The 72,089-nt window shown below is 36.4% G+C and overlaps 3 protein-coding genes across 4 annotated transcripts; 1 reads left to right on the forward strand and 2 right to left on the reverse strand.

Moving 5' to 3' along the window:
• Window positions 1–19,184: 19,184 nt before the first annotated feature.
• LOC129870367 (lipid phosphate phosphatase delta) lies at window positions 19,185–24,950 on the forward strand. Of its 2 annotated transcripts, XM_055945129.1 has the most exons (8): window positions 19,185–19,511; window positions 19,587–19,682; window positions 19,753–19,827; window positions 19,908–20,038; window positions 20,211–20,314; window positions 20,394–20,522; window positions 22,406–22,521; window positions 24,382–24,950. In XM_055945129.1, the coding sequence occupies exons 1-8, from the start codon at window positions 19,350–19,352 to the stop codon at window positions 24,790–24,792; spliced, it is 1,224 nt and encodes a 407-aa protein (XP_055801104.1). In that variant the 5' UTR covers window positions 19,185–19,349; the 3' UTR covers window positions 24,793–24,950. The 2 variants fall into 2 exon arrangements, with proteins under 2 accessions (XP_055801104.1, XP_055801103.1); XM_055945128.1 differs by lacking the exon at window positions 19,587–19,682 and having other exon boundaries at window positions 19,221–19,511.
• Window positions 24,951–25,085: 135 nt separating this feature from the next.
• Window positions 25,086–27,940, reverse strand: LOC129870366 (fatty acyl-CoA reductase 2, chloroplastic). Its single transcript, XM_055945127.1, has 9 exons — window positions 27,443–27,940; window positions 27,248–27,351; window positions 26,959–27,158; window positions 26,762–26,862; window positions 26,443–26,653; window positions 26,206–26,367; window positions 26,041–26,122; window positions 25,549–25,949; window positions 25,086–25,467 (listed from the first exon to the last, which is right to left on the reverse strand). The coding sequence occupies exons 1-9, from the start codon at window positions 27,771–27,773 to the stop codon at window positions 25,302–25,304; spliced, it is 1,758 nt and encodes a 585-aa protein (XP_055801102.1). The 5' UTR covers window positions 27,774–27,940; the 3' UTR covers window positions 25,086–25,301.
• Window positions 27,941–29,367: 1,427 nt separating this feature from the next.
• On the reverse strand, window positions 29,368–48,820 carry LOC129869993 (histone-lysine N-methyltransferase ATXR4). Its single transcript, XM_055944552.1, has 7 exons — window positions 48,462–48,820; window positions 48,132–48,187; window positions 45,983–46,109; window positions 40,756–40,825; window positions 40,400–40,579; window positions 30,664–30,735; window positions 29,368–29,860 (listed from the first exon to the last, which is right to left on the reverse strand). The coding sequence occupies exons 1-7, from the start codon at window positions 48,756–48,758 to the stop codon at window positions 29,742–29,744; spliced, it is 921 nt and encodes a 306-aa protein (XP_055800527.1). The 5' UTR covers window positions 48,759–48,820; the 3' UTR covers window positions 29,368–29,741.
• Window positions 48,821–72,089: the final 23,269 nt, after the last annotated feature.

Consider the following 72,089-nt stretch of genomic DNA (forward strand, 5'->3'; position numbering starts at 1 on the left):
AAAGTTTTTTAAGGAAATAAAAATACACAGCAGAATAATATATGAAAATGAGAAAGAACCAATAAAAGTTATGTAGAAGAAATTTATTAAACAAGAGAGAAGAGATAGGAGACTTTGTGTCACGCCCCGAGTCTACACCCTAGGCATGACCGACACTAAGAAACCATTGGTGGTTCCCAAGCTAACCCTTTTCCTAGCTAATTACACTCCAGAAGACTCAATTCAGATATAATAAACCAACAAGATGGGCAATCAAAGTACAAGGACATCATTTCTCAAATATAAGTCTGAAAATACTCTGAAAAAATATATATAAATGAATCAAGTTTTCAAATCATAATATATGAAATACTAGTTTGACTCTCCACTCTGTATATTAAGCCTCTAAGTACTCAAGATATGTATTGGGACAGGCCCATGGCAACTTCAAAGACTAAAAATACTAAGCAAAAAACTGAAAAGGAGCTCCTTCGAAAGTAACGAGGTGTCAATAAAAGCTGGATGAATGTGATCTTCAATGATGCGATCTCTAACACTTGTATTTTTGTCATAAAATGATGCAATGTCGAAAGACGTCAATACATGAAATGTACAATATGTAAAACAACTTAAATGGAAATAACTAAAAAGAATACTCATAACAAATACTGAAATAACTCAACTCAATGAAAGTATGTAAGTGAAGAAATATGTCAATGCTTGCAATAAGTAGGTAAATGTGACTCAAAATAAAAGTAATGTTTTCTATTTTGGGAAGATTCTCTAATAGACAACCATCATTATAATGCCTCGTGATGATACAATGTACTTCTCCTGTTGCCAAAGCCGTCCAAGATAAAGGATGCAAACTCAACTCATGGATCCATATATAAGGCTGTATCAGGGATTGAAATGAGGAGTCACCCGAACCAACGACATGATCCTATCCTACACTGGCTATGTAGTTTATGGGATTCGAGTTATCTAAACTCTTATCCAAATCAGTGCTCAATACTACTCCCAACAATAAGCAATAATGCCCATGTACTTAAGTGAGTAAAATTACTCAAAATCTATATCATTTAGTCTCATTGGACTTTACTTTGATAAGCTCATAATCATTTATCAAAACTCTTTAATACTCTTTTAAAAATAAGTATCCATTTTGGGACTACTCGTGTTCTTTCAAAGCTCATTCTCAAAATAGTGTGTAATACTCTAACTTATTTAAACTCAGTAAAAACAAGCATAAAATTCGTAATATGTGGCTTCATGAACTCATGCAATGTAATGTACTAAAAACCTTCTTTTCTCAATCAAAACATGAAAATACATCACTCTTCAACTCAAAAGAATGCATAGTAGAAGCAATGTAAATACACAAAAGGGTTTATGTGAACATAAAATGAACAACAAACTCAAGAATTTGAATTATGGGAATAATCACAATAGAAGTAAATATACAAGGAACTCAATGAAAGACATTAATATTTCACTCGAAAACTAAATGTAATGGGATTAAAACTCAAGCTTGAACTCATACTAACTGAATTGAGATGTAGTTCACGAGGATGAACTCAGTCCAACTCTATGATTAGCCTTACCTACCTAAAAAATGATGTTCTTGGCAAAAATCAAAGAACACAAAGACTAGGCTTGAATCCTAGTTTTTTCTCTTCTCAAATCCTTAGCTTTAAATCTTCTAGCTGTTAATGAGGGAAAAAGGCATGTCGGGTATTGATATGTGACCTAAATAAAACCCAAAACATTAGGATTTTAGTTTGGAAAGAATGGGAAAAGACCAAACTATCCTTCATTAAAAATTGAACTTGGCTATCTACGGGTCGACCTATGGACCGTAGGAAATCCAAAGGGTCGTAGAAAACCCATCTTGGAAGTTGAATGTACAAAATTGGACCTATTGAATTTTGCATGGTTGGGTATATAACCCCTTCTATAGTTTGTAGACACTAATACAATCCGTACAAGATGCTCGTAGGAAGTGCTGAGTGTTTTGAGGTTTGGGGGTCTACAGATCCTTCTATGGGTCGTAGACCCTAATCATAGAAGTTGGTATAATTTCCAGTTGCTACTGGAATTTTAGGGCTTGGTCAACGAGTCTCTCTGAGGGGTCGTAGACCCTTCTACGGTTTATCTAAAGTTGCTCATAGGATTGGTCTTAGTGTGCCTTAGGGCCTCCTCTATTGACAGTTCCTACGATCGATAGAAGCTTCTACGGGACATAGAGTCCACCCGTAGAAGGGTCTCAACAATTAAAAAATTTCACTAAGTCTAGGAAGGTTCTACTAGTCCCTCCTACGGATCGTAGAAGCTTCTATGGACCATAGATGGCATTGGTACAAGTCCTATGATGCAAAAAACTCAGTTTCTTTCTTAAGGCTCTTTGGACTGATCTAAGTTAGCATACTTTGGAGTGTTACACTTCACTTAATAACTCAAAAACTCTTGTATCTCACTATATTGAAAGTATGTAATAAGGGACCCCATTTATAATATTAACAAACTAAATTAAATAAGGAATAGAAAACCTCCTTATATGAAAACTAGACATGAATTAAACAAATACCAAAGAAACTAATTCTAAACAACTTAGGATTTCTGCTCTTGGTTTATTTCCAACATAGCCTCCCTTAAACCAAGATCTTCAAATGAGACCATGTCTAGCATCTTCTTCAACTTTATGAACAACTTCAATTTTAATGGCTTTGTGAAAATATCAGCAACTTGTTCATCAATTTTAAAATATTCAACCACTATCTCTTTATCTTGAACCAAATCACGAATGAAGTATCTTTTGATGTCAATGTGTTTGCAACGGCCATGACAAATTGTATTCTTTGTTAACTTAATTTTAGACTTGCTATCACAAAATATTTTTGTAGGACTATCTTATTTGTGTTGAAGAAATCCAAGCATCCTTCTCAATTATAATACTTGTATAACACTACTTTTTGCTGCCATGTACTCTGCTTCAACAGTTGATAAAGAAACAACTTATTCCTTCTTTGAAGACCAAGAAAATACACTAGATACCAAATAAAATGCATAACTAGAAGTACTTTTTCTTTGAGTCATATCACCAATCCAATCACTATCAATGAATCAAACAAGACTATTATCATTAGTCTTTGAATAAATTATGTCATCAGAGTGTGTACCTAGAATATATCACCAAATTCTCTTGTCTTCTTGCAAGTGAGATTGACGAAATTCCATAAATGTGCTAATTAATCCAATCCCATAAGTAATATCAGCCTTGTAGAGGTCAAATATCTTAGACTGCCTATCAATTTTCTAAAATATGTGTGTGTGCCATCTTTAGTCAACTTCGATCTCTCTTTAATAGAATCCAAAGTTAATTTGACTTTCTTCATATTAAACATTTTTGAAATATCATCATCATGTTTTTTCCTTTTCTTATATTGTTGAATAACTATTCTTGCCTTAAAATAATCTACTTCTCCAATTGGAATGTACTTGATTTTGTGTATCCATTCGTCTTTAATTTTTTCTTTTATATGTGATAGAGTAATATCGTCAACAAATAAGTTTTTATACTCTTCAAAGCCAACAATTTTAAATAATGGCTTAAAAATAATTGTATCTTCAATGTCCATAATCATGCACTTCGATTGCGAATCTGGAGATTCAATTGTTTCTTCTTCAATTTTGGGTAGATCATCAAAAACTTTCTCTTGGTGAATATTTTTGCTTCTTTTATTACTAGATTTATCTTCAAAAGATTCAAACAATTTTTCTTGTGAGATAATAGTGAATATTTCTATTTCTATTTCAATAGCTCCAACTTGTATAGACTAAACATGTCTATTACATGTCTCATTTCTTAAATTATTAGCCTTTATCAAAAGAGTATTAGTTTCAACCAAATTATCCTTTTTAGTCGTTCCAAAAATTATTGGCTTATTAGATTGACCATTATTGGAGTCATCTTTGCAATCAAAGATATCTATACCACAGTAAAAATTATCTCTACCTTCACTTATTTTCTTCACAATTTTTAAATTCTGATCCTCTTCATATACTTGTGTCAAATTCGATGATTCTTCTTTTTCTTTTGACTGATTATCTTTTCTTTGGTCTCTATAATTTATTTCTTTTAGATCCGATGGCTCTTCTTTATTGATCATCCTTTCTTTGCAATACTTTGTCACGCTCTGAGCTTACACCTTGAACGTGGCCCGCATTCAAAATCCATTGTTGGTCCCAAGCAAATCACTTGGCTTGGCTAACTCACTTAGCGGAAGAATTAACTCATGAAAAGGATTTCAGATGAGCATAATTAGTGTATGCAAACTTAACTTCTCAAAATAAAATCTCGATACTCAAATATATATAGAATATAACTCAATATTTTAAAAACATAAACTCTGAAAATAACTAAATAAACTTTTTCTCTGACTAGTCTATGAAGCCTCTAAAAATGACTCTGAAATAGGTACCGGGATAAGCCCACAACTACCTCAAATTGGTAAATAAAGACTAAAAGATAAAGACTCAAGAGTGCCTCTGTAAAGAGGTCTCACCAAATGCTAGACGGATATCTGATCTCCAATCATGTGCTTGTTAAGGATCTTTATCACTTGTGTCTGCATCATAAAATGATGCAGAGCCAAATGGCATCAGTACATGGAATGTACGGTATGAAAATAGCTGAAAAGAAACTTATTCAAAGATACTCAACTCAACTTATAGGACTCAACTCTAAAAATAGCTCAACTCAATAAGGTATGCAATAAATATAAAACAATGATGTAAAAGATATGGCTATGTGAATGAAACTCAATATATAAAAATATAATATTTTACTCTTGGGGAGTTTCTCTAACCGACAACCATCACTTATGAGTTAGTGATGATACTACGAACTGTTTTCATTTCCACAGCCATCCAATATCTTGTCAAGGTAAAGGCTTATCTCTGGATCCAATAAAAGTCCTTTTTTGGGACAATGAGGAGTCGCCCGAATGAACGGTACGATCATATCCTACATTGGCTACGTAATTTATGGGGTTCGAGTTGTTCTATAGTCTTACCCAAATCGCTATTCAATACTACTCCCAAAAAAAGATAATTTATTATGCTCATATCTCAAGTGAGTACATATACTCTATTAACTCATTTAGTCTCTTGGACTTAGTTCAAAACTCAACTCTTCTCAACTCATTATCTCTTTAAAAAATAGACATAATCTCAACTCAATAAATCGATATTTAAAAAAAATTGACTTCTCAACTCAATCGCAAAATAGATGTTTAAAATGCTCAATTCATTTATACTCAATAATTCTCATGCTCAAAATAAGAATTAAGAGACTTCTCAACTCATGCTCAAAATGATAAATAAAAGAATCAAAAACTCATGCTCAAAATAATAAATAAAAAACTTCTCAAACTTAACTCAACTCATGCTCAAACTCTTTTTCAATTAAGTGATGAAAATAATTACTCATCCTTTAACTCAAACTGTTCATAAAATAATTAATGCAAAATTCAACAAGGTTCATGTGAATGCAAACATGAATCCATAATCTCAAAAAAATCAACTCAAGGAATTCATCAAGGTATAATTGAATATATACAAGAACACAATGTAATTTATAAGAATTTACATTATCGGAATTAAAACCTAAATCTTGAAATGTTACTTGACTATATAAAGAGGTAGGGCACGAGGACGAACTTGGTCCAACATTATAATAGCCATACATACCTGGAATGAAGATTTGTTAAGGAAAATTGAAGATTAGGCTTGAAACTCATGAACCCTACCTCTTCTCCTTCTCTCCAATTCTGCCTCTCAAAAGATTTTAGGTGTGAATGACGGGAAAACCCCATTGGGTACTAATAAAGGACATATTTTAGTCCCAAAATGGGTTGATTTTAAGTTTGGAAAAGGTGAGAAAAAGTCCAGAATGTCCCTCATTAAAATGAAAGATGAGAAAATTTCAACTCCCAGGGAGCGGACCTGTTCCTCAGATGTGATTTTTATAATTTTTCCCTCTCTGGGATGCAGAGATATCGCATACTCCCTCAAAATTTTACCCCGACAAAAATACAAGTCAAGTCCGCATCGCGGACTTGCTCCCCATACCCAATTTTTGCAAATTTTCTTTTAGTTCTCAAAATAATCTAAGTTAGAATAGTATGGGGTGTTATAGATTCACTAAAACGGGCATAACCTTTTACTCCGAATTCCAAATGAGGAAAACTTGGTGGTGTTAGAAATAATACTCAAAGTCATTTAATTTGATAGGTCATAGGCCACCTAATTCTTTATATTCTAGGAAATAAGGTCGTTCGAAGTTGACCTTTATACAGACTCATACGAAAACTTAGCTGATAGAAATGTTTTGTACTTGGCTTGGTGTTAGAGATCCTTATGACCCTAAATCACATCTAATACACTTTAAATACTTAGAAATTGCTCCTAACACATATATACAATTAGAAGTCATCAAGTTCGAGCCTATACGCATATGAAGAATGGTTCGGAGTCTTAGCATTAGAAATTTTAGTGTGTTACAACATCTCCCCCTTGGGATCATTCGTCCTCGAATGATGACCAAGCTAGAAAATATATAAGGCACGAATGCAATGCTGGAACTAAATATTTACTCACGAATAGATACTGAATTTGAAATATGAAAAGGAGTATTACCTCATGCTTTCATCAAAATTTCTCATAACTTTTAGGAAGAGAATTATGGACCTCATATAAGAATAGGACTACTATTCATTACGTAATACAATTCATAGCTTTTGAGTTTAGCTACTCTTCTCAATTATGCTCTTCTTTCTAAATACTACACCTCATTTGCTAAAACTTGTAACTCCCAACAATGCCTAAGTCTAACCACATGCTCTTACTATGTTCAAGCCTAATGCTAAGTCACAGGGTACTACACATAAGATGATTATGCTAATCTAAATCACAAGCTTCGTGTTCTATACCTCTACAGGGAATTTCATCCCAAGACTACTACTCTTTACCATTATATTCAACCAACCTGGAGTCCAAATGAAGAAGCACCTAATGCATCGTGCATTCATCCACATGCCATCAATACCACATTTAAGCCCAGTACTATAACAATTCTAATATACTTTATTTAAAACCCTTAACAAGAGGACATCAATAGCCTGCTGTAGCTACTCACGTAACGATAACACTCATTCAAGCCTATTATTCTAATCACCTTATAGATTCCTTGAGGTCAACATCTCTTAAGAGTTTTCATGCCAACATTATCATCTCTATACCTTCAATTGCATCAACTCCTACCAAGAGGCATACTAATATACTCTTACCTATCTGTTGCACATAATAAAAACTCATCTCGCTCATTCTCCCCATTTATAAACTTAAAAGGAATAAGCACACCATAATTATCATAATAAGACATACCCACTCTCTCTCATCTATCATAACTCAACTATTACCATCAGTGTCACTATCCATACTTAAAAGAAAGGACCACTGGAAAGACTTATAGCAAAAGATCATAAGGACGATTCATTCAAGAGACTTGATAAGCGAATAGATATGATGTAACATGATTCATATAACATAGGGCTAGAATTTCCTAGATTCATGGAATAAGAATGAGATTGCTGAATGAAGTTACCACTTCTCAATATAGGAACAGAGCAAGAACATGAATCAACATGAAGTGCATAGGTTGGGGCCATGGGTATGGTGTTGATACACAAGACAGGAGTAAGGTATCACTTCGACTAAAATATAAGGAATATATTTGAGATGGAAAAGCATTAATGTCTCATCCTTCTCAACTCATCACTACCTGAATCTCAAAAACCTACTTTGGTTCGTTACCTCATCATCTCCCTTTTAGCTCTAAGGTTACCACCCTAAGTTTGCGAACCGATTCTCTAAGGCTATGGACCTATTCCACATTCTTTAAAATGGTCTATATTCACGTTACTCTAATACTCGAAAAATGCTAATCTCATGTCTACTGGACTCTCTAAGGGCAGGTACTAAGATTCTTTCTAAGGCTTCTTTTTGAGATGCTTCTCCTAACTGCATCCTTCTTCAATGGAGGTCTTCCTATAATTATCACCAGCATCACCTTATAAAGACACATTACTCTATTCTTAGTATTCTAACTTCTCCTCCTCAAATCGCTAATACCGCTATTTTAAGTTCATTTCTATCTAACTAGAGGACACTTGTACTATATTTAGGAGGCGCACCATAGTCTATATATGATCTCTTTGACTAACTCTTAGAGAGTAATAAAGAATGCTTACATCATCCTACTCCACATTGACAACTCAAATATATTATCTAGGCACGCATAGAAAATCATAGACTTAATTAGAACCTCATTTGATTATATACGATCTTGGGTACACCTCTTAATGCTCTTACTTATCTAACTCATCCACACTTCACTACTCTCATCTAAGGGTCATAATACCACACTTGTACCACTCACATTATTGCAAGATAACGTCTTAATTTCTCACATACTCTATGTTAAACCTACTAGATCAAATGTTAAAACAAGCACTATCACACTCATAATGTTATCCCCTCTTTCTTTATAACACTCATCTCAAATTCAAGCTTAGGCTCTAGTTCTAACACATACATCACACACTGCTCGCATACTATACTTACTTACAACTACTAGGTGAAATTAAGAAACACTCTTCCACTAAGACCTCATGAGAAGCAATCAATCTTTATCTCCTAGTCGACCTAGCTATAATCTATCATCATATTCTGTTTCACAACCTAAGTACTATTTACCCACTCACTATACCTCTTTGCCTAGTTAAGCTCATAGACCTATGAATATCTTGGGGCTCTCCCTTCAAAATCATAAGCCTAACTTAGTTATATCAACTCACGACTACTCTGCCCTTTTGTTAAACACCTATACTTGGTTTTTACTAAAATAATGACACCTCAACATAAAACTCTTCTCTTGGTTTGAGTGTACTTTAACTTATCCTAACTAACAACTTCTCATCTACCTTTTATCATGAAAGATAGACAGTAATTACTATATCTTTAGTCAAAACCAAAAGGGACTCACTTATGACCCTAATCAACCATTTATAGCAATCGATAATACTCATATTGTGAAATTAGCATCCAATCACGCACACTCCTAAGATCCTTCTATTATTTGTGAAAATCCCTTGTATTAAGCATTACTTTTGGGAATTGTTAACATATTGTTTACCGAAGTTAATTAAATTGCTATTCAAACCATCCCCTCCCCTCCTCAATTTTTCATTCATGCATAAATTTGATCAATGTACAAAATTTTAGTCCATAAGATTACATCATAAGGCGAATTCTTTACTATCATTTCTTGTGGAATCGGCCCCAACTCCTTGGTAAGTTACAACAACAACAACAACAACAACAACAACAACCCAGTGAAATCCCACATCGTGGGGTCTGGGAGGGTAGAGTGTACGCAGACCTGACTCCTACCAATGTAGGACGGCTGTTTCTGAAAGACCCTCGGCTCAATAAAAGCATAGAAAAAGGTCAGACAAGAATATTAGAGTAAATAAGTAGATGACAAATACGGTCCAAACAATAGTATAATCAAAGCACAAAAAACAGTAGATATTATTATTGGATAATAACATAAATACCAAAAATAACATACATCAGAGTACAAGAAATCATAGTGCGTTAATACGCCTACGAATAAGGAAGAATAAAACTATTATGTACTAGCCTTCTACCCTAATGTGTGTCCTACACACCCTCCTATCTAGGGTCATGTCCTCGGTAAGTCGTAAATGTGCTATGTCCTGTCTGATCATCTCTCCCCAATATTTCTTTGACCTACCCCTACCTCTCCTAAAACCATCCATGTCCAGCCTCTCACATCTCCGCACTGGTGCATCTGGGACTCTTCTCTTCACATGTCCAAACCATCTCAATCGCGTTTCCCGCATCTTGTCTTTCACCGAGGCCACTCCTACCTTTTCTCGAATAGCCTCATTTCTAATCTTGTCACTTCTGGTATGCCCACACATCCATCTCAACATTCTCATCTCGGCAACCTTTATCTTTTGCACGTGGGAGACCTTAACTGGCTAACACTCCGCCCTATATAACATAGCTGGTCTAATGACCACTTTGTAGAACTTGCCCTTAAGTTGTGGTGGCACCTTCTTGTCACATAACACACCGGAGGCGAGCCTCCATTTCATCCATCCTGCCCCAATACGGTGTGTGACATCCTCGTCGATCTCTCCGCTGTCTTGCATAATAGAACCAAGGTACTTAAAACTACTTCTCTTTTGGATGGCTTGTTCCCCGAGCCTAACTTCCGCGCCAACCTCTTGAGGTGTCTCACTGAACTTGCACTCTAGGTACTCAGTCTTGGTCCTACTCAGCTTAAACCCCTTAGACTCCATGGTGCATCTCCAATCTTTCAGCTTAGCATTAACTCCGCTACGAGTCTCATTGATGAGGACTATGTCATCTGCAAAAAGCATACACCATGGCACCTCACCTTGAATTTGTCGCGTCAATCCATCCATCACCAAGGCAAATAGGAACGGGCTAAGAGCTGATCCTTGATGCAACCCCATCATAACTGGAAAGTGTTCTGAGTCCCCTCCTACTGTCCTTACCCTGGTTTTGGCACCCTCGTACATGTCCTTGATCACCCTTATGTACGCTACAGGTACACCTTTAGCCTCCAAACATCTCCATAGTATCTCTCGTGGGACTTTATCGTAAGCCTTTTCTAAGTCTATGAACACCATATGCAAGTCTCTCTTCCTCTCCCTATATTGCTCCATTAGTCTCCTCATAAGGTGGATGGCTTCTGTAGTTGAGCGTTTCGGCATAAATCCGAACTGGTTCTCTGAAATAGACAACTCCTTGGTAAGTTATATATTGCATATGGTCATCAACACCTCAATTTGTATGACACCCCAGAAATCTTTTCGCAAAGACTCAAATATTTCTTCACGTGTGGGTAGACTCAGACCAGAGGACTTGTAATTCTACACATGATTTAGGATTAATTCCTAAGTGTTTGAAGTGTGTTAGATGTGTTTAGGGGTCATAAGGGATCTCTAACACCAAGTCGAGTCCAAAGAACTCCAATCGATTAAGTTTTCGGACGAGTTAGTATAAGGGTCATTTTCAAACGCCGATATCTCCGAGTATATAACTAACTAGATGTCCCACGACTTACCAAATTAAATGTCTTTGAGTCTTCTTTCCAACGCCACTAAGAGTGCAATTTTTGGAGTTCGGAGTCAAAAGTTATGGCCATTTTACTACAGACTAGTACTGCAGGAATTTCAAGCCTGGGCGAAATTTGGGCTTAGCGCTCCAGTGGCGCCCCACGCCACTATAGCACCAGAAAATAGCCTCAGTAGTTTGGGGCTTGGCGCGATGCGCTACTAGTAGATGTGCAGGGTTTTAAGCCTATTTTGGCATGTGGTTAGACTTGGACTTTTTCCAAATTATATATACACCATCCTTGAGCATTTTGGACCATTATTTTCAGCTTCTCTCTCTCTCTAAAAAGCCCTAGAAATTTTCCCTCTCTTCTTCTTCTTCTTCCCCAAATCCATCTCCAACAAAGGGTGCCTTCAAGAGCTTCAAGAATTCAAGTCTTCCATTGAAGACCTAACATCAAGTTCCTTCAAAGTCTTCAAACAAGGTATGTAAGTCTAAACTAAAATATGGATTGAGTTCTTCCATATGCCCATAGATGTGTTGGTTAGGAGTTGTGAAAGAGTTGCACCTTCTAGAAAGGTTTTCTTGAAAGTTTTCCCTAAACTATGGAATATTTTTAGATACAAATGGTTGATTGATGATTTTAATGACTTGATTTACTAAATAGTTATTTTTCATATTATTAACTATAAATGTATCTTTGTATATAGATTTATAGGTATTGATGATATTCTTGAGTTGAGTTTTGTTGAGAGTATGGGTTCATGTTTTATTCACATGAACCCAAGATGAGATTTCTTGTAATAAATGTCTTGAGGTTGAGATGGATAGTTGTGTGTATATATGTATTGATTGGAATGAAAAGAATGAATTGGTTAGTTAAGAATGTTCCTTTGCTTCTATAAAATGAACATAGGACAAAAATAAGGATTTTGGAGTAGATGTTTGATGATTGATGTGATGATAATACTTGACAATGATGTGATGATAATGTTTGATGATGATGTAAATGATAATATATGATGATGATGTGATGATGATATTTTGATGATGATGTGAGTGATGACGTGAATGGTGCTTATTTATTTAATTTGCATATTTACTGAGTTGAGTCCTTTGAGCTGATTGTTGAGTTGAATGTTGAGTTGATTTTATATGGTCGGATTGGATTAGATGAATTGTGATTGGATTGAATAGAATGGTATGTGACTAGATTGGATTTGATTATTGAGTTAATTATTGAGTTGAGTGTATATAATCGGATTGTACATGATTGAAAGGGATCAAATTGTAAATGATTTGATTGAACTGTATTATACATAATTGGATTGGATTGTATGGTATATGATTGGTCTCTGTCTAAACTGTATCCTTACTTTAGATTTATGACGCCTTATTTGAGTCTCTCTTATCTTTCTGGTTTGAGATATGTGGATCGATGTTATTCTTCCTCGAGGTATGTTTCATTCTGCCATATTACATACTCATACATTCCACGTACTGACATCCATTTGGACCTGCATCGTTTCATGATGCAGAGACAGGTTTAAGATATCGTCAATAGAAGCATCATTGGGAATCTATTCGCACTCAGCGTATTGGTGAGTCCTCCCATACATTCGGAGGACACCGTCCGTGTATTCTTGCATCGAGTTAGCCCTTTTCATTTTGATTTGAGATAGCCATGAACATGTCATTGGCACAAATTAGATAAGTAGTGATAGAGGCTTCATAGACTAGATAGTGATGAGTCGATTGAGTATTTCTATCCTTGAGTTATTCTTGTCAAACTATTTTTAAATGACAAATATTTTAGTTGATCTGTCGGCCCATGGCCCTTATTCTTTGAGTTGGATGGGTGATTTGAGTTGCCCGCTAAATTATTCTTTATTTTTAAACTTTTCGCTGAATGAATAAATGAACGGATGTGTGATCAGGCTATATAGTTCGCTTGGGAGCTAGAAATGGTTTCTGGGTGCCGGTTACGTCTAGAGTACCCTCCCGAGGCGTGACAATTTGTTAGAGCATAGTTGAACGTTATCAGTTAAAAGAGCTCCAAGTAAAGTATGTGTCATAGAAATTTCAGGCAGGAGCATAGTTTCAGCCATTCAAAAGAAATTATACGTGTAGAGTAGATGTGATATCTGCACCGGATAAGGTCCACAAGGTTAGCAAATAATAATTTTTTCAAAGGATGGATGAATAAGCCAATAAACAGACTTTTGTTAGGAAAGAGCAAGTGGATGTTCCACTTTATAGTGGGACCCACTAATACAAATTATATTTTGCTTTTCCTCCTACTTTTCTTCCCACTTTTTCTTTTCCTCTTTTTCTTTCCACACCCTTTTGTCCCCCTTTACGTTTTCCTTTTTACACTGCTATAAATAGCATTAGTATTGTGAAAAATGATATATAGAAGAATTCTCTCAACTATCTCTTACTATTTATTTCTCATTCTTATTTTTCTAAGTTAGTTTATTTTATAACACGTTATCAGCATGAGTCTCTATCGCTTTGAGCTATATTTTTAAGAATGTAACAAAAGGGGTAAGAATTTTATTTTCTGAAAAATTTCTAATATTTCTAAACTTGAATTTGTTGCTCTTGACATATCTAGAAAAGGTTGCTCATCATGGGCACTAGATGCCGAAGTACATCTAGAATCGATGGGTCTAGCAGACACCATCAAAGATGACAATACGTCATCTAGTCAAGACCGTGCCAAATTCATGATATTTCTCTACCACCATCTTGATGAGGGATTAAAATTACAGTATCTTACATTAAAGGATCCCCTTAAATTGTGAAAGAATCTAAAAGAAAGATATGACCACCTGAAGTTGGTCATCATTCCATAGGCACGTCATGATTGGCTAAATCTGAGATTAATGGATTTTAAAAATATAACTGAATATAATTCTGCCTTATTTAGAATTATAGTTTAGTTAAATTTATGCGGAGAAGAAATCACTGAGCAAGATAAACTTGAAAAAACATACTCCATATTTCTACCCGCGAATATGCTCTTGCAGCAGCAATATCGCAAAAAAGGATTTAAAAAATATTCTGAATTACTTTCTCACCTTCTGATTGTTGAACACCATAACGAACTACTAATGAAAAATCATGATAATCGGTCCGTTGGTTCTTTTCCACTCCCTGAAGTGAATCAGACAAATTATAACCAACGAAAAAGAGGTCATGGCCCCAGTCATGGTCGTGGTCATGGTCGAAGAAGAAATTATAATCATGATGATCGGATGGCACCAAGAAATGATCAACAATACAAAAAGAAGAGTGAAAAGCCAGAAGTTTTACCAAAGAAAAATTCAAAAAGTAAATGTCATAGATGTGGAGGTATGGGGCACTGGTCGCAGACTTGTCGATCATCAAAATATCTGATTCAGCTATATCAGGCATCCTTAAAGAGGGTAAAAAATAATCTAGAGACAAACTTTATCTCTGAAGATAATATTGAGCCTATGCATCTGGATGTAGTTGATTTTTTTAATTTTTCTGAGAAAAATATGAATATCGATAATCCTGATAATATTTAAATAATTTTTTTTGTATATACTAAATAATATGTTTGTTTTTTACTAATCTATGTAAATATATAAAATTTGTGTAATAAGTCGTGTTTTAATCATAATATTTACTTTATTTCTTTTTAAAGAAAAATATGAATATGCTTCAAATTTTATTTGGATCAATGATCAATCACGATGATATTTATTTAATTGATAGTGGAACAACTCATGCCATTTTTAAAGACGAGAAATATTTGTCCAACTTGCTTAGAAGAAAAACAAATGTTACTACAATTTCTGATAATTCAAAAATGATTGAAGGCTCCGGAAGAGCTACTATATTTCTGCCTAAGGGGACAAAGATTGCTATTAGACGATTCACTATTCTCCTCTAAATCCCCAAGAAACTTGTTAAGTTTTAAAGATATCCGCTGAAATGGATATCATATTGAGGCACTAAATGAAATGAATACTAAATATCTCAGTATAATCAAGAGTGTCTCAGGCCAGAAATATATTTTGGAAAAATTACCAACTTTGTCGTCTGGCCTATATTATGTAAAAATAAGTATAATTGAAGCACATATGATCGTAAACCAAAAGTTTATTGATCTAAATACATTTGTGCTATGACATAATCGAATAGGTTATCCTGAATCAATAATGATGAGACAAATTCTTAAAAATTTAACTGGACATCCGTTAAAGAACCAAAAAATTCTTACGAATGATGAATTTCATGCGTTGCTTGTTATCAAGCCAAATTAATTGCCAGACCATCAACCCTGAAGGTTAGCATCGAATCTCCTGGCTTTTTAGAGCGTATACATGAAGATATATATGAACCTATTCATCTACCTAGTGAATTGTTTAAATATTTTATGATCCTAGTAGATGCATCATCTAGATGGTCTCATGTGTGCCTCTTATCATCTCGCAACCTGGCGTTTGCGAAGATATTAGCATAAATAATAAGATTAAGGGTGCAATTCCCAGATTATCCAATTAAGACTATTCGCCTTGATAATGTTGAAGAATTTACATCTCAAGCTTTTGATGATTATTGCTTATAAATTGGGATAAAAATTAAACATCATGCTGCTCATGTTCATACTCAAAATGGCCTTGCAGAGTCATTTATTAAGCGCCTATAGATGATAGCCAGACCTCTACTAATGAAAATAAAATTATCAATTACTGTTTGGGGTCATGCTATCTTACATGCAGCAGCACTTGTACGTCTTAGAACAACACATTATAATAAATACTCTCTATCACAACTAGTATTTGGTAATGAGCCAAATATAGCCCATCTAAGAATTTTTGATTGTGCGGTATATGTGTCTGTAGCACCACCACAATGTACAAAGATGGGCCCTCAACGAAGGTTGGGCAATATGTTGGGTTTGACTCACCCTCCATAATTCGCTACCTTGAACCATTGACAGAAGACTTATTTACTGCTCGATTTGCAGATTATCGATTTGATGAAATAATTTTTCCGCCATTAGGGGGAGAGAAAAAGGACTCTGAAAGAAAAATATGCGTGGAAGATTTCACCACTATCTCATTTTGATCCACGTACCCTCACATGTGAGTAGGAGGTCCAGAAGATCATCCACTTATAGAACATAGCAAATCAAATGCCAGATGTATTTACTGATTTGAAACGGATAACTAAGTCACATATCCATACAGTGAATGTTCCTATCTGTATTGATGTCCCAAAAAGACCATCTACTAGTATCATAGCTTCTAAATCTCAAACACGCCTGAAGCATGGTAGACCATTGGGTTCAAAGGATAAAAATCCTAGAAAGAGAAGCGTAAGGAATAACAAAAATGATACAACAAAAGAACCCTCGAAGAAGGTCAAGCTTTGAGTAATCCTAATATTCCTGAAGAAATCGGTGAACCCGAGACTTAAGTGAATGAAGAACTTTCAATAAGTTCTACCAGTGATGAGATAAATTTAGATCGATCGAAAATTATGATGGATAATATTTTGCATATAATGTTGCAATTAACCTCATACAAGATAGTGAAAGTCTTGAGCCTAATTCCGTCGAAGAATGTCGACGTAGATATGATTGGTCAGAATGGCAAAAGGTAATTTAATCAGAATTAGACTCACTTGCTAAACGTGAGGTTTTTGGACTTGTAGTCGAAATCCCTGAAGGTGTAAAACCAATTGGTTATAAATGAGTTTTTGTGCAAAAACGAAATGAGAGAAATGAAATTGTAAGATATAAGGCACGCCTTGTTGCACAAGGATTCTCTCAAAGACCCGAGGTCAACAATGAAGAAACATATTCACCAGTTATAGATGGAATAACTTTTTGATATCTCATTAGTTTAGCTGTACATAAAAATCTTGAAATACATTTAATGGATGTAGTTATAGCTTACCTTTATGGTTCACTCGATAATAAAATTTACATAAAAATTCCATAATGATTAAAATTGTCTGAAGCATGTACTAAGTCTCAGGAGATGTACTCAATGAAAATGCAAAGATCATTATATGGTGTGAAACAATCAGGGCGTATGTGGTATAATTGCCTTAGCGAGTACTTGATAAATGAAGATTATATAAATGATATCATTTGTCCATGTGTTTTTATTAAGAAAATAGAATCAGAGTTTGTTATACTCGCCATTTATATTGATGACATAAATCTCATTGGAATCCCTGAAGAGGTCCAAAAGGCGATTGAATATCTAAAGAAAGAATTTGAGATGAAAGACCTTGGAAAGACAAAACTTTGTCTAGGTCTGCAAATTGAATATTTAGCAGACGGGGTCTTTGTCCACCAATTTGCCTACATTGAGAAAATCGTAAAATGATTTTACATGGACAAAGCACATCCATTAATTACTCCAATGGTTGTTCGATCACTTGAAGTGAAAAAAGATCTATTTCGACCTCTAGAAGAGGATGAAGAATTTCTTGGTCCTGAAGTACCATATCTCAGTGCTATTGGTGCACTTATATACCTTGCTAACACAATCAGGCCTGATATAACATTTTCTGTTAATTTGCTGGCAAGGTATAGTTTATCCCTAACGCGAAGGCATTGGAACGGTATCAAACATATTTTGCGATACCTAAAAGGTATCATTGATATGTGTTTGTTTTATACTAACAAAAATTGTGCAGACCTTATTGTTTATGAAGATGCAGGTTATTTATTAGACCTACATAAAGCTCGATCTCAGACAGACTATCTATTTACATACGGAGGAACTGCTATATCATGGCGATCTACAAAGCAGTCTATTGTTGCTACTTCTTCAAATGATGCTGAATTAATAACAATTCATGAAGCAAGTAGAGAATGTGTGTGGTTGAGATCGATGATACAGTTCATTAAAGAAAGATGAGGCCTGAAAAATAATGTCAAAGTACCCACAGTTATATTCAAAGACAATGTCGCGTGCATAGCTCAATTGAAAAGTGGCTTCATAAAAGGAGACAAAACAAAACATATTTCACCAAAATTATTCTTCACATATGATCTCCAGAAGAATGGTAATATTTATGTACAACAAGTTCGTTTGAGTGATAATCTTGTAGATTTATTCACAAAATCATTACCAACATCAACTTTTGAGAAGCTAAGATATAAGATTGGAATGCGTCGTCTCCAAAACATCAAATGAAGTTTTCATCAGGGGGAGTAAAATACGCGCTGCACTCTTTTTCCCTTAACCAAGGTTTTGTCCCACTGCTTTCCTGGTAAGGTTTTTAATGAGACAACAATCAAGGCATATTGCCAGATGTGCGTATTCTTTTTCCTTCATTAGGCTTTTTCCCACTGGATTTTTCCTAGTAATGTTTTAACGAGGCACAACATCTATCGGAGTTTAGAATAACTATATATATATTGTTTCTTGTAAAGTTTTTAATGAGCCACATTACACGTGGACATTCAAGGGGGAACGTTAGGAAAGAGCAAGTGGATGTTCCACTTTATAATGGGACCCACTAATACAAATTATATTTTGCTTTTCCTCCTACTTTTCTTCCCACTTTTTCTTTTTCTCTTTTTCTTTCCACACCCTTTTGTCCCCCTTTACGTTTTCCTTTTTACACTGCTATAAATAGCATCAGTATTATGAAAAATGATATATGGAAGAATTCTCTCAACTATCTCTTACTATTTATTTCTCATTCTTATTTTGCTAAGTTAGTTTATTTTATAACAACTTTGTCATTTTTTTTGTCCGGACAAAGCAATAGTATAACCATGACAACATTTGGTATAAGGCAGTCAAAGTTGTTTATTATGCATATACCGAAGTTACCTTTGGTCGGCAAGGGACCATGTCGACCAGGAGCTGATATATGTATATAGTAAATAAATAATAGTATGAAAAATAAAATATTTTGTTACTTTGACAGTCAAAACTGACTCTCTCTTTGTCAAAGGAAATAAGTCGTTTCTTGGAAATACCAATTTTTCTAAAATAGAAAGGAAAATATTTTTAAAATCCAAGAAACCAGAGGATCACAGACGCAGTCCTCTCTTGTATCTCTGGGGAAAAAGATCCCCAAAAGTCTTTGAGAAAGGGGAAGAAGAAAGGAGGAATTTTGACAGGTTGATGGAGGGCATCCCAAGGTGGGAGGTATTGTTGTTGTGCGGAATTGGTACATGGGTCGTTGTATCTTCAATGTTTAATGTGACCCAAAAGATTAGATCTTTGACTCAACCATGGGTGTCTAGCTATGTTGTTTCTAGCACTCCTATTACTTTAAAGATCCAGGTAGATTCTTCTACTTTCTATGCCTGTGAAAGTTTATGTCTATTATACTGATTTCCTTTTTATTCCTTTTTGTAGAAATATCACAACAAATATTTGGATGCCTTGTTTTCTGGCCTTTCTTGTGTTGTTTCTGTGCCGTTCTACACTGCTTTCCTTCCCTTGCTATTCTGGGTATGTGTTTGTTTTACCAATTTGTACTTACAAAGCTTTCTTCTTTCATAATGGAACTTTTATGTCGCAGAGTGGGCATTGCAAATTGGCTAGACAGATGACCCTTTTGATGGCCTTGTGTGATTATATTGGTAACTGTATAAAGGTACTGTCTTTTATCTTAATGTAAGTTTTTCTTGGTAAATTTTGTTAGATCATGTGTGGGAGCTGTGTTTATAATTGCAGGATGTTGTATGTGCTCCTAGACCCAGTTCACCACCTGTTAGGAGAATAACAGCAACCGAAGATGAGAAAGAAAATGCTCTCGAATATGGACTTCCTTCTTCACACACCCTAAACACTGTCTGCCTCTCAGGGTAGACCTCTAATTTTTGTTCTGCTGCTTGTTGCTCTGATTGAATTAGCAGAAACTAAAACTCAATTACTCTTTACTTCGTTTAGGAACGAAAAATTCTTACCACGCTGCATTTTGTGTTTTATATCAGCATATTCTTACTCCTCTTATTCCCTTTTTATGTGACAAAGCAGGTTCCTTCTTCAGTACATCTTATCCTACACACAAAATGATGATGCCATTACTGGATTAGCTGGATTAGCAATTGTTTGTTTGTTTGTTTTCTTCATTGCAGTAGGTAAGTCCTATTTCCTGCATGAGGCTCCTATTTTACTTCTTCAAAACATCCAGGACTCAAATTTTTGCCTTTCTGTCAGGAAGAATATATCTGGGAATGCACAGCTTAATTGACATCATTGCGGGTCTAGCTTTCGGATTGGCAATCCTGGCATCCTGGTTTTCTGTTCACAAACACATAGATGATTTCATAGTTTCGGGGCAAAACGGTACGAGTACTGTTACCTGTTTTGAATTTCCTTGGTCTTAACGGTTGTCAATCAAAAATAAATATCTAGAGAATTGTCAAGAGACGCTACACTGCCTTGCTGCTAACCCTCATGTGGATATTTACCAAGAAGCACATCAGGGTTATCTTTAGTTTCAAAAAGATAACCCTGATGTGCTTCTTAGTAAATATCCACTTCAAAGCATATTTAGAATACAGAAATAACCCTGATGTGCCAATGAGCCTCTTGCAAGGAAAAGTTTGCCTTAGAATGACGACACTGAAGCACACATAAAGCGAGGCAAAGCGCTCAACACGTTTTGAGCCTCGCTTCAGGGCTTAAGCGCGCCTTTGACTGCACTGTTGTACACTAAAACTGAAAAAAAAATGCAGGTAATGAATGAAGTAAAACTAAGGAAAAAAACTCCAGAAACAGAGGAGAAAACAATGGACAAAAAAAAAAAACTGAGCAAAACAGAGGAGAAAACAGAGACATGGGAGTTGCTGCGAGAAGAAAAATACAGAACAAAAGAACACCAGAAACAGCCGGAAAAAGAGAAAGAAGAAGAAGAAAGGAGAAGCAAGTACCTGAAAAACCTAGCTTTGTACTGAAAATATAAAAATGCACTGCTTCTCGCCGCCTTGGCACTTCTCCACCATTTTTCAGAAAACGCCTCGCCTCAGAGAAGAAAAGCTCCAGGTCCCTTTTTCACCTTGCCTCAAGCGCTGGGGCGAGCGCCTTTCAACACACTGGCAACCCCTGCAATCATATAAAGATATCTCAGTTTGTATGTGCAATGTTTGTCTCATTAGAATGCCTGTTCTATCCTATCAGACAAAATTGGAAAGAATTGCATTGTTAAAGGTTTGCTTGAGGCGCACTTAAGCCAGAAAAACTCTTCTGTGCTAGTTAGACGCTTTGCCTAGCTTAACCAGTGCTTAAGTACGGACAGAACACGCATCTCAGCACTCACCGCTTTCTTAAGGAGGACAACACCAGTGTTATCAAAGGCGAAAAGCGCTAAAAAGCTCTAAGGTCCATTGGAGCTTTAACCACAGAGCGCAAATAAAGTGTGGGCTTTAGTGAAAAAAGGCTCAAAGGGAGAAGAAGATACAAATATATATCTTTAGTCCAAGACCAATAATTATAAACATGAATACCAAATATATGACCAAAGAAATTGAAAAAAAGTTATGATAAAGTGAAATATCAATTGTTTAGTGTCACTTCTTCAAAAGAGGCTCATTGGCAAGGAAAAGTTTGCCATAGAACCTTGATGACAACACTGAAGCGCACATAAAGCGAGGCGAAGCGCTAAATACGTTTTGAGCCTCACTTCACGGCTTAAGCGTGCTTAAAGCGCGCCTTTGACAACACTGGACAACACTAGACAAAAAATAGAGAAAAAGACGATATACAAAAAGTTAAGGAAACTTTATTGATGAATGTTAGTGATAAGATAGAAAGATTAGAATTTTTGTAAAATAAAATTAGTCAATAATTTGAATTAGAAACTTTTATCTGAATCAAAAATTTAAAATGATTTTTGAATTTTATTGACATGGTTTTTGATTCTTGGTCCATATAATTGTTGATTAATCTTCTCTCGTCATTTGCGCTTTTCTTCACTTAAATCTTGTGCTTTTATTGCTCGTAAAATCCCAATAAATGCTTGGTGCTTTTCTACTCTTTTTGCCTATGATAACACTGGTGAGAAAGTCTGTATTGTGAGAAAATTCCATCTTTTGATTATTTAAGAAAGAACAATGTTGATTTCCTTGACAAATGGGAGTTCTCCAGTTTGTTTTTTGTGTCATTTTTTATTTCATATTTGAATGACTATCAATCTTTGCCCTGGTTCTGAGATTTGGCATTATTTGCAGTTTCATCATTCTGGGTTGTGCTATGCTTCTTGTTGCTCTTTGCTTACCCTACACCGCAGCTTCCAACTCCAAGTTTTGAGTTCCATACAGCCTTCAATGGTGTGGCATTGGGAATTGTAAGCACACAACTGTACTTGCTTGACTTTATCTTGTGAAGTTCATATTTCTCCTTCCACTTATTCCCTTGTCTCCTTCTACTGAAGTTTGTGTTCATCGACCCGATTGCTTCAGTGCGTTTGCCTAAAGTTTTTAGTACTGAATGACTGCATAGGGAAAAATGTGGGAAATGGTTATCTTGTTGCTTAGCATATGATTGTAAAAATTTTCTTCTCCTACTTCTTAGTTCATGTGAATCAGCTATGTTGATATGAAAAAGTTCATATTGCTTTGCTGCGTTATTTCTTCCAGCTTCTTTCTCCTTGATGATTGGTCAGAAGGCAGTGGTCTATTTACAAAGTGATTATCTCTGGACAATTTGTTGGAGAAGGTGGTCTTTTGACTGTTCAACCCAACATTTTCTTTACTCTTAGCAGTGTTATCAAAGGCGAAAAGCCCAAGGGAGAAAAAAATATAAATATATATGTTTTGTCCAAGATTAATAATTATAAACATGAATGAAAAATATATGACCAAAGAAATTGAAAATAAATTATGATAAAGTGAAATATCAATTGTTTAGTGTCACTTATTAAGAAGGGGCTCATTGGCAAGGAAAAGTTTGCCTTAGAACCTTGATGACGACACTGAAGCGCACATAAAGCGAGGCGAAGCGCTCAACACATTTTGAGCCTCGCTTCAGGGCTTAAGCACGCTTAAAGCGTGCCTTTGACTACACCGACTCTTAGTAAACTTGTTATTAATTGCAGTTTGACTTGTATGGTTAAAATGATTCTATTGGCAGTCGTCAAACTCCATTTAAATTGAATGACTAATAGTGCAAACGAATTTAATAATATAAACAAGGCAGCTGACCTCCATGAGGTAGTAGTAAGGTCTGCGTACACTCTACCCTCCCCAGACTCCACTTGTGGGATTTCACTGGGTACGTTGTTGTTGTTGTTGAAAACAAGGCAGATGAGGGCTAAAAATTGCATGGGTTGCTGTCCTGGAGTAGAAGTCTTTTTCCTGTTGCTACCTTGGTTTTGGTAGCCAAAATATAAGCATGTGTTGCTGTATCCTTACCTATGTGTGCTATTTATTGGCTATCAAGGAAATAATTAGAGATGTGAAAGAGTAGCATAGGTTTCCGAATCCTCCTGCACGTTTCATTTGCTTAGCTATTAACTAAACAAAAAGTGGAATAAGTAGAATTGTTGGAGAGAGAGAGATGTGTTTGCTCTTTTCCTTGTTGGTCCCTAGTCAATCTTAGGCTCTCTTTCGCTCATTCATCGTCCTTTTTTTCCCTATTCCTGCTTAGGTTCCTGTTCAAGGCCTCACTCTCTTTGGGGATGAGAGCTAATAATCTCTTAGACCTTAGTTTATTGTGGGTTTCAGTGGTGGAACCAGGATTTTCACTAAGGGGTGTCAAAATATTAAGGACAGACCCACAAAGAAACCAAGGAGAGTCAATATACAATATAAATACATAAAAAAAAGTTTGTTTTTACTAGCTACACACTCTAATTTTCCGAGGAACATGTGCTCCACCACTGGTGGGTTTCATATGTTAATGATTGAGGAAAAACTACTTGGTATTGGTTTTTGCTATGAGAGTTTACATTATGAATTTTATGCCTCTTTGAATTTGAGTACTTGGAAAAGCTGAATACTGATGTCCCGGCATATTTTTGTTCTTATTTTAAGCAATTTACTGTCGTATAATTTCTTTTTAGTTATTATGCATGTCCTTGTGCCCAGGTTTAGTTTTTTTTTTTGGATGTATAGAAGGATGTGATGATCCCTTATAGATTAGGTGTGCTTTCACAGGGTAATTTCAAATGCCTCTAATTTCATGAAAACGAAATCCTTTTGTCCAGGTAATTGGTGTCCAGCAGACGTATCATCAGTTTCATCATGAGAGTGTACCCCGTGTATTCACTCCCCATCTTCCCCTTCCTGCATTTTTGGGAAGAATGATAGTAGGATATCCAACAATACTCCTCGTGAGGTTCTGCAGCAAGGCTCTTGCCAAATGGATGCTTCCCATGCTTGCTAATGCATTGGGCATCCCAGTGAGATCAAGCAGCTATGTCCCATCACTAAGCATTTCAGCTTCCGCTAAAAAGTCAGATGAAATAAAGCAAGCAGGTTATATTCAAAAACTATTCTTTTTCTCCCGGCAGGACTCGTTCGAAGTCGATACTGGTATTAGGCTCTTTCAGTACACTGGTCTTGCTTGGTCTGTGGTGGATCTTGTGCCTTCTCTATTCTTTCACCTGAGCCTGTGATGCTTGGTATTTCATGTATAATAGAATATATATTGTTTGTGTTGATATGTAGGAATATGTTCTTATCTGACCATTTTGAACTCTTGTATGGCAATTTTGAACTTGTGTAATATATTATTACTGATGTAAATGAGATATTATGCGGGTTCTGAAAGCAATTCAAGCTACTTTGAGAGCCATAAAGATTAACAGAGGTAATGATAATGCTTTTCCATTTTTATACACAGACCTAGACAAGTATATAATCTAGGCTTGCACTGCACATATAAATAGAAAATGAAGAATCCTATACATTTTTATGGTTAGACTGATCACTTTGATATGATATTATTAATATAGTATATTGAAAATGATATTACATCAGTGATTATCAGGAAGTTCTTGTTAAAGATGATCTTGTCCGGAAATCACAAGTCTTCCGGGAAGAAAAAAAGTAAAAGCAAAACCAACAGTTGTATACTTGTATTACAGTAAGACAAGATGCAGAAACATTAAGGAGCAGAGTGAGATTAAGTGCATGACCCTCTCCCTTTCATTACATGCTTCCTTAGCCCTGGAATGTGGACATTAGAGATGTAATCTTTCCAATCTATGCTTTCTACATCAAACCCAAATTGCCATCTTTCTTCTTTAGACATGCATTCCATCAACCTCTTAGTATTGCTGTTGTCAAATCTGGAAAATTTTGGACCTCTTTTAGCCTCATAAAAATGGTGCAAAACTTAATAGAGAGGATAATAAAGACCAAACTCTTACCTTCCTCCATAAAAAGTGTAGGGTTCATAAATATTAGCCAGGTACTTTGCTTGCTCCACTGACTTACTGCAGATGTTCTCAAGTTTCCTGGACAACTTTCCATTTGGATCACTCACATCTGTTAGGCCACTTCTGTTAATGGCGTCTCGCCATAGATGGGATGATAAGTCCTCCATGGATCTGAGCAGCAACATTTTTGGAACATGAATTGGTCTTCCTTTGGAATCAATGTAGGGTGAACGGTTGAAGTGATCAAATAGCATTCTGGCCAGGTCCTTGAAGGCTAATGGATTTACAGCAGATGAAGCAACCTGGTAAACACTACTACTTCCTGGTTTTCCTTCTGTCCCATGTTTTGCCATGGCTGCCAAGGTTGCATTCACAACCATGTCAGCTGGAACCTACATACAAGAGAGAGAGAGAAATAAATACACACTACATACCCTTTATATATGTTAATGTTCATACTGGATAATTATGTATAGAACTTGCCACATCAAGAACTCCATTAGGGTCTACAAGAAACCCTGTGAGCTGTCCTTTACCATAGTACAAGATGATTGGATCCATCATCCTGCATACGAAAGTAACATCAGTTTTTGTGGTGAATTATTGCAATTCTTTTTTACGAGTTGAGTTCTAAGTAGGAATAGTCACCTGCTCCCTTCCATCCATCCAGGAAATGGTTCCTTGTAGGTGCTCTCAATGACACTTGGTCGAATAATTACTACAGGAATATCACCTCTCATGCTGTCTATCATCATCTCTCCCATTGCCTTTGTGAATACATAAGTGTCTTGCCACCCAAATTTGTTAGCTCTGACCAATTCAAATGTACCCTATGTTAAGCAAATATGTAATGAAGCAAGCAAATATTTAGTGCTATGTACATACCTCTGTAAACCAATCTCTTTCATTTTCTGAGCCACTGAATTATCTTCTAAACCTTGTTTAGACTCCAAAACTAACTTTATTTCATCTTCAACATTCAAAGAGGTGAAGGAGTTCGGATTGACTCCAGAGAGAAGATTCTCCTCTGCTATACTATCTCCAATGCAGAATGGCTTTTCCATAATTCTACCTTGTCGCTGTCCATTAACATACGCTGTTTTTAACATGAAACAATCTCTTCAATCAATAGGCATATCATTCAAGTTAAACATCTCTTGATAAATTGGTGACGCAAGTAATTTCTTATCAGTGAGTGACTTGCCTGTGGATACTTGAAGAAAGAGCTTAAGGTTGTGACATTGTTTTGCAAAGTTCATAAGGCGGGTAGGTCCTCCAGTATTTATATCAAGTGCAATATCATACCTGCAAATTTTATCAAATATGTACTTGCTTCAGGCATGTGAAAGAAAATATGGACATATATGCACACAACTCCAAATGTTAATTTGCAACAACCACCTTTCATCAAAAGTGGTATTGGCAGCAGAATTTACAATGACGTCAACCTCTTTGGCCATCATGTTGGCTGTGTCTTGATCTATTCCAAGATTAGCTTCACAAACATTTCCTAACACAGGTACCAACTTGCTCAACATGAAAGTCTGATATGATTTTCCATGAACTTGTTTGAGGCAGTTGAATATATCAGCATTGAGGATCTAATGGAAATTAAATAAAACTTGTTAATGGTGGAAAAGTAGCCAAAAGAGAAGTAGTGTATGAGTAAATAAGATTAATGCATAAATACTTCTTTCTTCAATCTCTGCATAGCAACTTCTTTGTTCTTTGCCTTGATCAAGATGAATATTTTGTTCACATCAGGTGCTGTCCTTAAGATCTTCTCAATTAGAACTGGAGGGAGGATATGTTATGATGTTATAAAAATCACAAGGAAAGAAAAAAGGAGGAAATGTAAAGAGGTAAACATTGAAGAATAACGTACCTTTTCCGAGAAAACCAGTTGCACCAGTAATGAGAAATGCTTTCCCTCTCAGAAACATGGTAATGCCTATACCATCATCATGCCTTGACTGACCATAAGGCACCAAATCCTTCACCTTAATTTCAGTATTTGGAGTCAAAACCAAACTTCCTAAAGTTTCCGAGCTAATCACCAATGATCTCTCTGTTACAACAGAAGAAACATTACCAGATTTTGTACCACTACTTTGGCAATATACCTTCTTGGGAGGGAGCCATCTCCAATTCTTAGACAATTTCATGACATTTTTTGATATGACAGATGAAGAACTTAGACTACTCACAGCCTCCATTGATGCAAAGAGAAACAAGGGGGCAAAAAAAGTTTAGGGGAAAATGGAAGGAAAGATTATAGCTATGAGGTTGGTTTGCAACCTCTACTAGCTAGCTAATCACTGCTTTCTTGTTTCTTGTTTTTCTTTTTTTTGTTTGTTTTTTTTTTTTTTAAAAAAAAAGAAAGTGAAAAACAAGTTAACTAACAAGTTTCTATACTGTAAGTGAGTTTGGTTTGATGTAAGAGGGAGGGAAAGATTGAGGAAAAAGAAGGTTTGGTTAAGGAATATTTAAGGGAAGATGAGATGAAAGTTAGGAGAATGAAAAAAAAAAAGCACTCTTTTTGCCACCTCTCTGCCCTTTCTTCACACTTATAACCAGTAGCTAACTTGGCGGGAGTAAATTATATTCCTTGTAACTATTATTCAAACTGTCTTTTTCTCTCTCAAGAAAACACTATGAAGAATAAAGAGTGTGAAAATCGTTGCAAGAAAAAATAAAGGATTACTCCCCTTTCATTCTTATTATAAAGGGCGAAAAATTATTTTAGTCCTCCAATTTTGCTTTAAAAATCAAGTATCTCCCTCAACATTGAACAATCGACATTTTCATCCTCTTATTTCAACATTGACCGATAACCTTAGATTAGTTGACCAATCATAAAGGGGTAACATTGAATTCCATTTGTATTCTTAATTAATTAGTGGATGTCCTAATTAATCATATTTTTATTTTTCATAATTTTCCTCCGTTTAAGTAATTTAGTACGTCTCTGTCTTTATTATTTTCCAGCAGTTCTCCTCCAACTTGTTGAAGGTCTAAGAAGTTTTCTTAGTCAATCCATTATTAAGATTTGGCGAGTAAGACTTAGTTTCCTGCTTTTTTTGTTTAATCACACAATAATTTATTAATTTGTGAATAAGGGTTAAGAGCCTGAAAAGCCCTCTTGAAAGATGAAAAACTGTTTATACAAAATATTTTTCCAATACGAAGTTTTGAAGTATAATTACTTCTGTTCATTCCACCCCTCATGCCCCGCACGAATTCTTCACTTTTACAAATAGTTTGTGCAAGCGTATATTGTTAAAGCTTAAGAGTAAAACATTTTACCTACCTAGGTAGTCCATAACGCCTTGCCCACAAAATTTATAAATATAAAACTTTTAACTTAGATTCAAATATACAAATTATAGGAAGTGCATTAATTGATATTCAAAAGTAGAAAATCGATTGACTTTCTAGGTGATATTACACAACAAACATTGTTACAAGTCACCAAATTCTTGATTATAAGTTATACTCAAAAGTAATTCATGGTCGTTTGTCACAAACAATCCCAACAATAGTTTATAAAAATAAAATTTTAACTTGGATTCAAATGTACAAACTATAGAAACTGCATTAATTGAAATTCAGAAGTAGAAAATCCATTTTGACTTTCTAGGTGATATTATACAACAAACATTGTTACAAATCACCAAATTCTTGATTATAAGTTATATTCAAAAGTAATCCATGGTCGTATGTCACAAACAATCCCAGCACTCCCACAAAATTTATAAAAATAAAATTTTAACCTAGATTCAAATATACAAATTATAGAAACTGCACTAATTGAAATTCAAAAAGTAGAAAATCGATTTTGACTTTCTAGGTGATATTATTCAACAAACATTGTTACAAGTCACCAAATTTTTGAATATAACTTATATTCAAAGTAATTCATGGTCGTATGTCACAAACAATCCCACTAAGTAAAGCCTGCATGTATATATGAGCCCGTTTTTAAAAGTAATTCATTATCAACTGAGTTACGCATCGTACCTCAGTGAACTTGAGAATTATATGTCATCAAAATAAAATGAATAAAATACAAGCTCTGATTATTTTTTTTTTTATCATGATCCTAGATGTATATATTGTTATTATTTTTAAAGATTAGACGCTCTTTCGGAAGTAGAATGCAGATAACCTCAATCTGCTATTTTCTAGTCATTGGACATACATCGAGCACATTTGCAATGGAAACCAAATCCTTCAGAAAGAATAGCATGGCGAGCATCACGATCCATGCTTGCATCAATGTAGCATATCCTCAACTCCTCCCCTGATACATGAGAGTTTAAACGTCAATGTGAAGAAATACTAGAGATAACAAAGAGTGAGTGAAAAACAATGGCAGCTGAATTCTTATTTGTTAATTGTATTATGCCAAAACTCTTCTGCTGGAAATCATATGCATTACTATATTACCAGTAGAAGGAAATCAATCAAATAGAGGGTATTGGAAGAAACAGGTCAAAATGGAGCAAATGAATAATGAATATTCATGCTGTTGACCCCAACTAGCTTAGGATTGAAGCATTTGCTGATCATGTTGTTATTGAAATATAGCAACATCAACCAAATCATCAGGAGCTAGGCATTCCTATATTAGCAGAAAATTAGATGTTCGCCACAACAGAATTGTAAGTCTTAACAACATGTGCAAAATATTAAACATGCATTGTTCTAATAATCGAGAAATGTCAATAACACACGGCTTGCATCTCGGTGAATAATGGGTCCGCCTCTCTACCCTTCTCCATTTAAATACCAGCTGATTTGGAACCCATGACATGCACCCAACGCACACATCACATGTTGCACTCCTACTACTAACCAAAGCCCTTTTGGGTCAATAAGGATGCATTGTCTTGAGGTCAAAATTGGCTCTAATCAGATTATAATCACATGGAATCTCTGTATTCAATGACAATTAACATCCAAAAATTGAACCGTATAACAAAAGCCAAGATGATTTTCACGACACAAGTAAATTCAACTTTCTTAAATCTTATGGAACAAATTCTCTTACACTTACGTATACAAAAGCAAAATGAACTGATCAAACAATGAAAGGAGAATCACCTGCTTCAATATCACGAAGAGCCTTCAATTTTGCGTTCACACTTTCTATCCACAAAATGTGTGCATTGGGATCTGCAGGTGAAATATTGGAGTTAAACTGCTTTGTGTTCCGTTGGCACATCTCTGGATTGAAGCATAGGATCAAACTTAAGTTCTTACTTTGTTCTTCTTTTAGGTTACTTTTTCTGCTTAAGGTCCAGTAACTCTAGGAAGTATGGATGTGAAACCACTAACAACAGTTGCAGATCAGAACCTTAGGATCATAGCAAGATGAATACTGGTCCAATCCATAAAAGGCCAGTTATAGAAGAAAATGATCAAAGCCAATTTACAACTAGAGTATTCAACTTTTGGGGACACTTTGTCTATAGCATCCCAAGTTCTAATTGCCACAGATTATGAGACACTGACAGTGGCCAATTCTTTTTTATAAAAAAATTTAGTAATTTTATTCTTCAGCATTAAGGACATGATGGGAACCTACAAAAAGTTGCTAACAAGAAAAGGAGAGAAAAGGCTAACTACAGTGAACCTAATCCAACGGCTCAGTAGGTCAGCAGTGTGTTCTGGTATAGTCCAGTTGTCTGTGAGTTTCAAGAACATGGACCAAAGCTGGAAAGTGACTTTGCAATGTGAGAATAGGTGATTGTTGGTCTCATTTGTCTCATTGCAGAGAAAACATCTGGATACTATTTGTTGGCCCTTCTTCTTTAACAATTCTTGCGTAAGACATGCTCTCTTGGCCACCAACCATACATAACACTTCACCTTGGTTGGTGCCTAACTTGTCCAAATCTGCCTCCACCTTGCCAATCTGATTCCTTGCAGAGATCCCACTTCCTTCCTGTAAAATTTGTTCAGCGAAAACCTTCCATCCACAGTGTGTTTCCGGTTGATTATATCATTTCTTGTGGACAGTCCTTTGAAATCATGAAGCACTTGTAGAAGTTTTGCCACTCTTCCTATTTCCCAATCATTCAGATTCCTCCTAAAGGAGATGTCCCAACCATTGGACCAGCTATCAGCTAGTGTAATGTCGGGGTTGTTGCAAAAAGAAAATAAATCAGGAAATGTCTGTATCAGAGCCTCTTGTCCTATCCAGATAGCCTTAGAATGAAATTCTGACAGTTCCATCTGCTCCGGAATGGTCATTTTAGGGTAGATGCATGGTCGTCTTGAGTTCTGACGCTTTTGGTGCGAGTTTGAACCATTTAGTGTTTTAGCTTTAGAAATTTGACCTAAAGTTGACTTTGGTCAACATTCTTAGAAATCATGCCTGAATGAAAATTGTCAGCGCAATTAGCTCCGGAATATCGATTTTGGTCTAGAACGACCTTCCGTTCGGTTCCCGAGGCTTCCAGACTCATTTCGATCCCCTTGGTAGGATTTAGTTTAAAACGGCCTTTGGGAGTGGGACCCACCTTTTGTCGAAACGACCTCGTATGAAAATTTTAACTGCGCCATTGAGTCTAGAATGTCGAATTTAGTGGAGTAACACAATCCATTTGCACGCACGGGGTTCCAAACGAATCCTGAATACCTTGTCGAAAACTTTGAAACTAGGAAAAGATCCGCTGGTGCGCTGAATGGGGTGCAGCCTCTCCTAGAAAAAGCCCATTTTCAGATTTTATTTCTAATTTTCAAACTTGAATATCTTGAGTTATAGAGCTCCAAATTGAGTGATTCACATGCTAAATTATGGGGATTTTCCGAAAGAATGCAGTGGTTTGGTCGAAAATTGTTGAAGAAGCTCCGTTTGAGGTAAAAATCGTTATTTAACTGCTGTCCCTGGCGTATTTTCTTAGCTTAAATTGGATTTTTATTGCATGGATGATTTCCCATCACCAAATTGTGTTCCATTTTGGGACACAAGTTCGGAGAACTATTTAGGACCATTTTACGGAGTCAATTTCGGAATTTTCGGCACGGATCAGACCCGTTTTGGACTCCAAAATTGATCCATGTCCGCTTCTTGCAAATTTATTGTCAAAACGACCGTAATGACGTTGTGATTCTATTTTTGATAGCTTGACAGCGTTCAGAGGCTGTACAAAAGGAAAAAGCTCTGGGATTGCGATTTGGAGCACACGTGGTCGGCCTACAGGTAGGCTACGGCTTCCCTTCTTTTAGATTGAGTTCGAATATGCTAATGTATGTGGATTTACATGAATATTGGGTTGGGGAACTGATTTAGTAGGCTATGCATGATAGAATTCACATTTTGGACTGTTTTTGAGTTAGGCGGGTATGTGAATTGCTATAATTGAGTTTTCTTGCATCTTTAGTTGCTTGTATTGACCTGTATATCCTATTAGAGCATGTTTGGCCTTAGTCTAGGCTTAGGCTAGTGTTTGCCAAAGACTTGCGATATTCCGGTGCCGATAGGCCTTGTTTCTGGCGTCATACCGAACGGCTTAGCTCCCTGTAGACTGATGTAGCCAGTGTTGTGAAAAAGCGCCGAAGCGCTCGCTTTAAGCGTGAAGCGAAGCGAGGCGAGGCACTAGCACTTCAACATCGTGAAGCGAAGCGATTTCAGAAAAGCGTACGCTTCATGGGAGAAGCGAGAAGCACGCTTCATCTAGAAGCGAGAAAAAAGCTTGCTTTTTTGGAAAAAACGGCGCTAGGGTTTTTTTAAAAAAAAACTGTAAAACTTACATTAATTGTTCCAACTTGCTCTTTCAGTGTGACTTCTTCTTTAATTCGACAGTCCAACTTTGACAGTTCAACATCAACCAGGTTAGTTTTTCTTCTTCTCTTCTTCTCTTCTTCTCTTTCTATTTCTATTTTTATTTCCATTCAGCAGTGTTGCCATCTGCTCTCAACTGCTAGGATCTTCTTTTCTTCTTCTCTTCTTCTCTTCTTCTTTTTCTATTTCTGCGCAACTGCTGTTTGCGAAGAAATATGCTTTTCAAGTTTTATTCAGCAGTTTGGCCTTTTTTTTTTTGAAGATAAAGCATATGCTCTGTTTTTTTTCACAGTGGCTGCTTTATTATTTTTTTTAATTTTGCTGCAGCTGCTCTGTTATTGTTTTGACAATTTGACTTGTGTGACTGAATTATTATTCTATTTTTTCTTTGTAGTAAGTTGTATTTTCTTAATGGCACAAAAAAGGGATCCAGCTTGGGCATATGAAATTGCCATGGGAAGTAACACAAAAATCAAATGTGTTTTTTGTGATATGACATATAATGGCGGAATATTTCTTCACAAGAAGCATCTTATTGGTGGTTATAAAGATGTTAAAGTGTGTCCAAAGGTTTCGAATAGTGTGAAGGAAGAAATAAAAGAGTATTTTACGAAAAAAATGAATTTAAAACTCAAATGAATCCTGAAGCATCCATGGTGAATCTTGTTGATGATGATGAAATGGATGATGAAGTTGAAGTGAATATGCCAATGGGGCCTCCCTCAAAAACAAAAAAGAAACCTTCAACTAGTGAAAGTGGGTCATCCACCGCTAGCAATGTCAAAGGTCCTCTTAATCTCTATTTCTCGCAAAAACCAAATGAAAAGAGAAAAGGTGGACCTATTGATCTAGAGGCTTTTAGCAAGATTTTACAGGATCGTGTTGTATCTACTTTTGCTAGGTGGATGTATGATGCAGGATTGCCTTTCAATTGTGTTAACTACACCGAAAGTTTTGGTGAATTCATTGAGGCAGTAGGCCAATATGGCCCTGGAATGAAGCCCCCCGCCTATCATGAGGTAAGAGTTCTTTGTTTAAAAAAAGAGGTGGAAAAGATAAACAAAATTGTAGAAGATCATAAGGTTCAATGGAAAACGTATGGTTGTTCCATTATGATGGATAAATGGACAGCAAGGAATGGGAAAATGATCATCAATGTTTTGGTGAATTCTCCAAAAGGGAGTGTGTTCCTTGAATCTCATGATGCTAGTGACTCTTCTACTGACTCTAATAAGATGTTTAACTTGTTTGAGAAGACTATCTTGAAAATAGGCAAGGAAAATGTGGTACAAGTTGTAACTGATAATGCAAGAGAGAACAAAAAAGTGGGTGACATGTTGAAGAGAGTGTTCCCGCATATTTTCTGGACTCCTTGTGCTGCTCACTGTATCAACTTGATGTTTGGTGACATTTTCAAAGAGGCCCCGTATTGTACAGGTGAACTTGAGTCTTGATATTTAATATTCTTTTTTAATCTTCATGTTAGTTTTCTTACTTATTAACTATTAAATTTTTTTGAATAGTTTTTGGTAAGGCTGTTAAGATACATTCTTATATCAGTCAAAGGGCACTGTTGTTGAATATGATGAGGAGATACACAAAGCAAAGAAACTTGGTAAAACCTGCTAAGACAAGATTCACAACAGCTTTATTGACATTGCATAGTTTTTATATGCAAAAGAAAAATATGAGAACCTTGTTTATGTCCACTGAATGGAATGAAAGTGTCTATGCAAAGGAAACTCTTGGGAAAGAAGTTGCGAGACACGTCATTAGTCCATATTTTTGGAATGACACTGTTCAAGCACTTAAAGTTGGTGGTCCTTTAGTTAATGTACTTCGTATGGTGGATGGGGAGAAAAAACCACCAATGGGCTACATTTATGAAGCCATGGATAGGGCAAAAGAAAGTATTGAAAAGGCATTCAATTATGATGAAAGGAAATATATGAATGTTTTCAAAATCATTGATGCAAGGTGGACGGATCAACTTCATCAACCTTTACATGCAGCAGGACATATTTTGAACTCGGGGCTCTATTATAAAAATAATGAGATGAAGACTTTAACTGAAGAAGTGTGGTTGGGATATCATGCATGTGTTGAGAGGATGATCCTAGATAAAACTTTGCAAGACAAAATAGGGGATGAGCTTGGTGTATACATGAAAGCTGATGGGCTACTTGGAATTGAGTCGGCCATTAGAGCTAGAACCTTAAGGTCACCAGGTGAGCATTTCAACATTTAACTGTTTGAGCTTTAATTTTTAAGTTATTACATATTAACTTTTAAAATAATTCTTCTACAATTGAATGGTGGATGCAATATGGTCATAATGTCCCAAACTTGCAACAATTTGCTATTAGAGTGCAAAGTTTAACTTGTAGCTCATCTGGTTGCGAGAGAAATTGGAGCGTGTATGAACATGTGAGAACCTATATTACGTTATTACTAAATTAAATGACATCTTAATTGTCCAAAGTCCTCCCATTAATTACTTTCTACGAATTCTATGCAGATTCATACTAAAAAGAGAAACAGGCTTGAGTTAAAATGCCTGAATGATCTAGTGTTCATCAAATATAATAGAACATTGGTGCGTCGCTACAATGCTCGCAATACCATTGATCCAATTTTGTTGGATAATATTGATAATGCAAATGAATGGTTAACTGGAACACCCCAAAATCATGAAGATGAAAAAGTATATGAAGGAGAAGGTCTCACTTATTGTGATGTTGCTACGGCTAGTGGTGTGGAGGAGAATATTTATGGTTTTAGGGGGAGTACTTTAAGGGGCAAGGAAAAAAGAGTAGCTATAGGTTCAAGTTCATGTTCAAATAGAAGTAGAACTCTTGTTGATGAGTCCTCCGATGAGGAAGAAGATGAGGACCAAGTAGAAGTAAAACCCTTGTTGATGGCACTTCAAGAGTTTGAGGATCTTGTTGAAGAATAGGATTTTGCTCTATTTGTGATTTGGTTATGCATTTGCTTTATATGTTGTTACTTATGAGGATTATGGACTATCTAGTTACTTTTTAATCTAAGTCTTTTGAGTTCTTGATTATTTATCTATGCATATTTTATATTTTATATTTTTATACTAAATAGCGCTTTTTCTGAAAAAAGTATGCACTTCGCTTCACGCTTCTGTGAAGCGAGCCCCCGTCATTTTTTTCCGCTTCTCGCTTCTCAAAACACTGGATGTAGCAGACTTGGGTCTGATAGAGATGTGCCTTAGCTAAGTAATAACTCAGCTCGAAGCCTTATTATCCATAACCCCCGTACTTCCCTACTTTGGCATCTCCGACCACGCTTCTGAGCCCATTTGGAGAAATCGATCAGTCATGACGCGCCCTCGACTAGGTTGGGCTTATTCTGAAGGAGCGGACAGCGATCCGTAGGGACTAGCATGATAATGGTTGGTACGGGAAACTTTTGAGAGACTCACTTCATATTGGATATTCTTGCTACGATATTATCGGGAGGATTCATCCGCAGTTCGAGGTTTGGGCTCTATACTTCCTGATTTGGCGATACATCCTCCTACACGGAGTCAACATTCAGAGTCCGCCCCTTTGATATCATCACTGCATTTATGGGAAGGTGACATCCGCGGTTTGAGGTCTGAGCTTTGTTCTAACCCTTACAAGGTTTGATTTATTGACATTCTACAGCAGAGAGACTCATCCGCGGTTCGAGGTCCCGGCTCTACGATTCATCCCATTTAGAGCTCAGAATTATTGACACTTCTGAAATATCTTTGTTCCACCTGTTCTTTTATTCTTAGTTTAGCATTTTAGCGTACCTATCGGGCTTATGGGAGTCCATTCGTGTTTTCACCTTAACTTGCGCACTGGTGTACCTTCAGGGCTTATAGGGGCTCAATTAGATTTAGTTCTTAGGTTTTGGTTGTTCTTCTACACCCGTGTGCGTACCTTTACTATTCTTGTTCTTGACCTTTATCTGTGTTTTTATTCTAGCATTTCCTATTGCATTTACTTTTCTTACTCAATCGGCCTATGATGCCTATTGGTACCTTTTTATTGGTACTCATGCAACACTCTACATCTGTTTTCGTGATGCAGGATCGAGCACCAGTTATCACCGTCGTCATTCGAGCCAGTAGCAGCCAGAATTCAAAGGCGAGGGTGAGCACACAGCGTTCTGAATTATTATTGTCTCCTTTTGTTATTTTGTGACTTGTCTTTTGTATTCGAGACAATTCCTTATGGTTGTAAATATTTTTGGTTCACTTTTGGGACTTGTACTCTGTTAGTTGCTCTATACTAGTGACTTCCAGGTTCTAAGAGGAATTCATTTTGCTTATGTATATATCTTTGGCTTGCCTTGTATTATTTCTGTATTTCTTCCTTTCTGTTATTTAGTCTCTGCCCATATACCCATTACTAGTTGTTCCGAGTCACGAATTGACTTACCTACTAGTGGGTTATAGTAGATGTCATCACGGCTCGAACTTCTAAAGCAACTCCGAACTTCTTGCCTAGTTTGATGACATTTGAATGAATCCATAGAGTGGCTCTCTCTTTTGCTTCCCCTACGCTAACTGACTTGTACACTTGAAGTGGTTCTATGTCACTATAATTAATCTCCTATATTTGATCTTCCTCCTACTTACTTCTTCCCTCCAATTCTAAGATTTCCATAGAGTTGTTTCCGTCACGAAATTTCCTCCTGACTGCAGTTGGTCCTCCATGCATGGCATAATTCTCCCCTCCTTATGTTTTTCCGCCATGGAGCTAATAGCATCCAGTTCATCCACAATAAACAACATAACTAGTGAAATCCCACGAGTGGGGTATGGGGAGGATAGGATATATGCAAACCTTACCACTACCTCATGGAGATAGAAACACTGTTTTCGAAAGACACTCAGCTCAAAAGTCACAGTCCCAAGTAAGAGAGAAAATCAATATATATAGAATAATGGCAAAAAACGAAAAGCAATGCAAATTTTACAAGACAAGAACAATAACGATAGCAAAGTAATGTAATAATCAAAGGCAATAACAACACAACTATAAAAGGCATGCCTAGTTAGACCTGCGACCACCCTAAATTGACACACGGCAAGACACCATTCTACCCCTACTAGCCTTCTACCCTAATCCGCGACTTCCACTCCTTTCAATCTAAGGTCATGTCCTTGGTGATACGGAGTAATGTCATATCTTGTCTAATCACCTCTTTCCAATACTTTTTCTGTCTACCCCTACCCCTCCGCATAACCCCCAAATCCAATTGCTCACATCTCCTAACTGGGGCGTCGACACCCCTCCTCTGCACATGCCCAAACTATCTCAGTGTCGCTTCTCTTATTTAGTTTTCCATAGATGTCACTTCCACCTTCTCCTGAATAACCTCATTCCTAATCTTATCACTCCTAGTGTGTCCACACATCCATCTCAACATTTTCATCTCGGCAACATGCATCTTCTGAATATGAGAGTTCTTTACTTTGCACTCCATATAACAACGCTGGTCTAACCACCATTTTGTAGAACTTACCTGTAAGTTTAAGAGGTACTTTCTTATCACACAGAACTTCAGAGGCAAGCCTCCATTTCATCCACACTGCCCTAATGCGGTGCATGACATCATCATCGATGTCCCCACTACTCTGGATGATGGATCCAAGATATTTAAAGCTTTCTGTCTTGAGGATAGATTGGGTGGCAAGCCTCACTTTCATGTCCTCTTCATCAATCGCAACACTAAACTCACACTCCAAGTATTCTGTTTTGGTCCTGCTCAATCTGAACCCTTTGGACTCCAGCATTTGTCTCCAAACCTCTAACCTATCATTAACTCTGTCCCGAGTCTCATTAATCAAAACTATGTCGTCCGCATCCAGTTCATCCACAAAGATGAGAAAATCTTTGTTTTCTAATTCAGTTTGTTCAGAAAAATCTTGCCTGTAAAAGGCTCTGATTTGCTTAACTCTATGGGCCTTTTTTATTGGGCTTAATGAAAGACCTCAAAGAGTTCTTTTCTGGAAGTGCTAACAGCAGTGATCCAACAAGAGGCCTAGCCTATTTTTCCCAGGTTTCTCCTTTGGACCCACAAAGGAGGGACCACTGTCATGTGTCTAGTTCCCCCTTTATTCCGTGGTTCTTTATCATCAGCCCTCCTAATATCCAAAAAATATTTCCCAGAACTCATTGCCTTTTTCATGCTCTATTTCTTTCCCTTTCAAAGACAGGTTCAGACTGTCTACCTCTGTCTCTGGACTGCCATATGTCCAGTTTCCCCCTTTATCCCATGGTTCTTTATCATCAAACCGCCTAATATCCATAGGATATTTCCCAGAACTCAAATTGCTATTTCCTGCGATCTTGAAATTCAAATAGGAATTGAATTCTGTTCATATCAAACACCTAAAGGTTTGCCACCCCTCTCCAGGTTTGGTGTGCCCATTTCCATACATCATTTCTGGTGGGGATCTCATTGCAATTAGGAAAACTTCCAACTAGGCATCTGCTTAACAACTCACTTTCCTCCTTTGGTTTACATGCAACCAAGGAGTTTTCCCCACTCTGTTTCTCCTGTTCCTTCTGTGCCCATCTGCTACTATTAAGAGCTTCTACAAAGCTTCCTTCCCCTTCTTTGTATGTGGGTTCAATATTCCTCAAAGCATTTAATCGAGTCTGAGCAGTTATTCCCTTATTAATGAATTCCCCTATTTTTGTTGAAAGTCCCATCCATCCCTCATTAAAGTTGTTCTTAGTCGCAGCCCTTCAGGGAATTAGATAAAATTCATATTCGCCCATTCGACAACCAACGAAAAATTGTTGCCATAAGTTTATGGATCTTGCAAACTTCATTGAGTTCGACAACAATATCATAAACATGCATAGTGTGAACATTAACCATGTAAATCTATTGTTTGTTGCCCAGAATCAAATCAACAGCATACAGACCAAGGAAGTTTTCGTTTTGGTATGTCTCTACAAATATGCATTGTTATTAATGGTGAACTAACACAGTTTAGATAATGCAGCTAAACATCAGAAGAATGAAAACTCTTACCACAGTCATGATTATAAAATGATGATAGCATATAAATAGCATTTCCAACTGCAGCCTCTGCTTCTACTGTTGCTGCTGCTGACAAAAGGATATCTTCAAACGATCCCAAGGCCAATTCAATCCGAAAAGAATTGATACGGATTCGTGCCAATACATCAATATACCACATCTTTGACAAAACTAGCATTAGTTAAAGAAACAAAAGCATCATTTCTCTCCAGTATTTTATAATTGATCGTAGTCCTATATGCATAATAATAATTAGGCTTGACCAAAGAGACCTAACTTTTTTTCTTCATATAAACTAAAATAAACTCAATCCTATGAAGACACCAGATATGAAACTATAAGGATACATGCAATCTGCTCATCTGTGAACCCTGCATCTTCAAATGTGCTTCTCAGTAGCTGATATTCCTTCTCCATCTGATATTTGAAGGGTCAGAATAGGTTCCATTGCTTACAAATGTCACTTGGAAGATGTAAGACGCAGGAATCTATCTCTCATTCACATACTAATCAGGAAGAGAATAAGGGTGGGGGGAGATGAGAACCTAGCAGAGCTTGAAAAAAATCCTATTTTATTCCACCTTCCAGCATCAGGGAGGAAAAAGAATCAAGTGGAGGAAGAACTTTCATCTTGGACGACTTCCTTGTGTAAGTTATACAACGCTCTTGACAGAAGATTTTCAAATTCTGGTCATTAGCTGTTGTTTCTCATGAAAAAATAACTTCTTGAAGTAAATTTAACAGGAAGTAGATTAAAATGATCTATGCCTTCTAAAGGTACAAGCAGAGTTATCAAAGGTGAAAGTGGGAAAAAGAAAGTTCTGCTCAATCAGGGTTTTAAGTGTAAAGCATAAAATAGAGCTGGTTTTAATGAAGAAGGCGCAAATGAGTCAAATTTGAAAAACATACATATATATGTGTGTGTGTGTGTGTGTGTGTGTGTGTGTGTGTGTGTGCAAGAAAATTAACTCTAAGCTCAAACAACAATACATAGTCAAGGCATTGTTGTTAAAGGCTCACTTGAGGCCTATTTGGAAAGCCACCCTGGTAACTGGATTTGATATAATTTGTTGTAATTATTGTCTGGCATGTTTGGTTGGTCACAATTACTTGGTCAGCAGGCAATTGGTAGGGGGTAATTACACTCTCCATTCTTAGGGGGAGGCTGTGAATTGCAATGTGGAATTATCCTCCACCATGCCTTCTGGCTCTTGCTCCCCCCTCTTCTTATTCAACAACTCAACAAGTCTGCAGTATGCTCGGGCATGGTCCAATTTGTCTTTGTGAGACTAAGGAAGATGGCCCAAATTTGTGTTGTAAAGTTGCAATGCAAGAATAGATGCTTGTTAATGCTGGTCAATTATTTTTTATAATATTAGTTAAGAACATATGTCTATTAATTAATATATTTTCAAAAGACAATATATATCTTAAATATTTAATTTAATATAAATTATAAAAGCCCTTATATGTCTAATACAAATTTTAAATTTTAGATAATTAACTTTTATTTTTTAAAATTTGATATAACCTTATGATTGCACTTATGCAACCAAACAGTACACTTGTAATTACACTGTAATTACATTGTGGCAAACAAACAGGACATCGTAATTGCTAGATTGTGTAATTACTAAGTTGATAATTACTACTCTAGTAATTACACCAATTCCAATTACCAGGTGGCTTTCCAAACAAACCCTTAAAGCGCACTGAAACTCAATGAAGATCAGGGTATGGTCTCGCCTTGCTTAATTGGTTCTGTGATGTAGGTGTCAAGGTGCTAAGTCGTGTGTGTGCCTTCACCAATAGGTTTTGCCTATCTTAATTAGTTGGTTGGCTACCTGAATTTTGCCTTATTGATGAGGGTTCGATTTCCCCTTGTAATTCCCTCACCAAACTTTCCCTTCCCCTTACCCCAATTTAAAAAAAAAACATATTTACAAATGTGCTTCAGGTATTCAAAGCTAATCTGCAATCCTAGATGTAACTCAGAACATTAATAATATTAACGGATTCTTTTTAAGTGGGTCTGTTTACACCAAAAAATCAAAAGAGAATTCAACTAGATCTTCTACAAAAATTTGCCCACATTCTCAAAGCATTCATTCTTTCTTTGCAAATGCTTGTTGGGACAGTTCTCCATCTACCCCTGTCTATTGCCTGATAACTTGCTAACTTGCTCCTTTATCCTAGTTATGTAGAACTTCAATAGTCCTTCCCGGGCATTATCCAAGATATTCCTCTAAGGGGTCGTTTGGTAGAGTGTATTAGAAAAAATAATGCATGCATTAACTTTATGTATTAGTAATACCTTGTTCTGTACATTTTTTTAGCTTATGTATAACTAATGACTATACTGTGTATAGAGGTGTGTATTACTAATTATATGGATTTTCACGTATTAGTAATGCAAGGTTATTAATGCATTCATTAGCATGGTTAAAGACCCAATTGCCCCTCAAAACTTTTTTTTACATCTTTTTCACCATATTTGTGGAGAGTATCATTGCAAACAACTATTTTTTAAAAACAAATTATGCAATACATGCTATTTTTATACACCAAACCAAACAATGCATAAGAAATAATCGAGTTGTTGGCCATAATCATCCTTACACTATACTCCAAACTTAGATTACATCCTTAAAATATTATTCTTAGCAAAAAACATCCTCCAAGTATTTAAAATTTAACAATTTTCATCCTTTCGTTAGAATTTTTCAGAAAAGTAACAGATTCTACAAAAATCAAGTCACCCATTTGTTTTTATTATTCTAAAATACGCCAAAAATATTATCATGAACTCTTTGTACGATTGAGTTTAATTAGCAGCTTTTTTTCATTTATTTCTCATGTGATTTAATATTAAAAAATTACCAGTTGAAATATGTTTCTTCTCAACTGAATATGCTTAAGCGGTATTTGTAGGAGACTTCCACTTCTAGTAATGGAGAATGAAACTCGAATGCGAGACATAATCAAAATTTTGATCAAAAACTCGAATGCGAGACATAATTAGAATTTTGATCACCTTAATATCAGATTGCACTGAAAAATTATTGATCTAACTATAATTTGACTTTAAAAAAGATGAAGATAATTAAGCTCCAGCTTCTTTCCGTTGGTAAAAAAAAAAAAAAGAGCAGATCATGTATCCTCACACCTTCCTAACGTTTTTTGTTTCAGCAAGCAATGGTATCCACGATTTTTAATATTCTTTTATTCAGGAGCTTTTTATAGCAGTTAATGAATTATGCAGAAAAAAATTTGTTCATATGAATTGCACATGTTTTTGTAGGATCCCTTAATTTTTTGACATTATCTAACTGAAGAATGAAAATTGTTAACTTTCAAATACTTGGAGGATGTTTTCTGTCAAAAAATATATTTTAAGGATGTCATTTAAGTTTGGGGTATAGTTTAAGGATGTTTTTGGCCAAAAACTCGAAATAATCTCTACATAAATAATGCAAGCATAACTAATACAAGCATTATTAATACATGCTATTTAGCATTATTCTTATATACCTTACCAAACGACCCCTAAGGTTAATGAACTTTCTCCATAGTTATTTTGTTATTTTGAGATGTACAAATAGATGATTAACTGTCTCTACTTTCTCACCATAAAGATGTCATCTGGAGCTTAAAGAGATCCTTTCTTTTTGCCATATTCTCTTGTGTAAGAACGGCTGGCCAGACAAAACAAGATACTTTATGCCAAACTTTGGTCTTCCAGATGTCCTTCTAAGGTCAGTTCATAACCTGATGGTTGGTCTGATTCATTAATCGATATGCATTGCATGCCTTAAAAGAGTCACTGCTATGTCCCAAACATCATAATTTATCAGACCCCTCCTGTAGGCCACTGAAGAGTTCCAGTGACTTGAAGACCTCTAGGTCAGATCCCAATCATTAAGCAATCTTCTGAAGGTAAGATCCCATCCTAGGTCAGATTTAAGTTCTACAACAGTCTTCTGTTGATGAAGAACCCAGCCAAAAATATCAGGAAAGTTCTCCATAGACTACCATTCCCGAGCCAATTGTTCCTTCATAAAGCAGATTTGTTTCCATCATACACTATGATGGATGTATTGTTCTTCAATTCAAGCGAAAGAGACCTTATGGATCTCCAGAGTCTAACTCCATAAGGTGTGTTTATCTTTGGTCATCCATTTATCTTCTTTCCCATACTTTGCTTTAATGATTCTTCCCCATAATAGTTGATTTTCTTCGGTGAATCTCCATAGTCACTTCATTTTGAGAGCTTTGTTCTGAAATTTCAGATTTCTAACACCCAAGCCTCCTTGCTTTTGTTAATGCTTCCCACTTGACCAAGCGAAAGCCTCTCCTTTCCTTATTCCCTTGCAACAGAATGACGTTCTGATTTTATCAAGCCTATGGATGACCCCTGTTGGAATTGGGAACAAAGACATCATATATGTTGGAATTGCATCCAACACTGAATTGATAAAGAGTGAGTCTACCTCCTAAAGATAGGTATTGAAACTTCCACCTAGTGAGCTTCATTTCACATTTTTCTATAAGTTGAATCATATCAAGCACTTCAATGATAGGGTATAGAAAGTTCTTCCTCCCGTTAATGTGAAGCCCATATACTCCTTCAAATAGCACCAAAATCAGTCTCAAGTACTTTAGTTGCTTGCTATTAGTATCACAAAAACATGAGACTGTCACCAGCATATTACAGGTGAGTGACTTCCAGGCTGCTATTGTCATTCATGTTCATCTCAAAGCCTTTGATCCAAGCATAGGTGCTTGTTGGCTTGGTGAAGCGAAGTGCCCAACTTATGTTGCACATAGTATTAGCAGGCAAAGCCTATAACAACAGAGGTACAGGACATCTGAAACATGATAATATACCACTGATGAGGACAATTGCTCCTAACAATACCTGACTAGTTCAGCCACCCTATATTATGCACTAATGCCTCCCCCCGATACTGCTTTTAACCAAGGTTTATCACCATCAGCATTTAGTAAATTGTGATTGCAAAAAATTCTTCAACCAATAAGAAAAGAAAATCTTGCAAAAATATTTTCCAATCATAATTTATTGAGTATTTGCCAGCTAAGCCCACCCTAGGGAGCAAAAAGTAAGTAATTATACTCAAACTATTTTATTGTCTCCACTTTTTGCCTCCCATTATTTTATCTTCTACTGCAACTAATCAAAGAGTCTAGACAGTGAGGATATTGTACAGTTGGTTCGGAAACTTGGTTTCTTCACAGTATAAAGTTCAAGAAGTTGCAAAAAGCTGAAGTTATCCTTTAAATTTTTTCTTGATTAAGATTCTCACAATCAGACAATGGAGTCTTATGAAAGAAATGGTCACCTCCAATACCCGAAGATACTTTATCTATGTTTACACGGTGATAACTGCCTGTTATTTGATTTCAGAACAAGGTTTACAGTAAAAGAGATACAGTACAGAACCACAAGGATCACAAAACAGCTAGCAAAGGAAGTTAATAGTTTGAAGTTTTATAAAAAAAATCACCAACGTGAATTTTAACTGCTAAGCAAAAGGCTCAACCTGAATTACTCACCAGTAAAATCATTTCGGAGGATAATGTTGCTGGCTGAAGTATGTCAAGAGTTTCGGGAGTGGCAGCTCCAGATATAATCGTGCAAGCCAATCTCTTGACCAGAAGTGGATACTTTAGGCCATGAGTTCTTCATAGCAAGAACAAGCAAAATTAGAATATGTAACTCACAAATATAAGTGAAATAAATACTCCTTGATCTATGTCATTAGATCCGATATATGTTTTCTAAGGCAACTCCAATAGTTATTCACAGCTTAATGGCTAATAGTACCATGAAACACAAAGGATGATTTTCCTCTACACTCATATTGTAAAGAAATGCATATTGGGCCTAACTCAACCCAAAAGCTCGGAGGGGAGGATTGCCCAAAACTATATGAGGAGATTAGGAGATCATGTACCCTTTTTTCCATCGATGTGAGACTCTGCACACCCCGAAATGGACATCTGGAGCGTGGACAATATAAGAGGAGGAGCCCAACATCAGGAACATTGAATTGGGATGCTCCTGACTACGATACCATGTAAAGAAATGGATCTTGGGCCTAACTCCACCCCAAAATCTAGCTCAAGGGGTGAGGATTGTCTTAGTCATATTAAAGAAACCACGCATCTCTTAAAGGGATGATGTGGGACTCTTCACACACACACCCTAACACCCAAGGTTGGACATCTGATGCGTGGGCAATTTTATATGGGAGTTCAACATCGGAAATGAGAATTGAAATGAGCCCTACTCCGATACCATGTAAAGAAATGGATCTTGGGCCTAACTCAATTCCAAAAGTTAACTTATGAGTGGAAAATTGTCCAAGACCATATAAGGAAAACATGTACCCTTCCCACAAACGATGTGGAACTCCAACACATATCCTATCCACATATACAAAACCATGATATAGGGTTTGTTGGCAGAAGAATAAGTCAGAATGAGAGTTAACTATCATATGTTCATATTTCCTTCTTTTACATGTGGAAAAGTATCTGTTGAGTTTGAGAAGATAGCATCTAAGGCAATTGTTTCCAAAACAAATGAATACTGCACTGCCCTATTAAAAAAATGAACTCAGCACTGCAAAAGCTGAAAAGTGTGAATAAATAAATTGTACATTATCTTTATTATTTTGCACAAACATGAGGATCGAGATTTAGAAATTCAGTGTTAGACATCAACTTGGTTTAGGTTTTACAGTACAATTGGGCAATGACGCCAAATGGGAAAAATAGGAGAATAAAATTGTGACACGCTCATATTTTCTTCTAAGATCCTTTATCTTTCTTATTTTTTAATATATCACCAACTTTCCAACTATAAAAGTAAGTTCCACATTTCTGCTTATTAGTTTCCAACAAAAATTAAGCTTGAAGTTATTTGGTAATAGAAATTAAACAATAAAACATAATAAAGAATCTACATATGCAGACAACCTTTATACTCGAATTTTTCTGCTAGTCAGAAAAGCAGATTGATTGGAATCCGCAAATCAGACCTGCCAAAAGAAATTCAGATTATAGCCTATAGGAAACCTGAGAACTTAAGATGCTCCATGTGTGGACCAGTTATAAACTAGAGGATGGCGAAGTTTATCATTCAAGCAATGAGTATATCTTTCTCAAAACACCCTTACAAAGTATATCTTTCTCAAAAGGTTACTCTTGGAGTTGTTCTGAAAATGGAAGTATTCAAAAAGCAAACAATTCTAAATATGTAAATGTAAGTTATCTCATATCATTTATCCCCAAACAAAAGGTACATGTGACCATTCCCATGGTAACCTGAAGCTTAACTCAGACAAAATCTATAAAATTTGTTAAAATATATTTGTTTAACTTAATGAAAATTGAATATTTCTGAGTAATGCTAGATGTACAAATGCTTCAATCATTTACGTTGTTGGCACATATTAACATTGGGAAAAGATGCCCTTTCTTATCTTATTTGGAATTTCCTTTTGACAAATTACTGTTCTTAACCTATAAAAAACTGTATTTTTCTTGCCGTTATACCTCATGTATATCAAACTTAACGATGTAATAAAGACCATATACATTATAGAAAAGAACGTGTTGAATAGGATAAAATGATTTATTATGGAGCAAACAAGTGACATTTGATGGGAGATAGAGGGAAACAAGAAACTGTTCATACCGACAGTAGTCATGAAAACGTGACCAATCTGCTTGCTTTTCTGTCTCGTAAAAGATCTAAAACAGTGAGATGACAAGAGTTAGAAGTGAGATATAGTAATACAGAAAGGTTGTTTTAAGGTCCAACAACCATGGCACAACAAAAATAGTATAATAGAGCAAGTCATTGGATAGTCCCCCTTACCGCATATAAAGTTTATCATCACTTAATTAGGACTTCTATTGACATTTCACTTGTCTTTCTCTTTTGATAATGAGAGAGCCCAAAGTGAAACAATTTCCAGAATTACGTATCACAAACATAAATGAAGAAAAAAAGGGTTTGATATACCTTGGATTGTTCTCTACATTCGTCACTACAAAAGGGAACATTTGATGATACATTTCTGAGGCAGAAATAACAGACGGTATGAAGTGAAGAAAGAGAAGGGTGAGAAAGGATGGGTTTGTCAGTGTGGATGAGCTCGCCAGCACCGATTCTCCGAGTGGCAAACACACCTCGACCGGATGACTCAGTAAACCCAACTTGAATTGGAGGCGGCGATGTGAGTCCACTAGCCTTGTTGTACCCATTGCTCCGACAGTAAATGGAGAGTAGAGCGTTTCTCCGACGGAGTAATGATGACATTTCCGGTTTCCAAATTACCCCTGCTTTCTCACATTTTCCTCTTACGCTCTGTTTGTTTGGATGGTGGCAGTATTATATTTGTACGATTTGCTATTGTTTAATAATAATTTTGGTGTTTGGTTTGAGTGTATGCTAATGTATTGTAATTAATAAATTTATGAAAATGCTCTTAATTATTATAAATATTAAATTTATTATTTTTCAACTCTAATTTTACACCCAAAAGGCGACTAGTTACTAGATATTCTCCAAAAGCTCAAATAAGAATAACAGTCAGAATAAAACTCAAGACAAAAATAAAAACACTATCTTCTTCTCTTTCATTGTGAAATTATTGAATTTCTCCGAGAAAAAGTACAAAAAAATAAAGATGCTAAGTCAATACAAATTCATTAAAAGGATAATATTGTATTAACTAAAAACGCATAACAGAATAAGTCCCACTAATAAAATATTCAAACTATTCATAAAAGAAGCAATACTTAAAATTTAAATAAATTACTCTAAACTTAATTGTCTTCCGCATCATTTCTAATAAAAGAGCTTTGCGAGCTTCTTCCGAACATCCTATCAGAGTGCGACATGCACTTGCATTTTGGTAAAAAAATATGTAAGATTTTGTATTCACACGAGATTTCAAATTCATCTCCAACAACATATTCCATATCTTGCTCTCAGAAATAGGTAAAGCGGATGAAAGCCCACTAATAGCACTAACCAATTTGTCTATCCCACCTCTCAACATGACAGTCATGCTTTCAAGATGATCATGCTTCAATTTTTTGTTTCTGATAGGAGCCGGTGCTTCTGAATTGACATTGGGTGTAGGTGCAGGTGCATAATCAGTTGCTTCCCTTTGCTCATCTTATCTATATTCCTCAATATTTTTCAAAGAAACATCATTCGTATAAATTATTCCATCTACCTCATCAATAGTTAATGAATCAACATTTGATTTTTTCAGATTTTTATGAGCACTCATTTTTAACATATTCGGGCCAGTTTCAGTATGCTTTCCAGTGGCTCTATCCTTTCCATATAGCATTACCAATTTTTCATAATTTTGACATGGTTTGGTCTTCAATTCCGCAGTTGCAGGCTTAGCCTATATATATTGATAGAAATAAAATGCACATTATAATAAGAAAAAAAAACACATATTCAGAAACTACAATAGAAATAAAAACTAAATCAATAAACATAAATTTACCTGAATTAACTGACCTCATACTTCAAGTTCAACAATTAACATGTTTGTGATGGGATCCCATGCAAATTCGTTCATCCCCCACCCCCACCCACCCAATCTGGAATATGTCATAGTACTTGATGAAGTGCCTCTTAATTGTTTTCATTCGATTGTGAATTTTCTCCTTGTTAATGACTTTGCCAGGAAATTTTGATTTTAGCTCCTTCAGTATGTTATTCATTGCATATGTAGAGAAAGTTCTGCCAACCTTGTGCCCAAATGCATTTTCATGACAATATGCATCAATTAAAGCGTCATCCATTGCATTTGTCCAAACACATATAGAGTTATCTTGTGCCTTTAGATCACTTGAGGTAAATTTCTTTGCATTTTTTGTCATATCAACTACTTCATAATTAAGACAAATATGCACAAGATAAGGAAAAAAAATATTGTTACACATAAATAGTGGTAAAAGTTACTATAATTTAAAGTAAATGCACTAGTGATTAGTTACAAGTTCATTTAAGCTATGCAAGACCTGACTTAAATCACAAGTACATTACAACAACAACAATATATCCAGTGGAATTCTACTACGTGGGTCTGAGGAGGTTAGAGTGTACGCAGACCTTACCACTACCTCTAAAAGGTAGAGAGATTATTTTCGAAAAACCCTCGGCTCAAATGCCTCAAACCCAAGTAAAAGAATATGAAACAATAAAGATAGCATAGAAATGAATAGGAAAGTCTACAATGAAGAAACAACACTAATAACAAAAAAATATGATAATAGAGACATGATACACAACACAATACATTGATCCTCCACTAATCCCTCACTCCTACTAACCTTCTATCCTAATATGCATCCTCTAATCCTTCCTATCTAGGGTCAAGTCCTCTATAATATGAATTTGTGCCAAATTCTGTCTAATCACTTCTCTCCAATACTTCTTCGACCTACCTCTACCCCTCTGATTCCCCAAACAATAGGGATGGTCTAATGTTGTGTTAGACAAAAACTTGATTTTTTCTAAACGCAAACAAAAAGTGGATATTAGTTGTTCTGGGAATATGAAAGAAAGAAAATCCATTATTTTAGATGAGCTCATAGGTCCAAATGGCATAGCAGAAGAGAGAATGGTCATTGTGGAACAATTGTCTTAAGTAGCAAACCTGGATTTAGCTAAGAAGAAAAATGTCTCTTGGCTATCAGACATCAAGGTATTTAAAAGTTAGAAAAAACTCACAATAAATGTACCCTCCAAATACCCCCCTTCTTCGACAAATTTCTATGTTTCAATAATACAAGGTTACCTTGAATCCAAATATAGTTAAGAGGACTAACAAGTTCACTCGCCAAAATTTAAGGGTCACCAACATTATATTATTCAATTTTTCTTTGTTCATTCAATCATGTACTAATGAAATCATTCGTAATGTCTACACCTCTTCCAACTACCAATCCAATGAACTATTTTGATGTACAAATTATAGTAAGGTCACATGGACAACAAAACAGAGCAACAAACAAGTTTGTCATACCTATGAAACAACATTTGTCAACCTCAAATCTCACCATATTATGTATTTCCCCTTATAAGATGGTGAGCTTTATCTGTGGTATGGTATGATATGGTTAATCAGAGAACCACATTTATTTTGATTTTACATAAAGGATTAATTATTCTGACTATCAGCTACAAGGTAAAGGAATTAATGCAATTTAACAAAGGAACTACATCTTTCACGAAAACACTAAAAAAGAAAAAGAAACAAAAACATGCAATAATAAAACTCGAATCAATTTTTCAGCCAACAAGAGCAAAAAAGGTATGATTGGTCATTGAACAAAAAGGAAAAAGTAATCTTACTATAAATTGAAGCCGATGATACAGAGAGACCAAACGAAGTAGCTTTAATCAAGTGTGTTCTCGAAAAAGGAAGAATGCATAATACAACGGTGAAAATGATAGATTTATTTGGGTAAGGTTTAATAAAGACTAAAGGGTAAACTATAATTATTTAAAATTAAGTAAGGATATAATTGGAAAAAAATAAGTAAACAATGAAATACCACCACATTGGTAGTTTCAAAAAGTGAGGGTTTTCATGGTTACAAAATCATGAAACCAAATCATATCATATCATGTAATTAAAGAAATAATCAAAACAAATGTGGTTCTCTTACTAACCATACCATACCACCAAAAATCACTATCCAAACAAGTTGTTACAGTATGGTGGATTTTGATTTCCCTTGTTTTGGTCTCTAATGTATAACACCTCCTCAATATGAGATTTAATAAAGAGAAAACTACACAAAATAAATCCAATTGTGAAAACTATTTACTCAAATTAGACGCAACCCAAACTATTTACTCTTAATAGACTCATGTCCTAAATTATTTACCATCTTACCCCACTTTCTCCCTTTTACTTTAACACATGAAGTCATGCTGATGTCAGCATCACTGTTATGAAATAATCATTTGTGATATTCCATTGGTATATTGATATCATATCAGTATCATATAAGATTGAGCTTAATTCTCTGTGATACTCTCGGTATATTAATACCCTGTCAGTATCATATAGGATTAAGCTTTTTTTTAAGAAATAATAATAAAATAATTAAAAGAAAATTATAAAAATTACAATCTTATTTATTAAACTCTAAATTAGTAAATATATTCTTTGTGATATTCCCTCGGTATATTGATACAATATATGTATCATATACGACTGAGCTTAATTATTTGTGATACTCCATTGGTATATTGATATTCTATTGGTATCATATAAGGTGGGTGTTGATGTCAGCATGACGTCAGTGCATGAATTTTAAAATAAATTTATGTCATTTTAAAATAAAAAGGGGGTATGAAAATAATGGGGCATTTAAGGGTAAATATTTTCTCTTTTTGGGGTATACGTGTTATTTTTCCTTTAACAAAATGTGTCTTTTTAGACCTCATTTGTTTGCACTGAAATGGAGGTCTAAATTTTAATTATTCAGATTCAGCCCATTATGTGTGTTTGGTTTTTAGTTCTGAATCAGAACCATTCAAATTCAATCCATTAAGTCCATTTGTTTCTTTCTAAAAAAAACTTCTGAATGGATATGAAATGACAATGAATCATATCTGTAGGAGAGTATTAACAACATTCAGACTTATTAAATACGCTATAAAAAATTACACCTCGCCTCTCTCTCTTTGCTCGACTTTGCTCTTACTGCTACAAACTTTCTTTCTCTCTTTTCTCAATCAAACATCAATTTTTTCCTCTTGAACTGATAAGTTTTTATAATCTTTACAAGTATTATTTTAATATTAATAATTTTTATGGTGTGTATTGATGTTTGTCAAGAACTCTTGTTGCAATAATATTATTGTTGTATTGATGTTTATCAGGTTTCTGAGTGAAAAATAACTAGATATGATTAAAAACAATAACTTTGTATACATATTTGAGGTTTCTTATGTAATGACCCTTCATGTCATTTCCTCCATTTTTCGGTCTTTTCAGTGTTTAAAGCTTTCCTATAGCGACCCCAAGTCATTTATGACTTGCTGTCACTGACAGTTCAGTCGCCTGGTCGTTCGTTTGGGTTTTATGCTCCTTTCCTTTTTTGGGATCTTAGAGTTTGAAAGGTTGACTTCAGTCAAAACTTTGAGAAAACACCCTCAGAATGGAATTCTAACGATTCTATCAGCTTCAAGATGTCCAAATTAGGCTAGTAGCATGTCAGCATGAGTATCGAGGCATTAAGTATGAGTATGGGGGCATTTCATGCTTTAGCTTTTGAAATTTGTTCTAAGGTTGACTTTGGTCAACATTCTTGGAAAACGTACCTGGATTGAAATTTCATTAGCGCGGTTAGATCCGAAATGTCTAGTTTGGTCTAGAACGACCTTTCATGTAGTTCCCAAGGCTTCTAATCTCATTTTGAGCCTTCTTGTATATTTTTGCTTTAAATGGTGCTTGGGTATGGGATCCACTTTTGGTCGAGATGACCTCGGATGAAAATTTTGAGTGTGTAGTTGAGTTCTCATTTGCAAGCATGGGGTTTTGAACTAATTCTGAGCACCCCATCTCAGAATTTTGGACTTTGCCAAAGTCATTATGCAGTAGTTATTGGTGTCATCGCTTTTGCGATGTTAGCATCGCTAGAACGACCCTTGCTTAAGTGTCCAGGGCATTGCTTAAGTGAGGTATACCAGCGGGGCGCCTGTTGCTAAGATGGCCTGGGCTTCACTTTAGTGAGGCTTGCTTAAGCGACCAGGGATTCGCTTTAGTGAGGCCTGCCCCGGGCGCTAGTCGCTTAAGCGACTTGATGGGTCGCTAAAGGGGTTTTTTTAAGACTCGAATTTCAGTTATGTGGCCAAGTTTTAAAATGCGATTTCTTGAGCTTGGGGGCTCTGATTGAGGCATTCTTAAGTCATATGTGTTCATATTGATCGTGGCTATGCTGTCGAGTGTTCGGGGGGCTTTGAAAGGCTTCATTTTGAGGTAAATTCCATCCTAAAGGGGTTGTTGTCTCTCTTCTTAAAGTTTTAATGATGGAAGTTATGCATGAACTGATTCCTTTATGTTTGAGCGTCGCATTGTGCTATAGTTTCTATCACAAGTTCATTAAGCTCAAATGAACCTTCTCACAGAGTCAATTTTGAAATTCTCGGTGCTGGTCCCGCAATTCCTTTTTAGACTTTATTTTGGGTCTGTCTCCAAAAAATATAAATTTAATGTCAAAACATTCGTATTGATGTTGTGATCGATATTTTATTAGCATGGAGGCAATTGGAGGTGATTAGGAGGTCAAATACTTCAAATTGGAGGATGTAGAGCGCACTTGATCGACTTCGAGGTAGGCTACATTCTCCCACTTTGACTCAGCTTTAGTAGATATTGTGTAGAGTATATTTCATGTGATTTAGGTTTGTATTTGCCTAGTTTTAGGACTTTCCTTCTTCTATTCTATTTTCTTGACTTCGGGTGAGCCTTAGACAAGTAGTCTCTTGAAATCCTTATCTTAGGCCTGTGGCTTTAGTTGCGTGTTGGATTGGTGAGATTATCCTTCTTAGGATTGGTATTAATGGCCTTAGATTAGGTTTGAGATTTAGATGCTTCAGCTTTATTTTATTGCCTTTATAGCTAGGTGTAGCTTCCGGTAGGGCCAGTTATGCTGGGTGTGCCTTTGTGCTAGTGCCTAAAACCTTTGTGGTTCGTCGTAGCTATAGTTTTGGTTTAGATGTGTTCGTTGGGAGCTGAAATAATATATTTTGGGGTAAGACATCGATCTTAGAGATATCTTCTCCCCCCCTATATGATATTGAGTCGGTCTTTGATTACTTCACCTTTTGTTTAGCAGTAGGCTTGTGATGCCATTATATCTATTATTTGTTGTTAGGCCCGAGGCCATATTCGAGGAGTGATTGGAACTCAAGTTAGTTTTTGCCTTGTTTGTATGGTATGATTTGATGTACTGTTCAGACTGTGTATGTTTCTTATTTGGATGCTGGTGATGGCATACTTGCATTGGTTGAGCATTTTCACATGTTTTGTGGTATGATACCAGATTCTTTATAGGTTTTTCACTATTATTTTTGATAAGGCTTTTTCACACTTTTACTATTTTTAAAACTAGTTTTAGTGGGAGTCGTACCACCTGGATCAAGGGCACTGGTTTTAAGATTTACGAGGCATCGATGAGGTACTCCCTTTGTATTGACAGTTTCAAAGGAATCGAGGATGCACTCACTTTTTCTCAATATCCAGCGCGGCGTTACTCTTTTTCTATTTTGGTTGCGTCTGGAATGCCTTTAGCATATACTTGATTATTCGGCGCGACATTATTCTTTTCTACATCGGCTTGACTATTCACTCTCCGGTACCACTACAGGGATACTATATGTTTATGTAAGACCTGGTTTAGGCCTAGGCAGTATATACATGCTTCCTCTATTCCCTATTGGCCTCTCTAGATAGTGCACCACTGAACTGGATGAGGGACTTACATGGGTCCCATCTAGCACATCAAGGGATGAGGTGAGTCTATAAGCTTGTTGTTGTTGATCTCTAGAGCCCCCGATGATGTTATTGGTTTTACTACAGACTTGCATTCATCAACATCTTCTATCACTAGTATACTAGTTTGCTGTTTGGTCTCCCGATTTGATAGGGGGCGGAGGAGGTATGTTTGTCACTGTTTGTACCTTCTAAGGTTATGGGAGTCCGATCAGTTATTATTTGATTATACTTGCACTTACCTCTTGTTGTATTGTAGTTTGTCTATAGGGTGTTCGAGTTGGACTTATGGTTGGTATTTGTTTTGCAAGGTTTAGGAGGATTAGTTAGTAGGTGGCTATGTGTTTTAGTAGTGACTGTTAGTATTCCATTCTGAATTAGTTGACTCCTACGGTATTTTCTTATTGTAAATAGGTTGTTGGTTTGCACTTTCAGGTGCGTTTCTTGACTATGTTCTTTTTTCTATATGTAACCTATCTCTTTACTCTTATTTCATGTACTACCATTTGTTAGCTCCTGATTAGTTACTTGTGTTGTATTTTACTGTAACACCCCCCAAAATTTTTCGCTAAGATTCAAACATTTTCATGTGTGTGTAGATCCGAACTGAAGGAATTGTAATTTTATATATGAGTTAGGATCAATTCCTAAGTATTTGAAGTATATTAGATGTGTTTAGGGGTCATAAGGGATCTCTAACACCAAACTGAGTCCAAAGATTTCCAATCGATTAAGTTTTCGGAGGAGTTAGTATAAGAGTCAACTTCAAACGATCATATCTCTTTGAATATAACGAACTAGGTGGACCACGACCTACCAAATTAAAGCTCTTTGAGTCTTATTTCCAACGCCACCAAGATTGTAATTTTTGGAGTTTGGAGTCAAAAGGTATGACCATTTTACTACAGACTAGTACTGCAGGTATTTCAGGCCTGGGCGACCACTACAGGAAATTTAGGCTTGGCGCTCCAGTGGCGCGACGCGCCACTATAGCGCCAGAAAATAGCCTCAATAGTTTGGTTCTTGGCGCGACGCGCCACTATTAGATGTGCAAGGTTTTAAGCCTATTTTGGCTTGGCGCTGCAGTGGCGCGACGCGCCACTATAGCGCCAGCAAGATTTTTGCCCAATATTCCAGATTTTTGAAGAGGGGCAACTTGGACTTTTCCCCTAATTATATATACTTATCCTTGGAAATTTTGGGACCATATTTTTTAGTCCCTCTCTCTCTAAAAGCCCTAATATTTTCTCTCTTCTTCTTCTTCTTCTTCTTCTCCAAATCCTTCTCCAACAAAGGGTGCCTTCAAGAGTTTCAAGGATTCAAGTCTCCCATTGAAGACCCAACAACTAGGTCTCTTCAAAGTCTTCACAAGGTATGTAAGGCTAACCTAAAATATGGATTGAGTTCTTTCATATGCCCATAGATGTGTTGGATAGGAGTTTTGAAAGAGTTGAACCTTCTAAGAAGGTTTTCTTGAAAGTTTTCCTAAATTATAGAATGTTTTAGATACTATTGGTTGGTTGATGATTTTAATGACTTGAGTTACTAAATAGTTATCTTTCATATTATTGACTACAAATGTATCTTTGTATATAGATTTATAAATGTTGACGATATTCTTGAGTTGAGTTTTGTTGAGAGTATGAATTCATGTTTCATTCACATGAACCCAAGATGAGATTTCTTTGGTCATAATTTGTCTTGAGTTGAGATGGATGGTTTTGTGTATATGTGTATTGATTGGAATGAAAAGAATAAATTGAATAGTTAAGAATGTCCTTTTTGCTTCCACAAATTGAACATAGGACTAAAATAAGGATTTTGGAGTAGATGTTTGATGATTGATGTGATGATGATATTTGACAATGATGTGATGATGATGTTTGATGGCGATGTGAATAATAGTATTTGACGATGATGTGAATGGAGAGGTTATGTTGATGAGGATGTTGTGTGATGAAGTGGATTGGAGTCTAATGTGATTTTGTGGTATGTGATGTGCATAATTTGAGTTGATTGGAGTCTTAGGAATATTTTGAAAATAAATGATCTTTTGAGGAGGATCTTTAAATAAATTATTTGTGAACCTTTTTGCATAAACTATTTACACACTATTTTGAGTCTAAAGAATTATTAGTTTCATCTATGATTTAAAAAGAGTTTAAGCATGAGTTGAGTTTGAAAAGTCTTTTAATTATTTTGAACATGAGTATTTTGAGTATAAATGAGTTGAATATTTTTACATAAAAATGTCTATTTTGAGGTAGAGTTGAGGAGTTGGAATTATATTTTAAATGCATATAATATTTTCTACATCCATTGAGTTGAGATGGTATCAATTTAAAGAGAAGAGTTTGATGATTTGAGACGAGTCGATTTGAAAGAAGGTCCAATGAGGCCAGATTTGATTTGATTTTTGAAAAGAGTCCAATGAGACTAAATGAGTATTTTGAGTATTTTACTCACTTGATAGATATGAGCATATTGAGTCTTGGGAGGAGTATCGAGCACCGAATTGGGTAAGAGTATAGTCCATACTCAAACCAATAAACTATGTCACCAAACGTAGGAGGGGATGGAACTGTTAAAGTCGGATGCTTCCCATTTTATTGTCCTGACATTATAGGACTTGGTTGGATTGGATCCATGATTGGTTGATTCGTTCATACCCTGGCAAGGTATGAACGGACGTGGCAACAACGTTAGCTTGTTGTACTATCACTCACTCATATGGTGATGGTTGTCGGTTAGAAAAACTCCCAATTAAATGGATTGTGCTTGATATGATTGGTTTGAATGTGATTGTAGATGATTGAGTTGAATTGTAAAACATTGCATAATTTAATTTGCATACTTATTGAGTTGAGTCCTTTGAGTTGATTGTTGAGTTGATTTTATATGATCGGATTAGGTGATGTGTGATGGATTGAATTATATGATATGTGATTGGATAGTGTACGATGGAAGGGTATATGATTAGATTGGATCGGATCGTATATGACAGGATTGAACCAGTTGTATACGATTGGATTGAATCGGATGATATACGATTTGGTTGAACTGTATTGTGTATGATTGGGTTGGATTGTATGATGTGTGATTGGTCTTTGTCTAAAAAATTTTTCTTACTTTAGACTTATGACGCCTTATTTGAGTCTCTCTTATCTTTCTGATTTGAGATATTTGGACCGATGATATTCTTCCTTGAGGTATGTTTCATTCTGCCATATTACATACTCGTACATTCCATATACTGACGTCCATTTGGACCTGTATCATTTCATGATGCAGAGACAGGTTTAAGAGATCGTCAATAGGAGCATCATTGGGGATCTATTTCGCATTCAGCGTATTGGTGAATCCTCCCCTGCATTCGGAGGACACCGCTTATGTTATTCTTGCGTCGAGTTAGCCCTTTTCATTTGATTTGAGGTAGCCATGAACATGTCATTGGCACCAATTAGATAGTAGTGATAGATGCTTCATAGACTAGATAGTGAAGGGTCGATTGAGTATTTCTTTTCTTAAATTATTCTTGTCAAACTATTTTTAATGACAAATAGTAGAGTTGATTTGTTGGCCCATGGCCTTTATTCTTTGGGTTAGATTGATGTTTTGAGTTGCCCACCAAATATTCTCTTTATTTTTTTGTCCTCCGCTGATTGAATGAATGAACGGATATGTGATCAGGCTATGTGGTTTGCTTGGGAGCCAGAAATGGTTCCTAAGTGCCGGTTACGTCTAGGGTACCCTCCCGGGGCATGACATTTACCTTGTTATATGTTATCTGTACTTTTTTTTATCTATGGAGCTCAATCGGGCTATGCCAACTGAGTACCATTCGTTGCTTATACCACATTTTTGCATCCTATAGATTATAGTATGGGTTATCGTTGTTGATTTGGACTGATGCATTGCAGCCATTGATTCAGAGATTGGGTGAGCTCCTTGCGTTTGGAGTTGCAAACTTTCATCCATTTTAGGGTAGGACTAGTCATTACTTACTTTTGAAGACTGTATGCAGTTATATTTGCAATTTAAAGGTGTCACGACCAAAGCCTAGGGCCTAGATGCGACACGGCGAATAAGACACCCGAAGGTACCTCACTCGAGCCTCTTAACATTCATTAAGCATTTCATTAGTAATGATAAATAATAATAAGCGGAAATAAAAACATTTATCCATTTATGTCCAAACATACCTCTACTAATAGACTTGGCTGGGGCTAAGACATGTCCCTAGCTCACCCTCAATATAAGTGTCATGAAATACTTTAAATAAAGTCTTACTATTCTACATAACCAAAGCTTAGAATAAAAGGGATGTTGTTCTCGAAACATGGGAACTCACCACTAGCAAATCTTCAACTAATACGAGTTAGCCACGTGGAGGAGATCGAGGAGCGGCGTCGATTCCTACATGGTGATATCATGTAGGCAAAAGTATGCGTTAGTACTTTGAATGTACTAAGTATGTGAGTATGCTATGAAATAAAGAACATAAGAGGGACAAGAGAAATCAATATGCATGAGTGGGGAAGTGACCATAACCGATAGTTAAGACCATGCGAGCTATTACATGGAATCCAACATAACCCCCTACGTTGTCACGGGGAGTCTACTTGCCGGGTAGAACTCTATTCAATTTACATTTATTTATTTAACATTTGGTGGCTACAAGGGCCTAGCCGACAAGGGCTCCTATGGTGGCACATAGTTAATGCAACATGAGACTTTACTTAAGGACCCCTTAGGTCGAGTCCTCATCTACATGCTACATTCGGTGCTAGGTTAAATCCCATGGAATAACATTTATATATATATATATCATAATAACATAAGCATTGTATAACTTTAGACATTAAATCATTTCCGGTGGAATAGATCATTAAACATTTCATTTGATTCAACTATGTGAGAATTATCCCTTCACGTTGAATCCCTTCTTTGGCTAAAAGCCCTTTCATCATCATTCAATCATTTCTCAAGACTCCCTTAATCATGGGCATTTGCTTCATAAACTTCCAATTCAATTCCATTTCACTTTACTTTAATCATGAGGAAAACTAGGTGGAGTTTCTTCATAAAACCTTTAAATGTATTTTGAAGAATTATTGCAAGCAAGAGAATGATGAAATGCATCAATTTAAAACATCTCAAAATAATCCACCATTCATATTTAAAACCCTCCTTTAAGCCTTCATAGAGGCACATTAGCAAATCATTCAATTCATGCAATTGAGAGTCAAAATACATCAATATAGGTAAATAAACTCAATATACGCCATAATCTATGCATTTAAAGTTATTATATAAAAACCCATGAAGATTCACCCTTAAAATTTCAATATAAATTTTGAAAGGAACTTTTGGACTCCATGGGTGGAAGGACCCATGGATGGAAGCTCATATACCTTGAGGAGTCAACTCTTGAATGAAAAACTTGAAAAGGAATGGAGGCTTGATCTTCTTGGAGATGGAGGAAGAAGGCTTGAGAGCACTTGGGAGGTTAGGGCTTTTTGTTCTTAGAGTGTGAGTGAGAGTGAATGAGGAAAGGAGGCTTAGGAGTCTCTTACTAGGTGAATTTTCCTCTCAAAATGACCTCACTTTGGGTAACACATAAGGAAAGGCCGAAATGCCCCTTAAAAATCTGGAAAATGGGCTAAGACCCTGCTGGCGCTATAGTGGCGCGTCGCGCCACTGCAGCGCCAAGCAAAAATGGGCTTAAAAACCCTGCAACCTAATAGTGGCGCGTCGCGCCAGAGACCAAACTACTGAGGCTATTTTCTGGCGCTATAGTGGCGCGTCGCGCCACTAGAGCGCCAGGCCTAAAAATCCTGCAATGGTCGCCCAGGCCTGAAATCCCTGCAGTACTAGTGTGTAGTAAAATGGTCATAACTTTTGACTCCGAACTCCAAAAATTGCAATCTTAGTGGCGTTGGAAACAAGACTCAAAGACCTTTAAGTTGGTAGGTCGTGGTCCATACAGATCATTATATTCCAGGAGATATGGTCATTTGAAGTTGACCCTTATACGAACTCATTCCGGAAACTTAGTCGATGGGAATTCTTTGGACTTGGCTTGGTGTTAGAGATCCCTTATGACCCCTAAACACATCCAACACACTTCAATTACTTAGAAATTGATCCTAACTCATATATGAAATTAGAATTCATCGGGTTCAAGCCTATACGCCTATGAAGGATGGTTCGGGTCTTGACATGGAAGTTTTCAAGGCGTTACAATATCTCCCCCTTGGAAACATTCGTCCTCGAATGAGATTCATTAGTATAGAGGGGACTTGGCACGAGGACTAGCAGCCCAACATATATACAATGACACTTGAAATGCATCAACCATGAAATCATTAAATTTAAGCATAAAACATAACTTTAAAATTCAACTTCATGAACATGCAATATGAGGACTCAAAAGAACCGTATTATAGAAGTCTTAAACATTGAGTGTGAGTAACTTAGTACCTTAGACTTGAGTAGAATGGAAAAGGTGAGGATAATGTTTCATCATATCCGTTTCTGCTTCCCATGTAGCGCTTTCAACTTGTTGATTCCTCCAAAGGACTTTAACAGATGCAACCTCTTTGTTTCTCAACCTCTTAATTTGCCGGTCCAAAATTTCAACCAGGACCTCTTCATAGGTCAAGTTTTCTTCAACATTCACTACTTCCAAAGGAACAATAGAATTAGGATCACCCACACATTTTCTCAACATAGACACATGGAACACTGGGTGAACCATGGCCATTTCCAATGGTAACTCCAACTCATAAGCAACTTTGCCAATGCGCCGTAAGATTTTATACGGCCCTACATACCTAGGACTCAATTTTCCTTTCTTACCAAATCGAACCACACCCTTCATGGGTGAAACCTTCAAATACACCCAGTCATCCACATTAAACTCAAGATCCCTTCTTCTAGTGTCGGAATATGAATTTTGACGACTTTGTGCCGTTTTCAACCTTTCTCTAATGAGCTTCACCTTCTTTAAAGCATCAAGTACCAAATCGGGGCCCAACAAGGTCATCTCACCTACTTCGAACCAACCAACCAGAGATCTACACCGTCTCCCATACAAAGCCTCAAATGGCGCCATTTCAATACTTGAGTGGTAACTATTATTATAGGAAAACTCAATGAGCGGTAGATGATCATCCCAATTCCCTTTGAACTCCAACACGCAAGCCCTTAACATATCCTCTAGTGTTTGAATTGTCCTTTCGGCTTGTCCATCTGTTTGAGGATGGAATGCGGTGCTCAACTTTACCTTAGTACCAAGGCCCTTTTGAAATGATCTCCAAAAGTGAGAAGTAAATTGGGTACCACAATCCGAAATAATGGACAACGGCACACCATGCAACCTTACCAACTCCCGAATATACAACTTGGCATAGTCTTCGGCACTATAGGAAGTTTTAATCGATAGAAAGTGAGCCAACTTAGTCATCCTATCAATAATTACCCAAATCGAATCATGACGCTTCCGGGTATGAGGAAAACCCACTACAAAATCCATATTCACATCTTCCCACTTCCAAATAGGAATTTCAATGTCTTGGGCTAGGCCACCCGGCCTTTGATGTTCGGCCTTCACTTGTTGGCAATTCGAACATTCAGACACGAACCTCGCTATGTCTTTCTTCATCCCACCCCACCAATAAAATTCTTTTAAGTCTAGGTACATTTTCGTCAAACCGGGATGAATGGAGTATGAAGAATTGTGGGCCTCCTTCAAAATCAAGCTCCTTATGCCATCCACATCCGGAACACATAATCGACCTTGGTAGTATATCACCCCATCCCCCCCTTGGGAAAAGACCCCTACCTTCTTTTCCTTCACCAACTTCTTTAATTCAACAAACGTCGGGTCAAGATCTTGAGTTGACTTAGCATCTGCCACCAAAGAGGATTCGGACCCGTTTTGAACAACCATGCCATCATTATCGGTTCCACACAACTTCACCCCTAATCTAGCCAACCGGTGAACATCTTTCACCAACTCCCTCTTTCCTTCATCAACATAGGCCACACTCCCCATAGATACTCTACTAAGTGCATCGGCAACCACATTAGCTTTACCCGGATGGTAATGCACACTCATGTCAGTCCTTGAGGAGTTCTAGCCACCTTCTTTGTCTTAGATTAAGGTCCTTTTAGGTGAACACGTATTGAAGACTTTTGTGATCGGTATACACATCCACATGCACCCCATAGAGGTAATGTTGCCAAATCTTCAAAGCAAAAACAATGGCCGCCAATTCAAGGTCATGGGTAGGGTAGTTACGCTCATGCACCTTCAATTGCCTAGAAGCATAGGCTATGACCTTGCCATTTTGCATTAAGACACAACCCAAACCAATTTTTAAAGCATCACAATAAACCACAAACCCTTCTAATCCTTTCGGTAGAGTCAAAATAGGAGCGGAGGTAAGTCGATCTTTCAAGGTTTGGAAACTCTTTTCACACTCATTCGTCCATATGAATTTCGCTTTCTTTTGGGTCAGTTTCGTCATAGGAGATGAGATGGAAGAAAACCTTTCCACGAACCTTCTATAGTACCCGGCTAGACCTAAGAAGCTCCTAATGTCCGAAGGAGACAATGGTCTAGGCCAATTCTTCACAACCTCCATTTTCTTAGGATCAACCTGGATTCCGTCACCGGACACTACGTGACCAAGAAATGCCACCTCCTTCAACCAAAATTCACACTTACTAAATTTTGCAAACAATTGTCTATCCCTCAACGTTTGAAGTACAACCCTCAAGTAATTCTTATGTTCTTCCTCACCTCGAGAGTAAATCAAAATATCGTCGATGAAGACTACAACAAAAGTATCAAGGTAGGGCTTGAACACTCTATTTATTAGGTCCATAAAAACCATCGGCGCATTCGTCAACCCAAAACTCATCACCACATACTCGAAGTGACCATACCTTGTTCGAAAGGTCGTTTTGGGAATGTCACACTCTCTCACCTTTAGTTGGTGATAGCCGGACCGAAGGTCAATCTTGGAAAAGTGACTTGCCTCTTGCAATTGATCAAACAAGTCATCTATTCTAGGGATTGGATACTTGTTCTTAATAGTTACCTTATTCCATTACCGGTAGTCTATGCACATGCGAACCCTCCACCATCCACTCTAACCCTTTTGAACCCTCTAGACCTTTCCCTCAACTTCTCTTCTTTGATTTGTTCGGCATAAGTCATTAACCAGGAGATGTCCATCTCCTTGACCAATATGGCTATTTTGCACTCTTTGGACATCAAGCTTGAAACACCGGAAACAAACTTACTCATCCTTGCCCGGGAGTCAGAGACCATGAAGGGAGCATATTTGGACAACCTTGTAAATTTGAGGGCATATTCCCTCACACTCATGCTTCCTTATCGTAGGTTGATGAACTCTTGGACCTTGGCCTCCCTCAACTCCAATGGAAAGAAATGGTCTAAGAAAGCACCTTTGAACTCTTCCCATTCAATCGGCCCAACTTCCTCACCCCTCTCTACAACCCATTGCTCGTACCACACTCAAGCCACACCCTTGAGTTGATAGGCTGCTAGTTCAGCCTTTTCATTTGATGGGGCACCCAAGATTGCCACAATCTGATACACCTCCTCAATGAACTCCATAGGGTCCTCATCTATTTTAGAACCATCAAAATCCGGTGGATTCATCCTCTGAAACTCTCGAATCCTAGTAGCCGTAATTTGTACTTGGGGAGGGGGAACACGTTGACGCCCTTGGTTGGCCACAACTTGAGCCAATAATATGATGACATTTCGAAACTCGGCATGGGACACCCCTTCCTCGTAATATGGGATATCCAGAACTGGAGGAGGTTGGTCCTCATCGTCAACCCTTGCCCTTCGGGGTGGTACCCTTGCTCTTCGAGGTGGTCTTCCACGAGGCATCATCTAAAGAAACACGAAATAGGTTGTTAGTTATAGGAAAGCTTAGGATACTCTAAGGCACGACATGAATTTGAAAGAAGTGAAAAACTTTCATAAACGCCTCATAGCCTCTTATTCATAATTGTGGCGCGCTTCACAACCATGAACAAGACCTTATTTGACGCGGTATGTTGGACTCCGAGGACCATTTCAAAACCTTGTGCTCTGATACCAAGTTTGTCACGATCCAAGCCTAGGGCCTAGATGCGACACGGCGAATAAGACACCCAAAGGTACCTCACTCGAGCCTCTTAGCATTCATTAAGCATTTCATTAGTAATGATAAATAATAATAAGCGGAAATAAAAACATTTATCTATTTATGTCCAAACATACCTCTACTAATAGACTTGATTGGGGCTAAGACATGTCCCTAGCTCACCCTCAATATAAGTGTCACGAAATGCTTTAAATAAAGTCTTACTATTCTACATAACCAAAGCTTAGAATAAAAGGGATGTTGTTCCCGAAACATGGGAACTCACCACTAGCAAATCTTCAACTAATACGAGTTAGCCATGTGGAGGAGATCGAGGAGCGGCGTCGGTTCCTACATGGTGATATCATGTAGGTAAAAGTATGCGTTAGTACTTTGAATGTACTAAGTATGTGAGTATGCTATGAAATAAAGAACATAAGAGGGACAAGAGAAATCAATATGCATGAGTGAATGCATGCATTGAACATCATCATAGGAGACCTTAAAATATTCATTTTTGTGGGGAAGTGACCATAACCGACAGTTAAGACCATGCGAGCTATTACATGGAATCCAACATAACCCCCTACGTTGTCACGGGGAGTCTACTTGCCGGGTAGAACTCTATTCAATTTACATTTATTTATTTAACATTTGGTGGCTACAAGGGCCTAGCCGACAAGGGCTCCTATGGTGGCACATAATTAATGCAACATGAGACTTTACTTAAGGACCCCTTAGGTCGAGTCCCCATCTACATGCTACATTCGGTGCTAGGTTAAATCCCATGGAATAACATTTATATATATATATATATATATATATATATATATATATCATAATAACATAAGCATTGTATAACTTTAGACATTAAATCATTTCCGGTGGAATAGATCATTAAACATTTCATTTGATTCAACTATGTGAGAATTATCCCTTCACGTTGAATCCCTTCTTTGGCTAAAAGCCCTTTCATCATCATTCAATCATTTCTCAAGACTCCCTTAATCATGGGCATTTGCTTCATAAACATCCAATTCAACTCCATTTCACTTTACTTTAATCATGAGGAAAACTAGGTGGAGTTTCTTCATAAAACCTTTAAATGTATTTTGAAGAATTATTGCAAGCAAGAGAATGATGAAATGCATCAATTTAAAACATCTCAAAATAATCCACCATTCATATTTAAAACCCTCCTTTAAGCATTCATAGAGGCACATTAGCAAATCATTCAATTCATGCAATTGAGAGTCAAAATACATCAATATAGGTAAATAAACTCAAAATACGCCATAATCTATGCATTTAAAGTTATCATATAAAAACCCATGAAGATTCACCCTTAAAATTTCAATATAAATTTTGAAAGGAACTTTTGGACTCCATGGGTGGAAGGACCCATGGATGGAAGCTCATATACCTTGAGGAGTCAACTCTTGAATGAAAAACTTGAAAAGGAATGGAGGCTTGATCTTCTTGGAGATGGAGGAAGAAGGCTTGAGAGCACTTGGGAGGTTAGGGCTTTTTGTTCTTAGAGTGTGAGTGAGAGTGAATGAGGAAAGGAGGCTTAGGAGTCTCTTTCTAGGTGAATTTTCCTCTCAAAATGACCTCACTTTGGGTAACACATAAGGAAAGGCCGAAATGCCCCTTAAAAATCTGGAAAATGGGCTAAGACCCTGCTGGCGCTATAGTGGCGCGTCGCGCCATTGCAGCGCCAAGAAAAAATGGGCTTAAAAACCCTACAACCTAATAGTGGCGCGTCACGCCAGAGACCAAACTACTGAGGCTATTTTCTGGCGCTATAGTGGCGCGTCGCGCCAGTGGAGCGCCAGGCCTAAATATCCTGCAATGGTCGCCCAGGCCTGAAATCCCTGCAGTACTAGTATGTAGTAAAATGGTCATAACTTTTGACTCCGAACTCCAAAAATTGCAATCTTAGTGGCGTTGGAAACAAGACTCAAAGACCTTTAAGTTGGTAGGTCGTGGTCCACACAGATCTTTATATTCCAGGAGATATGGTCGTTTAAAGTTGACCATTACACGAACTCATTCCGGAAACTTAGTCGATGGGAATTCTTTGGACTTGGCTTGGTGTTAGAGATCCCTTATGACCCCTAAACACATCCAACACACTTAAATTACTTAGAAATTGATTCTAACTCATATATGAAATTAGAAGTCGTCCGGTTCAAGCTTATACGCCTATGAAGGATGGTTCGGGTCTTGACATGGAAGTTTTCAAGGCGTTACAAAAGGCCTTGTACTCCTATTTTGATTTGGATGCTAGATTATTGATTGATGCCAGGTCTTGGGTGGTTACTTTTGTTTTATTTCAGTTGTTCTCGTTCTTCTCATTGCCAATTATCTTTCCACTTTATTTGTTCATGTTTCGCTTGATAGCCTATTGCCTCTAGTTTCGGGCTAAGGATAAAGAGTTAGGCTTACCTACTGGTGGATGTTAGCAGGTGTCATTATAACCTGAGAAATCGAATCGTAGACTAGTTGGTATCACAGCTCAAGGTTTACCAACATCGTTGGTATGAGGGCAATGCCTAGTAGAGTCTTGCGAATAGGTGCAGAGACGTCCGTATCCTATCCTTGGGAGGCTATAGGGTATTTCTTGGAAATTATGTTCTTGACTCCTTATTGTGTGTCCTTACTTTGAATAATCTCTAAAGCTGATCCTTTAGAATCTACTCTCTCTTAGATGGATAGTACGAGGTTTCCAGTAGACCCGATCGGAGTATCAGCAGGTTTAGGAATTCTAAGAGATCCATAGAGTTTTAAGAGTCTACTTGCCTTAGCCAAGATGCGATCAATCAATCCATGTGTGCCTTGCCCTTTCGATTATACTCCAAATCTCCAAAATCTATTCAAGTATTATTTCACAATCAGAAACCGACTCCAACGAAACTAAGAAGGTGAAATTCGGCAAAAAAAGGGTCAAAGGCTCAAAATTTGACTTCACAAAATAGGGGTTTAAATCCGAGATTTTTTGGATAAAATTGTTCCTTTTAGTCTTAGGAACTCAATATCGAAAACCGTTTCAAAACCTAGCCATAATCAAGTCACAATCAATAATTTAAGATTTTTCTTAGAGTTCTTGAAAAATGGCCTTTTCACCCATTGAAATCCCCAAATACATGTTAAAATCACCAATTAATCATTGGAAAATGACGAAGTATGGTCAAAATAACTTACCTAATGAAATCCCACGAAAACTTCTTCTCCAAATTGCTACTACCAAGCTCTAGAGTTCTAAAATGGAGAAAATAGCTTAAACCCCAGCAAAACCCCCTCTTAGATCTCATTTAAGCGACAGGGGTTCGCTTAACCGGACCCTTGCTTTTGCGGGATGTGGGTCGCTTTTGCGATCCCCACACTTTCGCTAAAGCGGCCACTTTGGTCATTTTTGAGACCCTTCACAAAAATTGGACCTTCGCTTTTGCGACAGGATGTTCGCTTAAGCGAAGGTCGCTTTTGCGACACCCCCTTCGCTTAAGCGAAGGCACCAGAACCAACAACTTTCAGTAAGTCTCAAAGTCTCCGAATTAACCCTCGAGATTCATTCGAAATCCCGTATAAACAAACCCTATGTGCATCCCTACTAAACTCAACATTTTGGACTCAACGAAACCATCAAAATTTGATTTCGAGGTCTCTTTGACCCCAAAACCAAAAAGTTGCAACTAAATCAACACTATGCCTTAAAAGACCAAAACACCCTCAGAGCTTTCGAAAAATACACAAGAATTCTTCCTAGGCCTAAAATCACCCTTTGAATCCAACAGAGTCATCAGAATTAAATTCCGAGCATCAGATCCTCAAATATTGATCAAAATCAAATTTATGGCCAAAAACTCAATTATTTCCAACTCAACCCCTCAAATCCACGATATGTTCTCGAATGTGATTCCGTCAACTCTCCTGGACTAATTTCAACATTTTGAAATTGATAAAATTGATGGAATTTTGTTTCGAGATTCAAAATTCTGAATGACCTCAAATATCATTTTTGAGTCATTCTAAACCTCAAAAACTCAAAGTTTACCAAAAGTCTCAAATTTTCAAGAAACTATGGAACTGATATTAGATATCAATCAAATATGACTCAGAGAAATTACCAAGAAGGGTAAAATAGTCTTTTTATGAAAATTTCAAAAAATGACTTTCAGGGTCATTACAGTTGGTTTCATGCTGAAATAGATATTAGTTAGTTTTAGTTTTTATTTTTAATCTACTGAATTGATCTGCTAAATCATACTCTTTATCTTTTACATATTCAAATATAATATTATTATATATAGATATTGTATCTATAAAATTAATCCATCGTCTTTTATTGCTAGCTTTATCATTTATTTTTTAATGAAATTTTACTATAGCCTCACAGTTAGTTCTTAATAATATTTCTATTTTATTTAAGATATACAATTTAAAACTATTTAATCCGTATATGATTGCTAATACTTTTGCGTCTATACTACTCATATATATTTTTTCTTTATATTTTCCGCTTTGGTAAGCACATATTTTTTCTTCATTTTTATTACTATATTTGTTTGGTCTAGCTTTTAAGATGGCTCCCCATCCTAAAAAACTTTCATCTATTTCTATAATTAAATAATCAGATTCTAATGGTATTTTTAAGTCACGAATATTTTTAACTTTTTCTTTAATTTTGTTTTACCAATTTAATGTCTTCAATATTAAAATGTTTCTGGCCTTTACTTCCTATCTTAGAGTATAAATGTCATGCTATTTTTCCTAAATCTTGAATGAAGTTTCTAGCATAATTAAAAAATCCTAAAATTTTTTGTAATTCTTTTGTATTGTCTGGTCTATCAAGCATGTATAATACCTTTTTTCCTATATGTGGTCGTAATTTTATTTTTCCATCACCTATGGTTACCCCTAAGAAATTAATATGTATCTTATATAATTTCATTTTCTTTTTACTAATTATTATTCTATATTTTACAAATAGTCTAAAAACTGTTTGTAAATGTCCTAAGTGTTCTTGCACGTCTTTACTAAATACTAGAATATCATCTACATATACTAAAACAAAATTTTTATTGTCATTCCCTAGAAAGGTACCCTAGACGTGATCGGCACTCAAAGACTATTGCTGGTCCCCAAGCGAACCACTTAGTCCAGTCACACGTCCAAACTCTCAGCGGAAGTTTCATCATAACTAAAAAGACAGATAACTCAAGTGGGCACTCACAACATCATGAATAATGAAATAATATGCTGAAAATACTAAAGAATAAAGTGACTCAATGTCAGGTGCTCAATAATAAACATTAAGTTATACGACAAACTCTGAAACAAATCCATATAACTCAACTCTAACCCTGTCTATGAAGCCTGAACTCAATATTAGAAGGGTTCCAAGACAAGTCCAAGGCTACCTCAAATGAATTTCAAAAGGAATGGATGACAGAACCATAAATGAAGTCCTTTGGATACAAGGAGGCCTCACCAAAAGCTGGACGAGTCTTAGTCTTCAACGATGCGCCTGTTGAAGACTATCACCTATATCTGATCATAAAATGATGCAGGCCAAATGACGTCAGTTCATGGAATATAAGAGTAAGTAATATAGCTAAAAGTAAACTTACTCAAGGACACTCAAATTAACTCAACTCGACTCAACTCATGAGACTTACTTTGAAATGACTCAACTCAATAAATAATAGATGCAATTTAATATATAAAATAATACAAAAGAATTAAATAATATGCAATAATAGATGCAACTCAATATATAAAGATATAATATTTTACTCTTAGGGAGTTTCTCTAACCGACAACCATCACTTATGAGCTAGTGATGATACAATGCTTAAAACTGATGTTGCTGCAGCCGTCCAATACCAAGCCAGGGCAAATGACGCTTAAACTCACAGATCCAATATAAAAGTCCTC

Source organism: Solanum dulcamara, chromosome 10 (genome assembly GCF_947179165.1).
Source record: "Solanum dulcamara chromosome 10, daSolDulc1.2, whole genome shotgun sequence".
Classification (NCBI taxonomy): domain Eukaryota; kingdom Viridiplantae; phylum Streptophyta; class Magnoliopsida; order Solanales; family Solanaceae; genus Solanum; species Solanum dulcamara.

Coding starts and splice junctions, on each gene's coding strand:
- LOC129870366 (XM_055945127.1), bottom strand. CDS start 27,773: ATGGAGGCTGTGAGTAGTCTAAGTTCTTCATCTGTCATATCAAAAAAT. Junction 27,159..27,247: donor TGCAGAGATTGAAGAAAGAA/GTATTTATGCAT, acceptor AATTTCCATTAG/ATCCTCAATGCTGATATATT. Junction 26,863..26,958: donor AATACCACTTTTGATGAAAG/GTGGTTGTTGCA, acceptor TAAAATTTGCAG/GTATGATATTGCACTTGATA.
- LOC129869993 (XM_055944552.1), bottom strand. CDS start 48,758: ATGTCATCATTACTCCGTCGGAGAAACGCTCTACTCTCCATTTACTGT. Junction 46,110..48,131: donor CGTTTTCATGACTACTGTCG/GTATGAACAGTT, acceptor CTTGCTATGAAG/AACTCATGGCCTAAAGTATC. Junction 30,736..40,399: donor ATTTTATAATCATGACTGTG/GTAAGAGTTTTC, acceptor TTTCACCTGCAG/ATCCCAATGCACACATTTTG.
- LOC129870367 (XM_055945129.1), top strand. CDS start 19,350: ATGGAGGGCATCCCAAGGTGGGAGGTATTGTTGTTGTGCGGAATTGGT. Junction 19,683..19,752: donor TCCTTCCCTTGCTATTCTGG/GTATGTGTTTGT, acceptor TTTATGTCGCAG/AGTGGGCATTGCAAATTGGC. Junction 20,315..20,393: donor TGTTTTCTTCATTGCAGTAG/GTAAGTCCTATT, acceptor CCTTTCTGTCAG/GAAGAATATATCTGGGAATG.